The sequence below is a fragment of the Cottoperca gobio genome, chromosome 2 (genome assembly GCF_900634415.1).
Source record: "Cottoperca gobio chromosome 2, fCotGob3.1, whole genome shotgun sequence".
Classification (NCBI taxonomy): domain Eukaryota; kingdom Metazoa; phylum Chordata; class Actinopteri; order Perciformes; family Bovichtidae; genus Cottoperca; species Cottoperca gobio.
In genome coordinates this window covers 12,279,463-12,344,336 of record NC_041356.1, presented here as the reverse complement: position 1 = coordinate 12,344,336, position 64,874 = coordinate 12,279,463, and the positions used below count along the sequence as shown (strand labels likewise).

At 41.2% G+C, this 64,874-nt stretch overlaps 4 protein-coding genes across 11 annotated transcripts in view; 1 reads left to right on the top strand and 3 right to left on the bottom strand.

The window, feature by feature from the left end:
- Positions 1-2,899, top strand: part of LOC115017314 (signal transducer and activator of transcription 1-alpha/beta-like) — a 9,429-nt gene extending 6,530 nt beyond the window's left edge. The window contains 11 exon segments of the mRNA XM_029445624.1: positions 48-137; positions 374-472; positions 603-738; positions 872-927; positions 1,018-1,112; positions 1,276-1,415; positions 1,500-1,688; positions 1,796-1,874; positions 1,954-2,050; positions 2,168-2,212; positions 2,289-2,899. Coding sequence (XP_029301484.1) covers positions 48-137; positions 374-472; positions 603-738; positions 872-927; positions 1,018-1,112; positions 1,276-1,415; positions 1,500-1,688; positions 1,796-1,874; positions 1,954-2,050; positions 2,168-2,212; positions 2,289-2,318 — 1,056 coding nt within the window. The 3' untranslated portion in view covers positions 2,319-2,899.
- A 1,555-nt stretch (positions 2,900-4,454) lies between these two features.
- Positions 4,455-24,692, bottom strand: glsa (glutaminase a). 2 transcript variants are annotated; one of them, XM_029445651.1, is made up of 18 exons: positions 24,343-24,599; positions 17,149-17,245; positions 16,808-16,926; positions 15,253-15,382; positions 15,075-15,154; positions 14,831-14,994; positions 11,802-11,860; positions 10,378-10,410; positions 10,231-10,289; positions 10,040-10,106; positions 9,914-9,964; positions 9,539-9,715; positions 9,306-9,437; positions 7,310-7,402; positions 6,865-6,926; positions 6,695-6,771; positions 6,504-6,567; positions 4,455-6,329 (listed from the first exon to the last, which is right to left on the bottom strand). In XM_029445651.1, the coding sequence occupies exons 1-18, from the start codon at positions 24,597-24,599 to the stop codon at positions 6,182-6,184; spliced, it is 1,869 nt and encodes a 622-aa protein (XP_029301511.1). In that variant the 3' UTR covers positions 4,455-6,181. The 2 variants fall into 2 exon arrangements, with proteins under 2 accessions (XP_029301511.1, XP_029301520.1); XM_029445660.1 differs by having other exon boundaries at positions 6,182-6,329; positions 17,149-17,239; positions 24,343-24,692.
- A 2,450-nt stretch (positions 24,693-27,142) lies between these two features.
- LOC115017342 (NGFI-A-binding protein 1-like) lies at positions 27,143-40,553 on the bottom strand. 2 transcript variants are annotated; one of them, XM_029445686.1, is made up of 8 exons: positions 40,003-40,553; positions 35,843-36,645; positions 35,585-35,718; positions 35,367-35,418; positions 32,270-32,389; positions 31,075-31,243; positions 29,975-30,124; positions 27,143-29,711 (listed from the first exon to the last, which is right to left on the bottom strand). In XM_029445686.1, the coding sequence occupies exons 2-8, from the start codon at positions 36,641-36,643 to the stop codon at positions 29,635-29,637; spliced, it is 1,503 nt and encodes a 500-aa protein (XP_029301546.1). In that variant the 5' UTR covers positions 36,644-36,645; positions 40,003-40,553; the 3' UTR covers positions 27,143-29,634. The 2 variants fall into 2 exon arrangements, with proteins under 2 accessions (XP_029301546.1, XP_029301554.1); XM_029445694.1 differs by lacking the exon at positions 40,003-40,553 and adding an exon at positions 36,911-37,231.
- Positions 40,554-62,401: 21,848 nt separating this feature from the next.
- LOC115017291 (major facilitator superfamily domain-containing protein 6-A-like) overlaps positions 62,402-64,874 on the bottom strand; it is an 8,231-nt gene continuing 5,758 nt past the window's right edge. Inside the window, exons 4-9 of one of the 6 annotated variants that reach the window (XM_029445584.1) lie at positions 64,490-64,651; positions 64,308-64,406; positions 63,879-64,171; positions 63,653-63,656; positions 63,313-63,322; positions 62,402-63,227 (exon numbers count right to left, since the gene is read on the bottom strand). In XM_029445584.1, coding sequence (XP_029301444.1) covers positions 63,107-63,227; positions 63,313-63,322; positions 63,653-63,656; positions 63,879-64,171; positions 64,308-64,406; positions 64,490-64,651 — 689 coding nt within the window. In that variant the 3' untranslated portion in view covers positions 62,402-63,106. The remainder of the gene's footprint in view (positions 63,228-63,312; positions 63,323-63,652; positions 63,657-63,878; positions 64,172-64,307; positions 64,407-64,489; positions 64,652-64,874) is intronic. The other 5 variants (XM_029445593.1, XM_029445563.1, XM_029445611.1 and 2 more) reach the window with 5 other exon arrangements.

The following is a 64,874-nucleotide window of genomic DNA, read 5'->3' as shown; positions in this document are numbered from 1 at the left end:
ACCTGCAGAGCGTTGTGTGTAGTTTCATGGTGTGTGTGTTTGTTCAGGGTCCCCTGATCGTCACAGAGGAGCTTCACTCGCTCAGCTTCGAGTCCGAGCTGCAGCTCAACCAGTCGGGACTCGACATCAAACTGGAGGTGAGACCAGACGAGTGTCCCGTCATGACTGTCTGCTCTTTAAATGTGTTTAAGACGGATTCATGCCGTCAATGACTCCTCGCTCCTCTTAACAGGCAGGTGCGGCTTAAAACAAGCCGTACGTCTGCTGAGAGCCACACTTTGTTTGGGAGGGGTGACGGTGATCTGAACTTGGATGTATTCACTCTCCTCGTTTACTCTGGATTTGAATGAGATTTTGTTCTGATTATTTACAGGCCATGTCTCTGCCTGTTGTGGTCATCTCTAACGTCTGTCAGCTGCCCAGCGGCTGGGCCTCCATCCTCTGGTACAACATGCTGACCACCGAGCCCAAGGTGCACACACACACACACACACACACACACACACACACACACACACACACACACACAACTACAGACAACTACGACATGCACACTGCTGTTAATTAAGTTTCCTCTTCCTCTTTTCCCTCCTCATCCTCAGAATCTGAAGTTCTTCATCACCCCTCCGCTGGCCAAGTGGTCTCAGCTGTCCGAGGTCCTCGGCTGGCAGTTCTCCTCCGTCACCAAGCGAGGCCTGAACCAGGAGCAGTTCAACATGCTGGCTGACAAGCTGCTCGGTAGGAACCTCAACACCAGAGCCTGCAGATCTTTGACACTCAAACACAGTTCAATAGACCTTAATGGAGATCTTGGCCACAGATATATGTTACAATATGATGTGTAAATGTAAGACTTAATGTTTCTCTGCAGGAGCTAAAGCCAAGAGGAACCCAGAGGGACAAGTCCCCTGGGTCAAGTTCTGCAAGGTGAGCCACAGTCATTGAATGTAACGCTTGTTGTTCTGCTGCGAGGTACAGTATCTTTACTAAATGATACAACTTTGTTCTGTCCAGCAGCAGAGTGCCAACGAGAAAGCTTTCCCCTTCTGGCTGTGGATCGAAGGAATCCTGGATCTGATTAAAAGACACCTGCTCTTCCTCTGGAACGACGGGTGAGTCGTGATTTTACACTGAATGTGTTTAAGTTGGCTCTTTTAATGTGGAAGCTCTAAATAAAATACAGACACTAACACATTGAGCCAAAGTAAAGTAACTCCAGCTGTCACGTGTAGTGAAGTGGAAGTAAAGGTCACGAACCTCACTGTGTGTGTGCAGCTCCATCATGGGCTTCATCAGTAAGGAGCGGGAGAAGGCTCTGCTGACGGATAAGTGTCCCGGGACCTTCCTGCTCAGGTTCAGTGAGAGCAGCAAGGAGGGAGCGATCACCTTCACCTGGATCGAACTCGACGTCCACGGTGAGCAAAGAGTCTAAGTTTCTAAAAACTGGGACAAAGTGTTCAAGTGACTTGAACAACGATCATCTCTCTCTATGAACCCAGACAAGCCGCTCTTCCACTCTGTGGAGCCGTACACAAAGAAGGACCTGTCCGCCGTCTCTCTGCCCGACATCATCCGCACGTACAAGGTGATGGCCGCCGAGAACATCCCGGAGAACCCGCTGCGCTTCCTCTACCCCAACGTCCCAAAAGACAAGGCCTTCGGGAAGTACTACCCCAAACCCTCCGAGAGTACGTCACCAGACTCCCATTTACTGTCTCTTCACGGCTTCCTTCACAGCTGAGCTACGATGCAATAGTTCATGCATGTGTTAACGCTGTGTGTCACTGACTTGCAGCTGCAGAGCCCATGGACGTGGAGAACGGTCCAGATAAAAGCGGCTACATGAAGACGGAGCTCATATCCGTCTCAGAAGTGTGAGTTCATGGTGATTAATGTGCATTTTAGTAACAGATTGGACAATAAGTAATACAGCGTTGATGTTGTTCTGTCCAGACATCCGTCCAAACTGCACGACAACATGATGCCCATGTCTCCGGACGACTACAAGGCTTTGTCGCGGTTCGTCAGTCCCAGAGACATCGATGCTGTGGTGAGTACTGCGAGGGAACACATCACTGAAACATGATTAGAGCTGCTGCTAAGTCTTGTAATGGAACACTTGATCCGTCCAGCTTTAAGTCTTTCTGTCTTCTTGTTCTGCCTTCAGACCAACAATCTGATTTCTTCTGGATTTGGAGAGTTTGACGTTCAGGTAGACGCCGCTCCACGCTCTTTAACGTCGCAGCTGACTTTGTGAACAGTCGACTAAACTCTCCTTTTCTCCGCAGATGAGTTCAGAGTTTCAAGACTCAAACTGAGGGAGTGTCTTCACGCCACGCCTCCATGTCCATCTTCCCTTCATGTAATGCGCTCTTAGTGGCGTTGGAAAGACCTTGAAACGCTCAGATCAGGATGCAGCGCAGTGTAACCAATCCCAAGAGACAAAAGCCCCATTTGGACAGATTGACATTTCGGATACGGGAATAAATGTCCAGAGTAATCTAGTTGTTTATCCATTTGTGTAAATATTTATTTTTAGTAAACGTGAACTTTAATCTCTCCAGTAATCTAAACTGTATGTAAGAGTGTGATTAAACGTGCCAATATATATGTTTATTAAACTGTGAGTTAAAATCCTGATCTGTAAACTTTACACAGATTGTTTGTGTGGAGCTTCTTATTTAAGAACTGTATCATTAGCTTTGGGTTTCACACGTGAAGATTACTGAATGTACGACGATGCTATAATTGGGAACTTTTAAATGTCTGATGTCATTATTAAACCTGTGAGTGATGCAAGGAGTCATTGTGTGTGTGTGTGTGTGTGTGTGTGGCACTTATTTATTATTTAGAGAGAAGCTTTGAATGTATCACTACATTAAAGGCATTGCAAAAGAAAGATATATTGTTCATGCTGTTTACTCCGCAGTACAGAAGCCGTGAAGTTCTCTCCTATGTTTATAAAGAAATGGTTCCTTCCTTTTAAAAAGGTTTTACCAGAAGCATCTTTCAAAGTGACTCTTCATGGTCATCTGCAAAAACAGGTGAGAGAAAGAGTTTGTGAATTGTTGTTGTAATACTCGTGCTGTCCACAAGGGGCTGAAGTGCACCGAGACGAGAGGAGGCGGACTGGTGCTCAAACCTTAGTTAAGAAGTCGGGTCACATTATCTACTCAGATACTCTTCGTGTGCAATCACGTGATAACTGTAACGATTGCGTGCGACGCCATGTTGGTTGGTATACAAAACAATGGCGTCTAAAGCGAACAACAACGACTCAGACTTCTTCATAGCTTTAGCATGAGCTCTTACCAGATATACAGGGGACGCCACACACACGGGGGGGATTGTGCTTCTTCTTCTGTTGAATCCTCACGAGTCATGTTGCTAACCCAGTTTACGGCGGTCTGTAGACCAACTCATCCCTCTTGTGGATCGTTGTTTTTGATGATTTTAGGAAATCTAAAGAACCTTTTCTCTGGGTCACGAGTAGAGTTATGACCACAACTATACACTGCGCACACGATTGGCATTTTCTTTCAATCTTAGACGTTTAAATACAAAGAAAATTACGAAGCGTTGCAGCAACTCACACGTGAACGGGCGCCCTCTTCGTTGTATATACCATCCAACATGGCTGACTTCCGGGTCGGGAAATAAGCGTGACGTCACATGCACACGAGCTATACTGCTGTTTACAATTCTCCTGATGCACATTTAAGGAATGCTCTTCTCCCCACACCACAGACTCAAACTCACAACCTCCAGACTTCAGGCCAGCATCACCACCAGCTGCTCTCATCTGACAGCTTTGACTCCTCACTTTGGACATGAAGATTCACTGCACCTTCATGTCAGGGTGACGGGAGAATGGTCGGGAGGCTGGAGGTTGGGAGTTCAATCCGTATGAGATGCAGGGAATTGGTGCGTGGTGAGGTGATGGCCTCGTGGTGCGGCTTCTAAATACAACACCAGATGGTTGTGAGTTCAATACCAGGGCTGCACCGCTGAGCCCCTGAGCTGCTCCAGGAGGACTGAGCCTGTTGTTGGTTCACTTTAAGTCGCTCTGGATAAGAGCGTCTGCTCAATGACCTGTAATGTAATCTCTTCTTCATTCTGGGTGTTGGACCTTTATAAATAAGTGCATCTAATAAGAGTTGAAGTCACAACCTCAGGTCCTCTGAGCCGTCTCGTATCTCTCTGAGCTCTCTGATCTGAGATGATCTCTTGTTTGGTAGAGCTTTTGTCTTCTTCACTCGGGTTGTTGGATCTATAAGTTGAGTGCAGCTCATAAGTATTGACCCTATAACCTCCTGACTTCTAGTCAGTCTTCTATCACTCTGAGCTGTACAATCTGAGACCCTTTCATCTGTACATGTAAACTCTTCTCTTTAACTTCTGCATGCTCTCAATGATGTGACACTTCTGTAGGTTCAATCAGTGAGAAGACGGCGTACACGAGAAGACTTTTATTAAATGTTTGATCTGTGAACGTAAATATCTGAACTGCCTGTGACACTCGGCAGAATAAATACACATGAAGAAGAAACGACAGCAAACACGTCACATTCAGAATTCAGTGGCTGCAAACGGATTCATTTCTACGACAGGTCGGGATCGGATCAGATCCATATGGCTAATTTGATCGTACAATCATTGTATTTGTATTGCTAATTGTTCTCAGAATATTGCATTTTTAGGTAGTTAGTTTTGTGCTTCTAATACATTTTTAACTTAATTTTAAGTGCATGAACTGACCCCGACCTGAGGCTTACGAACGCACTGAATCTGAACAGAATGTGCGGATTGTTAATATCGCAGACATGTTTGTACAGAAACAACATCCAAACACACGAAACCTCTGGAGAAACTAAACATCTGCACAACTTTTCAAGTATGACAGATTCTTCTGCACATTACAGATGAAACTAAAACAATCTGTCTGCATGGTGAAGCTCCTTCAGTGTAGAGTTTCATGTCTGCTGTGGAACCAGACGGGACCTTCCTGAGTCTTCTGCAGCAACAGCGTTACATAAAGAACACGTGATACATTACAGAGTCAGCAGTTTCTGCTTTCAAAGCCTTGATTCTGAAGAACATTAAGATTGAAATCAGCCGGAGAGTTAAGAGCATGAAAAGAAAGGAACCGGTGCACGAAGATTTGTCTCATTACAGAAATGTGTTGTTTTTATGGCTGCATTATTAAATCAAAGGTCATTATTGTAGATGTGTTAAGCACCATTCAGTCCCACATGTGGAGCCTCTGACTTCTCTTTCTATTGTCGAGTGCAAACGTAAAACAAACTTCTGGGACGTTTGCAGTGATTCAAGATGCTGTCCGCACCGGCAGTGTCGTATATCATTTAGAAACTCTTTCATAGAACAACCTGAACTTTGGCTGACTCGCTTATTGATTCCTGTAAAAAACAAATAAATATCAAATGAAAGTGTGAAAAATAAAACTACATTTTTGGAGCGTAAAACAAAAACTCAACACCTTCAACGTTTAAAATGTAAATATTCATGTTTAAATTGAAATACTGAGTTTCAGAATCCAGCTGTTCGACGACAGAAGCACAACTATACACGTATTTACACTCATATCACACACACACACACACACACACACACACACACACACACACACACACACACACACACACACACACACACACACACACACACACACACACTTTAGTATTGGGGGAAGATACATTCCACCACGTTGTGATGATGATGTGACGAAGGTTTTTGAACCAGGGTACAAAACGCCTGCTACTTCCCATTTTCAGCTTTTCAAAATAAAAACGATAATTTAGACGTGAATAACAAGAGGCGGTCGTCTTACCAGCCGCAGCTGAATTTACCCAGCATTCAACGTGGCGGCTGGTTACTTCCTACAAAGCTGAATACAGAAGGAGAAATTAAACAACTCAAAGTAAATACAATATATAATATATTACAAAACCAACAACATCTAATAGCATGAGGAGCTTTTACTCTGGAGGGACGCCTCGTGTGAAGGGGACTGTTACGTTGTTTCTAAAGGAACCTTTGATCCACTGCAGTTTATTGTCTGGGTTTTATGTTCTAAACTGTTTCTATGTCTGTTATTAAATGGGATTTCCTTCTGACGCAGATTTAAGACGTTTTCTCAGCGAACTCACGCAGCTGCTTTCCATCAGAGCATACCGTCCAGGTTGGTCTCTGCGTTCTGCTTGTCGCCGGTGCTTTCCTGAGGGCTGTACTGGGTGTGGTAATCACGGAGGATGGTCACCACGTCGTGGTGGCCAAAGTGGACCGCTTCATCCATCGGTGTGTTGCCCCACCTGCAGCGAGCACAGAGGAGGAGAGCCATGTTGGAGGTCTGCTACAGCATTGAACTATTAACAAACACTTCATGTGACTGCAGTTAACAGCAACACAACCAGAGAGAGCGCAGATCATCTTTATCCATTAATGTCTTTAAAATGTAGAGTAGGTCATAAAGAAGTCACAGTTACCTGTCTTTGGGAACTGGGTTGACTTTACAGCCCTCCAGCAGGAAGCGAACCACCTCCCCGTGTCCTGAAACACACACACACACACACACACACACACACACACACACACACACACACACACACACACACAGTCAGCTCCACGAACACAGAGTGGCTGATGAACACTTTAACGATGACCTTCAGTGTTTTACCTTCAGCAGCTGCCACATGCAGCGCCGTCCTGGAGTCGTAGTCCCTCTGCTCCATGTCCATGGAGGACAACGCAAACCTGGACGAATGACCCACAAATGTTAAACTCAAGAAGCTTTCCGTGCTATAATGGAAGAAACAGACGTCAGTGGTCCTGCTCTTGTTGTGTTACCTCCTCAGGGCTGAGACGTCTCCGGTGTAAGCAGCAAACAGCAGATTGATCACTGACTTCACCTGAAACACGAGAAGCACAACAAAGCTGAGCGACAAGAAGGACCTGAACAAACTGTCTGAGGTTCAGCGTTCAGAATAAACAAATACAAGTTCTTTCTAAGCAGTGAGAAGTTTCAGATGTGACATTTAAGGATCATAAAACAAAAGCTACATCAAGTAGTGAATATAAATACAATACAGTAATTCCCCACCAGGTGGCGCTGGTGATGTCATGCAGCATTCTTTAAATGTATTTACTGCAGCTGTACACTCATAATGATCCAAATCAAGAGATGTAGCCAGAGAAACACAAGTCTCTCTCGCAGGTTTACGACCAACGCAACAGTTATTGTGTTCCAGACTTTGAGAGGAGAAGGATGGAGGAGCGTGTGGCTGGGACTCACCCTCTGGTCGCCTCCCTCCCTGCGAGGATCCAGTTTCTTAGCAAAGTGTCTCAGGTTGTCATAGTTGTGGAAGTTAAAGAGGGAAACCAGGTCCTGAAAGAAGATGAAGACTTTTTAACATCGTAAAGTCTCAACCTCAGTGCGGTGAGATAGTTTGACTTTCAGGAGGTCAATAGAGCAGAAACAAGGATCATCTAGGACATGACCTCAGAGACAAACATCACATTCAGCATCTGTCAAGTGCAACCAGGCTTCACAGTAACAACGACAGACATTTAAACATAAACAATAGAAGAGGTCGCAGCGCTTCATGAGTCACTTACAGCTGAAACCAACATATACAACATGTACAGACACATGTTAAAACTACAACATATACAGACGCATGTTAAAACTACAACATGTACAGACACATGTTAAAACTACAACATATACAGACACATGTTAAAACTACAACATATACAGACACATGTTAAAACTACAACATATACAGACGCATGTTAAAACTACAACATATACAGACACATGTTAAAACTACAACATATACAGACGCATGTTAAAACTACAACATGTACAGACACATGTTAAAACTACAACATATACAGACACATGTTAAAACTACAACATATACAGACACAGGTTAAAACTACAACATATACAGACACAGGTTAAAACTACAACATATACAGACGCAGGTTAAAACTACAACATATACAGACGCATGTTAAAACTACAACATATACAGACACAGGTTAAAACTACAACATATACAGACACATGTTAAAACTACAACATATACAGACACATGTTAAAACTACAACATATACAGACGCATGTTAAAACTACAACATATACAGACACATGTTAAAACTACAACATATACAGACGCATGTTAAAACTACAACATATACAGACGCATGTTAAAACTACAACATATACAGACACATGTTAAAACTACAACATATACAGACACATGTTAAAACTACAACATATACAGACGCATGTTAAAACTACAACATATACAGACACATGTTAAAACTACAACATATACAGACGCATGTTAAAACTACAACATATACAGACACATGTTAAAACTACAACATATACAGACACATGTTAAAACTACAACATATACAGACACAGGTTAAAACTACAACATATACAGACACAGGTTAAAACTACAACATATACAGACACATGTTAAAACTACAACATATACAGACGCATGTTAAAACTACAACATATACAGACACATGTTAAAACTACAACATATACAGACGCATGTTAAAACTACAACATATACAGACGCATGTTAAAACTACAACATATACAGACACATGTTAAAAACTACAACATATACAGACACATGTTAAAACTACAACATATACAGACACATGTTAAAACTACAACATATACAGACACATGTTAAAACTACAACATATACAGACACATGTTAAAACTACAACATATACAGACGCAGGTTAAAACTACAACATATACAGACACATGTTAAAACTACAACATATACAGACACATGTTAAAACTACAACATATACAGACGCAGGTTAAAACTACAACATATACAGACGCAGGTTAAAACTACAACATATACAGACACATGTTAAAACTACAACATATACAGACACATGTTAAAACTACAACATATACAGACGCAGGTTAAAACTACAACATATACAGACACATGTTAAAACTACAACATATACAGACGCAGGTTAAAACTACAACATATACAGACACATGTTAAAACTACAACATATACAGACACATGTTAAAACTACAACATATACAGACGCAGGTTAAAACTACAACATATACAGACACATGTTAAAACTACAACATATACAGACGCATGTTAAAACTACAACATATACAGACACATGTTAAAACTACAACATATACAGACGCAGGTTAAAACTACAACATATACAGACGCAGGTTAAAACTACAACATATACAGACGCAGGTTAAAGGTTACCGTGCAGAACTGGATGCCTCTGACGCTGTTGCCCAGCTTGTCGAGCGGAGGAGACCAACACATGATGCCCATCACGTTTGGAACAACCAGCAGAATCCCACCGGCGACACCAGATTTAGCCGGCAGACCGACCTGAAGCAGAAGAAGAAGAATGAGGAGGACGAGTTGAAAAACGTTCAAAAGCGTATTATTGACGAGGAGCGGTGGAAACGTTTGATGGATGAGATACTGACGTGGAACGCGAACTGTCCGGAGAAGTCGTACATGCCGCAGGAATGCATCAGACTCAGAGTGTCTCGCACCGCCTCGGGGCTCAGCACACGCTCTCCTGTGATTGGACAGAAGCCGCCGTTGGCCAGAGTCGCCGCCATGACGCTGGCGCTCTCACAGGTCACCTCGATGGAGCACAGCTGACGGGGAAGAGCAGACGTACGTTTACTTTCACACCATGTTTTATTTTAGGAACCTATTACATCAACACAACAAAAGAGATCAAACTGAATCACATTCAACACTTTGAACTCGATATAGAAACAGAAATGTTCCGTTGTTAAAATAAAATGTCATCAAATCTGAATAAATAAACAAACAAAATACATTTCATTGACCTGGAAGTAGAAGTCGAGGATGGAAGTCATGTCCGTCCCCTCTGGAAAACACTGGAACAACAAACAACATCGTCAACAACTCTGGAAAATGTATATAATCAGGTAGTAGATGACCTTTGACCTCACCTTTTTCTCCTTCAGGTAGTAGCCGATGGCAAAGTTTCTGTCTCCAGACTCTCGCTCCGACTGGAAACTGGGACACACGGGGGGGGGGGGGGGGGGGGGGGGGGGGGGTTACATCCTTCACACTTCGAGGACTTCTTTACCGATAAATCACTAAAACATCAAATATGTTCCTGCGCTGCCGTTATACTCACGTGGCGTTGCTGAAGCCCACGTACTCGTTCCCTGCCAGCTTGTTCATGAAGTTCATGACCTGCAGAGCAGCGGATACAGTGAAGGCTCCACTGATAACACACATGTTCACGTGTTCAGCCACAACACTAAGACGCAGTCATACTCACATAATCAAACTTCTCAGCGTTGCTCGCCCCTTGCTGAAACACAAACAGAATCACAGTATTAAAACAGTGTTTTCTAAAATACATCAAAGACATCAGCTTTACACTAAGACAGGAAGCAGTGTAAGTTCACATCACTACTGCTTTTTAATTGAAAGTTGAGCTCGTCAGTTATGTGACCAATCAAACCAGATGAATTAAGATTAGAGGTGGAGACTAGCCGGAGACGGAGGACGTGAAATTAAACAGTTAATCCACTCAGAACAAAGTACGATGGAAAGAATCAAAGACCTGAACTTGTTCATCAAAGTAAACTAACTCCAGCGTTTGATCAGATTACTGCGAGCGTACAGGTGTGTTCATCGTACGAAGCCGTGGCAGGTGAGTTACTGTGTTACTGTGAGCCACGTGATCAACAAGTCACAAGTGTCTGTGGGTGTACAGTTTGAAAATACAAGGCAGGGACAATCTAACAAACAGGTGCATTGTGGGAAACGTAGGATCCAGTGTGCATCAGGATGGATCAGATGTTGTCCCCCACTGCTGGGTGATATACTGATATATTATATATACACATGTATATATTAATATAACTGCAATGAGTACGGAGTTAAATCTGTCTCTGAACCGACTAAATGTGATCTAAGGTTATACATTAAAACACAATAAAACAGTGTGTTATACTGTGTTACTGTTTATAATCTAGACGTATAAACTTGTGAAGAATGCAGGTGAAAGGTATAAAAGCCACATTCATAAAACAGCCATGTGAAGGCTAAAGCTTGTCACAAATCCACACCAACGAGGGGGAAGTAATCAAAAAGGGAAAATTACCAGCGTCATTGACCTGTGGCAGTGCTCATAATATCCCAAAGATCCTAATGCTGTAAAATAACAACACATGAAACCACACAACGAGCCTTGAAAAGGTACATGAGTGGAGATCTGATGTGATATTCCAACATCCCTAGATTAATAATAATAATTAAACTGCTCCTCATCCTACTGGGAACCCTGATGATCCTCAGGTCACTGAGCGCTTCCATGTGAAGCAGCAGGTGGAGCTCCTGTGAGGATGTGAATGAAACCTGGAGAGGAGCAGTTTCTCTGACCTCAACGGGCGACGCTGGTCTCCATCTCCACCCTCTCTAAACTGTGTGTGTGTGTGTGTGTGTGTGCACACGATATATGAGCAATGCTGCTTTCAGCTAAATCCCCTTTCAGCGTGATCATCTAGAACTTTAATCTCCCCTGTACACAGTAATCTGGCGGAAACACGTTCTCCAGATTATAATTCTATTTCATTCTTTTTTAGATTTGACTTTTCATCTGCAGTTAGAATATAAACACAGGAATAAAGATATAAAATGACATTTGAGCTTTTCTGAAACCCTGAACATCCCGACAGCAGCTGATACATTTCTTACCTTAATGAGGGAGGTGCAGACGATAGCGCCAGCATTAACCATGGGGTTGTGTGGTTTATCTGTGGGTCAGAACATAAAGGTTAAAGATGTGCGACGGTGGAGAAATAACACGTAACATACACAGAATGATCCAGTGAAGACATAACAAGGTCTGTGACGACACAATTAACATTCACAATCTTTTAATCTCCTGATGCAACAGAGGACAAAGTCTTTTCCTTTTTAAAAGTAATCGAAAAATAAACAGCGGGAAACTAATTTGCTCTGTTAGACAACAAAGAGAGGAAGTCCAGAAACCTTCTCCCTCCAGCTTCTACTGAGAACAAGCGAGTGTTACAGAACCTCATGTTCTGTCTGCTGCACCGCATCAACTGACTCTGATACACACTCTGATACACACTCTGTTACACACTCTGATACACACTCTGTTACACACTCTGTTACACACTCTGTTACACACTCTGTTACACACTCTGTTACACACTCTGATACACACTCTGTTACACACTCTGATACACACTCTGTTACACACTCTGATACACACACTGATACACACTCTGTTACACACTCTGTTACACACACTGTTACACACTCTGATACACACTCTGTTACACACTCTGATACACACTCTGATACACACTCTGATACACACTCTGTTACACACTCTGTTACACACTCTGATACACACTCTGATACACACTCTGTTACACACTCTGATACACACTCTGTTACACACTCTGATACACACTCTGTTACACACTCTGTTACACACACTGATACACACTCTGTTACACACTCTGATACACACTCTGTTACACACTCTGATACACACTCTGTTACACCACACTGATACACACTCTGTTACACACTCTGTTACACACTCTGATACACACTCTGTTACACACTCTGTTACACACTCTGTTACACACTCTGTTACACACACTGATACACACTCTGTTACACACTCTGATACACACTCTGTTACACACTCTGTTACACACTCTGATACACACTCTGTTACACACTCTGTTACACACTCTGATACACACTCTGTTACACACTCTGATACACACTCTGATACACACTCTGATACACACTCTGATACACACTCTGTTACACACTCTGTTACACACTCTGATACACACTCTGATACACACTCTGTTACACACTCTGATACACACTCTGTTACACACTCTGATACACACTCTGTTACACACTCTGTTACACACACTGATACACACTCTGTTACACACTCTGATACACACTCTGTTACACACTCTGATACACACTCTGTTACACACACTGATACACACTCTGTTACACACTCTGTTACACACTCTGATACACACTCTGTTACACACTCTGTTACACACTCTGTTACACACTCTGTTACACACACTGATACACACTCTGTTACACACTCTGATACACACTCTGTTACACACTCTGTTACACACTCTGTTACACACTCTGTTACACACTCTGTTACACACTCTGTTACACACTCTGTTACACACACTGATACACACTCTGATACACACTCTGTTACACACTCTGATACACACTCTGTTACACACTCTGTTACACACTCTGTTACACACTCTGTTACACACTCTGTTACACACTCTGATACACACTCTGTTACACACTCTGATACACACTCTGTTACACACTCTGATACACACACTGATACACACTCTGTTACACACTCTGTTACACACACTGTTACACACTCTGATACACACTCTGTTACACACTCTGATACACACTCTGATACACACTCTGATACACACTCTGTTACACACTCTGTTACACACTCTGATACACACTCTGATACACACTCTGTTACACACTCTGATACACACTCTGTTACACACTCTGATACACACTCTGTTACACACTCTGTTACACACACTGATACACACTCTGTTACACACTCTGATACACACTCTGTTACACACTCTGATACACACTCTGTTACACACACTGATACACACTCTGTTACACACTCTGTTACACACTCTGATACACACTCTGTTACACACTCTGTTACACACTCTGTTACACACTCTGTTACACACACTGATACACACTCTGTTACACACTCTGATACACACTCTGTTACACACTCTGATACACACACTGATACACACTCTGTTACACACTCTGTTACACACACTGTTACACACTCTGATACACACTCTGTTACACACTCTGATACACACTCTGATACACACTCTGATACACACTCTGTTACACACTCTGTTACACACTCTGATACACACTCTGATACACACTCTGTTACACACTCTGATACACACTCTGTTACACACTCTGATACACACTCTGTTACACACTCTGTTACACACACTGATACACACTCTGTTACACACTCTGATACACACTCTGTTACACACTCTGATACACACTCTGTTACACACACTGATACACACTCTGTTACACACTCTGTTACACACTCTGATACACACTCTGTTACACACTCTGTTACACACTCTGTTACACACTCTGTTACACACACTGATACACACTCTGTTACACACTCTGATACACACTCTGTTACACACTCTGTTACACACTCTGATACACACTCTGTTACACACTCTGTTACACACTCTGATACACACTCTGTTACACACTCTGATACACACTCTGATACACACTCTGATACACACTCTGATACACACTCTGTTACACACTCTGATACACACTCTGATACACACTCTGATACACACTCTGATACACACTCTGTTACACACTCTGATACACACTCTGATACACACTCTGATACACACTCTGTTACACACTCTGTTACACACTCTGTTTTGTTCTGCAGCCTCTCATTCACTATTTACTACAGTTTCATGGCAGCCAGGCCTCCAGATGGATTCTGTTACAGTGAGCCTGGAGAGAAAGAGTCTAATGCACAACCCTGAAGGAGCAGGCGAGAGTGTGTGTGTGTGTGTGTGTGTGTGTGTGTGTGTGTGTGTGTGTGTGTGTGTGATCCTCACCTTCCTCGTTCAGGAAGAGCTTGTTGAATCGCAGACCGCTGGGCTCTTTGGCGATGAAGCGGTGGACGTACTCGGTGCCGTGGTCGTGAACGGCGATGGCGTATTTCAGCGGCTTCACACAAGACTGCAGACAGAAAGGAACCTTGGTGTCGCCGACAGTGTGCCTGAGGAAGAGACAAAGGATTTACACTTTCATCTCTTCGTAAAAAGGTAAGTTACGCTCTCTAGCATGAACAAGTTGTACCTCTGTCCGTCCACGGTGCACAGGGAGACGGCCCACAGATCCGGGCTGAAGCGGGCCAGCTGGGGGATGTAGTCGGCCACCTACAGTGTGTACAGTCGGCTTTATCTCTTGTTCACATCGGCTCAACGTTTCTATTATTGACGCTGTGTTTGTGTGGTTGTCTGTCGCTCTCACTCACCTGCCCTCCTGGCATGTTTTTGGCGTTGGCATAGAGCTCGTCTATGTGGGCGCAGAAGGACTGGAAGTCCGGGATGACAAACTTCTTCCTGAAGGCCTGAGTCAGCAGAACGATGTTGCTCTGGACGCACCTGAGACACGAGACAACAGTCAGCTGATGACCAGGACTCAGGGAGCCGTGTGGAAGTGTGTTTGTTCTGGACAGGTGGGTGATGGTTTAATGTCTTTGCATAAAGCTCATCCTCACACTCTCGACCCTCGGCCACTGCGACACGTCTGCTACTGGATGCACATATCATGAGTAGTGGGGTCTTTCTTACTTTGAAAGGTTTTGGAAAGAAGCTTTGAATGTCTGTCGTCATATTTTATCACGTCATCACCCTTTAAGAAATATCTTTAAACAATCTTCCAACACAATAAAATCTCTTTCTGGATGAGCACGTTGGGATGATTTCTGCATCTGCACTCAGATCGTGGTTTCCCAAAGGCATCGGGGGATAATGAAGTATAACAAATACACTCGCAGTTCTACAGTACGGTCCTTCCTCCAGCAAGGCCTCCACATTTTGTCCTGATCCAGTTGATCGGAGCGATTAAGCAGCACAGACAGTAAACACACGACACACAGTAAGGCGGCGTGGGAGTAGCGGTAGCTCTCTGGTAGCCGAGAGATTTGTGGCTCAGCTAACTCACTGCATCACACCCTGTCTAATCCCTGTGGCATGGGATCCCTGCAGAGCAAACACACGCTGCACTCCACCGCCCGCTCACGTGCTTCCCTGTGAGGACGAGCTCTATAAATAATCCCGAGGAGGCAGCGCTCGGGTCTGTTCGGTGAGGATTCAGCTCCCTGGGGAGCTCTCATATGCCCCAACCTTCAGCCAAGCTGTCACCAGCTCTGTCTCAGCATCAGTTCAGGGGGGGGCAAACAGCGGTAATGTTATTGCATTCCACACCCATCCTCGTATGGTTTCCATTCCAGCAGCTCATGGATCACAAAGGGTCTTTGATTATTATATATATTATAAAACATACTTACATGTGTATTAAACACAGACATAAAGAGGAACTATTGTTTTGTAACACGCTCACAATGTAATTGATTTGACCTTGATGTAGGTCAGTGAGAGGTCATTCTGTGAGCTGTAAATATCACTCGCCATATAAAGAAGCAGAAACTCTGAAATAATCTTGAGCTGATGTTTAAAATCATCACGATGATTTGTTGCTCCTTCACATTAACAAAGACTTTTATATCTTCTGCTGCACGTCCTCGTTATCTGGAGTTTACTTGGAAACCTCTACAAGATGCTGATGACGTGCAAACTGAGGAGTGATGAAAGATTAATGACATGTCGTGACCCTTTTCTGCTGCAGGGAAGAGCAGAGGACTCTGACCAGCATTAACAATTCTTACGATGGACTGATGAAAGATTGATGCTGATTATAAAGCATCAAGGGACCGCCGGCGTTAATAATCACAATACAAATTGAAAAACTGTGCAAATTAAATGGTGTTGCAGTTTCTAAGGCTCAATTGCAAAATGAAAAACTACTTTTTGAAGAGGTGTCGGTCCAGTGCTCCATCAGACGTCGTCTTCACGGTCATTTTCAGCATCTCCATACATTCCTTCAGCCGGGGGTCTCCCGTGCGAAGCCCTGTGGCTTTAAGAGCCTGCACAGAGAGGGGGGGGGGGAACATCATGATTAACACCTGACAACAAATCAACAAGCCGTGAACTGAGGCCTAACAAGAGGAGTGATACGGCTCATAATTCAACCAGGGAGAGACTTCTATATTAATTATTAACACTCACGTCTGTCTACTTGCTATAAATCCTCATATTTTTAAATCTTGCAGGAACTAGTTTGACGTTCAAACACTCCGAGGACTCACTGTGGTGAATTTGTGTGCAGGGATTTTTTCCTGGCCCTCTGCGATGGTGTAGAAGAGCAGGTCCTCCAGACTTGGCAGGATGCCTGCCTTCCTTCTCCTGCAGGACAGAACAATACAAACACACAGATGGAACAGTGAGGAAGACGAGTGGACGGTGAGGCCCCGCCGCGGAGGAAACATGGAGGGGGGACTGCCGCAGAGGGAGGAGAAGAAAAGCTTTTTGACTGCAAGGAGAAGCAGTGAGTAATAACTGTAAAACATGACCTTACTTCAGTATTATAACCTGTGGAAAATATTTGTACTGCACATGTACTTTTCCATAGGTTAATATGCTGCCATAAGGACACTGCAATGTAAACAGTTCATTGTGTGTTTTACTAGAATACCAGCCAGGAATGTTTAGAGAGGAACACAACTAACCAAACTCCATACTGTTTTTACCACAGGAATGTATAATGGTGGTATAAGTGTTAAATAGTGGGGACTGTGGAGCAGGACAGCAGCAGCACAGAACTAATACTTCATGACATATAATGCAGTCTGAGAAAGACGCTGCTTTACAAGCATCTCGGTCTACGCTGTGTGTGTGAGGGTTGCGGTGTCAGAGCAATTCAGCCGAATAAAAGCATAATGTGTGAATTGTGATGACTGGGCTCTAACAGCTGTGACGTGGAAGCTCGCCAACGCTCCTGGCACACTGCTGCCATGTTGATCAGGGGCTGGAAACGACCACCAGCCTCACACTGGATGACGGCACAGCCTCCATTGTGGTCGTTTATAAAAACTCTGAAATTACGCCCCAAGCTGTGAGATGCCACAGCAAAGACTTTACGTTGGTAGTATCCTTTAAAAATGTTCAATATCGGTGACTACATTGAAACTTTTCCACGATCTCAGTTTATGTTTTTATACATATGGCAAAACTGCTGCATCAGTGTTAAAAACATTCCTCGATGTGCTTACAAGGCTCATCCTGTCACAAGGTCTGCTGAACAGCTGCTTGCAGACGTTAATAAAGTTTAGGCTCATATTTCAACAATACTTCCTGAACCACTGAATGTGTTTATAATCCTCATTCTTTGTACTGCTGCAATCCTGCAGTATGCCTTTGTTCCCCATGGAGTTCATTGAATCACTTCATCTTTACAGTGGTGATTTGTATCATCTAGCATTATGGCCTGGCTGGTATTCTCAGCAGCACTTCCACACCAAGTCGTCTCTGGGAGGAAGGTTAGTAGCACGTCAGGAGGCAGACGGGGCGACCAGCTCACAGCAGGCTCTCTGCTATGATTCATATTAACACCAAATTGGATTTGTGCAAAGCTCTGGGTGCCCAGGTGCACTCTGACCTGCAATGCATCATGGGACACTGGCCTGCGTTAGGAAAGGATGTCTGAAGGCAAAGCTTTAGTTGGCAGGTGGATCCTCGCAGCTGCCAACCAGAAATAAAGCCGAGTTAAGAGACATGAGAGCAGAACTCTCCCAGTTTCTGACTCAGCATTAACATTAGGGCTGTACCAAATTGTTTTGCATTTGTATTCATTGTATTTGTGCACGGTCGCAGATAAAGATTAGGCTACACTAATAATATTCGATAGATAAAAGATAGATGTAATAATTTCCGAAATTGAGGATTTCCTGTTTTTTTTTTAGGGTGATTATGTTATAATATGACGACAGAAGCTTCAAATGTTGGAATGACATTGGGTACAGCCCGAATGAACAGGGTTTCCTCTGGATTTATTCAGGAAATAACCCCTGCCAGAGAAAAATGGACGATTAATAAAACTGCATTACAACTGTGAAGAGCTATTTGACAAATGAATGGATACTGGGGTTTTCATAGAAACGTTCAATTTAGGAACATTAATTAAATGTAAAACTATTTCTCTGCATGATTTTGATAAAACAGACATAAATTTGGTAATTCATGCTTAGCATTGAGATTGGGGAACATGTTAAACACCAGTAAACAGCAGCAGTTCATTGTTGCTCTTTGCATAGAGTATTTCACCAGCCTTGTCCTTTTAGAGAATGTCAAAATTAATGTATTTTATACCCATCAAATTGCCATTACAACAAAATCTAAAGAATCGAGCAATGTTCCCAGACGACGCTGCTGCAGAATAATACAGAGGAAACACTGGGACCTGTCGTTTAGACGCCATTATCTATACTGACAATTCCACGCAGTCAGAGCATGTTGTTGAATTGTTAAAGAACCTGCAACCTTTTCATTGCTTGTTGGTGTGGGTCTGACCTCAGTAATGGAGGTTGATGGCTGCTGGTGAGGAAGGAAAACACATCAAAGAGTGTGTTTGTGTTTGAGGGAGGGGGGGGGGGGAGGTGAGGGGATTCAAGCGCAGCCGCTGGGAGGAAGTGAGGTCATTTCAAGGTGAAAACAGTTGTCGGCTTTCCGCAGAAAACCTCTACTTATACTGGAAAACAGATTTAAAGAAAAGAAACACTAAAACTAAAATAAAAAATAGAAACATACTTACAAATGCAAAGAAAGCAGATCAACAACAGGGAGAGAGTGTGCAGAGGGAATAATACTGAATTAGTTACAGAGAAAATAACATTTACAGCACAGCATGAACACATCAGCAGACAGCACAAAGTGTTGGAGTTGTGAATATGCCATAAAAAAATCACATTAATAAATGAAGCAATGAATCCTAATATGTGACGTCATACTGAATCAGCAGGATAACGAAGACGTTTAGAAGAGCGGCATGTTAAAGGGACAGTTTGGATGTTATGAAGTATTTCAGCTGCAGTAGATGTTCGTAGAAACAGACAGGAAGCAGGAAGCTGAACAATGTTCTGCTGTGCACGTATTTTAGACACCTAAACAAAATCATTATCAGTTTAAATGTACACTAAATTTAGAATATTTCCACCGCTTCAGCTTGCTGTCAGTCAGCCCTTTCTGACGACAACTGCAGCCCCCACCAGACTCCATTGACAGAAACAGTCACCTCACTGAACACAGGAGTTGCTGGTCTATCGTGTAACAATGGATAATACTCACACAACCACACTTCATAACATCCAAAGCATCCTTTTAAAGTAAACAGACACACATGAAACAGCATTGAAGCAAGAGGCTATAACTAACATTCTTGTTTAGTTAATGAGGCCTGTGAGGAAACATCACCCCCACAGGGGTTAGAGGTGGCCACTGGAACATCTGGATCCTGCTGCAGCGTTTCATTAATCTACCGTAGCTGCTCTCATTAGCACTCTGGCTTCCCTCTGTATGTTTCTAAAGGTCAGCTGTGATTCAACACACACAGTTCTTCCACAAAGATGAAATCAACTCTCTGCTGCTGCTCTGAAACGCGTGTCTCCATTACATTTGTCCCCAGGTTTGCCTTCGTAACTCCAGTCTACACATGCTACACTATCCTCTATACTACATGAACCTATTAATATATAATAAATCAGCCCACAATGTAACTATAAGTAGAAGCTGCAGGGGTGGGAATCAATAACTTCCTGTGTAATTCTCATGTAATCCACTGAACAGATAGTTTTGATGTTATTTTGATACAGTGTGATGATTTGCTGTGTTTCTCTTTTTATATCTCATTGTAAATCTAAATATTCTGGTTTCAGACTGTTGGTTGGCCGAAACGAGACATTTGAAGACGTTAAGAGGGACTCAAGGAATGTTACGGGCTTCATTTGACCGCTCAACGGAGCTGGTTTTACTGCCTCCCAGATGTCATGATGAATTGTTGTGGAGGGTGGAGGCAGACATTAAAGCGGGAGCGTTGAGAGGCGGCGCTGCACAAATCAATCTGTGCGAGTGACTCATCTGCTCCTGGAGGCCCTGACAACTGCCGGGCAGCACGCCAGCATCCAGGCTTTGGTGCAAAAACCGTAGAAAAGCGATGTAGGCGGGATAAGCTCCCCTGCATTACAAACATTTTTAACCCCTTATTAGCCGGAGCACGGCCTCAGGAGGACCCTCATAATAACCAGACTGGAGTCGAGGCTGAAGGCTGTCTGGGACTTCAAACTATATGATTCATGCTGTATTACTGACTTCTAACCTGGGTTATTCTTCATGTCAGGCACCATGGTCTGGTGGGTGGATATGGATGATGGATAATCTGTTGATTACTTTTTGTTATTAGTAGTTTAATATGGAGCCCCTAAAGGTTATATTGCACACACCATCTAAATAAAAAGAAGCCATTTTTGTGGTAAATTGTTCATTGCAACTTCTTTCATTTGACTATTTATGGTGTATTTTCATGAACTAATAGATTAATTGTTTCAGCAGTAGACGAATACACAATTTCCGAAATCTTGTTTTGTCCAAATATATTCAGTTTATAACCAGCAAACCTTACATTTGAAAAGCTGTAAGCAGAACAATCCAAACCCAAATGCTTACGCAGGTTTTTTAAATGTTAAATATTTCCATGACCTTTTATTGTTGGGTTTGTTGTGCCCTTGATCACCAACACAAATCCACAGGCTCACTGTTAAACTGCCTTAAAGACTAATAATGACGAGTCAAAGTGTTCCTCAACAGCTCCTCTGTTTTCTCACTAAATCTAAACACTGCCTGTTGATGACTTCTCAAACACTAATCTGTGCTCTGGATGTTTAACAGCTTCACTGAAACTGAAATGACCCTCCAGGGGAAACAAGATGCGCCTGACAACCAGTCAGCGGGGCCAAACATGGCCGACAGCTCAAGCAAATTGTCCGTGAATAAAAATAAATGGGACATCGGCCAGCCGGAGCAATGAGGCATTTTATTACCATAGAAACTCTCTGAAGGGAAGATACAGGTGGCTGGTGGCACAACTGCTTTCAATGTTAAAAGCAAAAGAAAACTAGTCTTCCTGTGAAGTGTAACGTATCTGGGAGACACTAACATCTCATAAATAGTACTGGCACGACTATGTTACAGAGTGAAGACACTTCAGTTGATAACATTTACTGTACATACCCCCAGAACCCTGACATTTGCTTTTAAAATCAATTTCATCCTGCCAAAGTAAATATTGAGATTCTTACAACCAAACGTTGTGCTGTCAAAGTAAGATTTTAGGTAAGTAAATGGCAAGTAGACGATAGAAGCAAGCTTTTTTTATTAGTCGCTCAGCTGAATATTAAATCGGCAACTACTTTGATAATAGATAAGTAAGTAATTCTTTCCGGCAAAAATGCGTTTCAGCTTCTAAAATGTGAGGATTTGCTGCTTGTAATATTATGTTGTATTATAGTGAACTGGGTATTTTGGGGTCAAATAAAATGAGCAAGCTGAAGATGCCATCTTGAGTAAAAGAAGAGCCCTTCATGCAATAAAAGTACTTAAGTGGTACATCGACTAGGACTGCATCAGGTTATCAAATCTTTATTTGACGGCTTGTTTTGGTTACAATTAGTTATAAAAATACAATACTTGAATGTTGCAGAAGGTACAGTCAGAGTGCTGTGCAAACATTCCCAGGGCCCTAATACAATCTGGTAAAGTGGATAATTGTCTTAATTGATGTCAGTGGGGTTTAAGTGGAAGTGTCTGTGATGTTATGGTACTTTTGGTCATTAAATGCTTTTAACCTGCATCCAATCCATCACGAGGGCACTCATCCTCCCTTCTCTATCAGCACACACTAATGTATCACCTCTGTCACTCACTTACAGCCTTTTCAACACAAATAATCACTGATACTGACGATTATACTCATCTTCTAAATGTCAGTAATGGTCTCTAATTCATTCAGATTGGTCTGTTGGCAGAATGTATATTTGATTATTTTATTTATTACACATGTAGTGTTGTTTCACGATTAAAGGAAATCTCTGGGCCTGTGCCTCACTTTCAAAACGTTTCCACATCAAAAAACGACCTTAGAAATAATACATATTGATATTATTTTCCAATTTTAATCTTTTAACTAACTTCAGTGCTGATCATCACTACAAAATATTCATTCATTTTCAGATTTTTTAAAAACCTTTTATATGCTTATTTGTTTACATAATACCACTATTTGTTTTTTTAAAATGGGAAATACATTTTTAATTATTTACTGTATAAGGAGGAATTTATTTTCCTTATGTCAATCATTGGCAACAACGTTAATTGATATAATAGAAAGCATGTGTTTATGCTGTAATAGCAGTGGGATACACATTGTACAATTAAAAAGAATTGCACAATGTGTCCAACTGACCTCTGGTCTATTATGGACTTAATTACATAAATACATTACATCCATAATTAAAATAATTGCGAGTTGCCTTTCTAGATTCAATGATGACTGACCTTCATTAGACTTTGAGTTGTCTGCATGGTGCACTAAGCTAAACAGACACATATTTTATTTGTTGTAGTAATGTTGTCATTTTCAAAAGGCAAGAGAAGCTGGTGGCATGTTAATGCCTCAGTGAGTTTCACATGCTGTGTGTAGATGAAAGCTGCAGCTTCTGGTCACGATGTTTGGCTGGCTGCACAGCACATGCTTCCATTCGACCTTTTTCCTGCAGAGAAGTTTGATCAGATGCCTTTCTCTTACAGGCAATCGATAACATTGAAACATGGTCTCGAATAATGTTTGAATCACAAAATCTCGTCAGAACTGGCAAACGTGTCCGATAATGGATCTCGCTGCTTCTGAGCTATGACGCCCCGGTACGCTGGGAGCTGTTCACCGTTCACTCAGTACTGATTCTCACCCCCCCTCCCCTAGTGAAACTAGTCTCTTCAGGCTATCCTTCCCCTTCATTACTGCCCTGGCAAGTCCAGTTAGCTGACAAGCCCACATTGCAGCCTTAGTTAAGCTGTCTAGTTCGTCACACAACAGCATCTAAGCTAGCTATTGAATAGCTAGCCTCTGCGTGATACGCTTGCCGATCTACGATATAAATATCTACTACTTAAAATAGGCCTGGCTAGTAAATGTATGACATTCGACAAAACATCAAACATTTTAATCATTAGGTGATGTAAAAAGGAATTCTTTAATTCGGCACCTATTCTGTTAGTACATATAGACTTATTTAAATAAAAAATAAACTTTAAGGAAAGGTTCTCAGGTGTCATTACAGGCTTTCTACGGCGATTTACGCTGCAGTAAATTACCAGTTTGTTCTATTAAGTTCGGCCTAACGTGGAGCTAGCGGCTAACATCTGCCCACAGACCGGCCGGGGTTAACGGTACTTACTTCTCTGCCGAAGAGTCCTTGGCGGCTTCATTGTGTCCGTCACCCTTGGAGCAAAAGCTTCGCACGGCGTGCCTTCTGGTGAAATGCTGCGGGGCAAAAGCCCTCCCTCTTCCCGGTGATCTCCCATCCAGGCGGGCGGTGCTGAAGAAGGCGGCGGTCGCAGGTGTCACTTTAACACCAGCTCTACCTGTCAACGGACGCTTCAGCTGGGTTTGAAATAACTCCTTGAGCGCTACCGTTGACCGAAAATGTAACATTTCAATCCCGTCGAGGAGAATATATTGATGATGTAACTACGGTAAGGCCGAGAGGAGAACTAGTAACGGCCGACTAACGGTTTTCCCGGTGACTCAACGACTGAAAATGCGGACCAGCCTACCTCTCCGTTTTGATTGGAGCATGATATCGCATATCTTCCTCTGATTGGCCAAGAGGGATGTCAATTAGTTACTACTGTTTCCACTATCAGTTTCCACAACATGTATAGCTATTATGAATACATACACACTTTTATAATGTTACAATTTAATAATACTTATCCCCTATCCATAACAGATTAAATACGAAATGCAATAACCAAAGCAATCCTATGCTAGAGTTAAAAGAGGAAACATTACCAGAAATACAGTAACAGTAAAAGCCCCCTTAAAAGTTGAATAATAGGCTATTACTATAAACCTTTCACTAAGTAACTCACACTATACTGTGAGTTCCTGAATAACAAATATTGGCCTAATATTTGAGTGAAGTAAAGTGCACAGATTTGATTAGATATTTTAAATCATTTTAAAGTCTTGGTCTGACACCATGTGATTTATTTTGGTACTGCACATATTCTGTAGTTTCCTCAGCAGATGGCAGTCTCTGGCTTAATACAATAGTTACAGCACCATCTCCTGGTTGGAAATATGTTTAGATTTGTCCACAGGCAACAGACTGACAAACCAATAATATATAACAAAAAGAATCTCAGCCCCTATACTAACAGACTGATTAGTTATAACTTACTTTATTTGTTTTATTACATGCACGTATCTTTGTTACACCCTCTGGATGTATCTCTAGCACACAGTGCAGACATTCTAATTATATGCTATTTTTCTTAAAACATCTACCCCTTCATAAATTGCTTCTAACAACTTCCTTTTACTGAGTCAGATGTTTGTTTTTGACCTCTTTCACACCGAGGCGGGTGGAGTTTGACACCACATATAAATTAATGACCTACATTAAAGATTACTCACTGGAAAGTATTTTTGTACGTTTACTTTTCTGTGGTTCCCAACTTTTATCTGACTTTATCTCAGTAAACTCCACCCACCTGGAGCACCAAGAAGGATTCATGCTGACTAATAATGCTTTGCTTGGATGAAACATTTGTGAATTTGGACTATATGCAATAGCAGAAACTCTGCAGCTCACATTTCCATGTAATCAGGTCAAGAATTAAAGGGGAATTCCAACAAAATCTTCTTGTAGGTTAGTTTTTTTTACAGGAATCCCCTTTTTAATCTAAAAAAAATCCCTTTTTTGTTGCAATTTTTAAATATCAAACGTAGATTATCAGCCTGTGTTTCATTATATGGACATAAGCATGTGGACGTGCATTCAAGTGACCTCACCTCAACCCCATCCAACTCCTTTGGGATGAACTGGAGATATGAATGTATGTAACATTTTAGAATATGTACTATTTATATGATGCAGAATAGCTAAATCCCTCTTTCATTTAGAGGCAGTTTCATGTATATTCACATTATGTTGTGCGTGTTTTGTTAATTTGACAGATTCATATCAAATCACATGAATCAAAGCTTTGTTTTGGGGTAATCATTGATTTTTACTTGACCCTCATGGCCAGTACATTTTATAATGGTCTCAAAAGAGACGCTTGGAATGTCATCTCCATATCCGCCCTGTAAATAAAAACTATTTAGTTTCTAATTTAAATCAGCCTTTACTGTTCGAGTCTGTCTTGGTGTCACTATTTCAAACTAACAGCAGCTCTCTAAAGTTAAGTTTTACACAAACAAACCCCCCATGAGCAGCAGAAAATCAGAAAACAAAACAAGGAAGGAAGAGAGACAAAACAAGACGATCCCTGACGAAGCTGCAGGGAGGAGAGGCGATAATTCACCAACACCCACACCTTCTCAAAAGCAGTCAGCTTCCTGCTCCTTTCAGAGTGAGGGTGATGGGTGCGCTCGGCAGATCCCTCCCACGCTGCTTAGCGGCTGGCTTCCGCCCACCGCCCGTGGAGCCGCCCACCTCCAGACCGTTGCCACGGCAACACATCATCATCAGTGACTTGCACAGGAGGAGGAGGACAAGGGGGGGGGGGGGCACTGTGAGCAGCAACTAGCATGAGCTGAGCTATTCTCCAGAGAAAATCTGTCTACATGTGTGTGTGTGTGTGTGTGTGTGTGTGTGTGTGTGTGTGTGAGAAGGAGGGAGGGAGTGGAGAGTGAGAGGATGATGGGAAGTATGTGAAGAAGGACCTGCGTCAGAGTGAGTCATCAGCCGGTTTCACAATGTGTTGATGTGACGCTGATGCAAATGGACCTGCGCAGGGATTCATCTCAAGAAGAAGAAAACAAACAGAACACAGAGAAGCTCCTTTAAAGGAAGCCGAGCTGTCTCCGCTTTCATCCCAGAGCTGTGTCTTTGCACGGCTTACACACACACATTCATGCTGGGAGTCCCTGCCTTGCTCAAAGGCACCTTCAGAGATGTTGCTGGAGGAGGAATGGGACTCAGTTCACATGTTCCGGCGCCATTGATCACAGAACGCACCTCACAATAGAGTTCAAAAAAATAAAGTTTAATGTTTATGTGCTGTATAACAAATAAAATATATTAGTGTTTAAAAAACAGGTGCATAACTAGGTGAAGCCTAATCTATCACTTTACAATAAACAGTGAGGAGGACGGTGATCAGTGAGACGGCAGGTCAGACTATTCTCTGGAACATTCACGCTAACGAGCCCAGTGTTGGAGCCAATCAGGCTGGAGAAAAACACGTCTTCTCCCCCAACCACGATGGCTTTATCTTCCAGAATCCACCATCTAGTTTCGCTTTAGCAAACTAGATCAGCGACTCCGGATCCTCGCTAGTTCCTCGCCATAGTGGCTGCTTGAAACTAAACAACCTTCATGAAAAGAGCACAACGTCTTTAAATATAAGTACAGTGCCCTGCGCACTAACAGTGAGACAACACAAACATTTCGAGTTGTAGGTGAATTCCCACTCTGTAGTTCATGACAGACATAGTTACTGAGCACATCACAGAATGATGGATCCATATAGTATGCAACTTATTACTTACATGAATATTGCATTGGTCTGCCATTACTCTGAGTGACACTAAACTATCTGCAGGGAGTAGGGGAAGAGTTATCTTGACATTATCTTTTTGGACCAAACAGACGCATTTACACAGCGTGGCGAACACATAAAAACACAGTGAACACTTATTTGTTATGAATCTATCTCTAAACAGCAAAACACATCTTTGAAATATGCACTGATGGCCATCACAGGTGGATTAAACACTGTTAAGAGCTAAGGCTAATCAACATTATCATGTGAAGCATGTTTTTTTAAATACCAGACACTTTCACACTGTTGTATTTTTTCCTGACACTTAAGTTTCTTTTTCTTGTTTTTGCTCTACATACATAAACACTGTATTGACACCAACAATCTACAGCAAAGTTACACTTGACAAACCCTGGAGGAGAGATTAGGCCAGCACTATTTGTTATCACGGTACTATTTACAGACCCAGGGCTGCTGCTACGCGAAGAACAGCAGTAAACAGGATTTTTTGCTTTTTGCTGCCGTTGTTGAAAAACCACAAACCTGCAATCTTTAATATTTCTGTCTGAAGTTGAAGCTTTACACATTGAGTGGATTTTGCGACCCGTGAGGCTTTCTGAAAGCATGTTGGATCATTTCTAAAAAAAACTCCCAGTTTGCAGATGCGTGGTTTCGCTTCAATAGCAGTGTTTTGCTAAATTACAAAGTGAAATGAACCAATTAGCTCGGCCTCTGGCATGCCAGCCCAGCCATCCTACCAAGACGAAAGACAGAGGTCCCCTGCTGCTCCACAACAGCTCCTATACATCTTCTTCTTAAATTACCTTCCATAAATATACACAGAAGAAAGGATTAAATCCCACCTGTCCCGTGTTCCCAGTTGAAGTGAACGACAAAAAGACTAACCTGCTAAAGGGGCTGAATCCTAACTCAATCTCTCAACAGTACCTTACTTGGAGTTACAGCACAAATGCATCAAAGGTAGATTTAGGAGAGTGACGGAGGCTCAGAGGTCACGGCGTGACCCGGGGAAATGACAATAAGCCACCAGCCAGATGCTGCAAAATCTTTGGCTACTGCTGGTAAGATCTTCAAGTTTCATGTCATGTGTTGCAGTTAAATACGTATTATGAATGCCTTAATAATGTATTAGGGTAGTATTTTCTTTCAAACTAAATGCTAATGTTTAGCAAGTCATTTAGCATGTTAGCATTATTTATTAGCATCACCGAGGCTAATGGGAATATCATTGGTTTTGCAGGTATTTGGGCATAAAACAAAGTATTGGACAAATACGTTTTACCTCTTTTGATATATTTGTACAATTCATGTTATGAATGACACAAGTGTCCGTACCAAAGTAATGAAGTTACATCACATGGAAACTATGAATGTTGGAACCAAGTTTTGTACCAATTCATTGAGAAAAGGCTAACCAAAGGCTCTAGGATTTGGAATTAAAACGTTTAGATTGAATAAAGGCAACATCTGCAGCTTGGGTTTGAAGAAGGCCTTAAAGCATCGGCTACATGGTAGTCATATGAAGTGTTACCAGGAGCCAACATCTCTGCTTTTACCTCATCTCTGAATCTACGTTTGAGTTAAGACTCAGCCCGGCGTCACAGCCTGCAACCTGGCTGTCCAAAGAAAGCAACACATATATATAACACCCAGGCAGAGGTAAAGAGTATACAGACAGATCACATCGAACGTGTACAATAACACACAAAGACCTGTAGCGCACTGAGGGGCTTCTCGACACGCTCTCTAGGTGCTTTGGCAAATACCTTTTAAACAAAAACAAAACAAAAACACGAAATCAAAGAAAAATAAATGCTATTCATGAGGCAACATTGGTTGTTAAGGCTCTACTGTGGCTGTGCTTGCTTAGTATCTATTGATGGGTAATAACTGCATACTGTCAAGTGTGAGTAGAATGAATTGGGCGAGGTGGTAGGGCGAGGCAGGAGGCACTATGTGGAGTCTTCCGGCTCTGACTTGATGGTCTTCTTCTCGGCGTTGTTGGACGCTCGCAGCGACGTCCCGTTTTCTAAGGACAAAGATAAAGGACGGTATCGTCAGCAAAGAGGTTTATAATGCAGCGTAAAGCCTCGTAGAAACTCACAAAGTAGTAGGATTTAATGTGGAATATTACATTTAGTACATATACATATACAATAGTACATTTGATCTGGGATTAAACTCCATTTCTTATTTTAGGAGTCACAAAAGAGTCGTACTTTATTAAATGGTGGACCTCGAGGCGACCCTCTAACCTACACTGAATACCTGAATACGTCAAACATCACTAACCCGTTGCTGGTGTTTTGGTCTCGTCTGTGTTGTTGTTGTTGTGGTTGTGGTTGTGGTGGCGCTTCAATTCATTGGCTAGCTGCTTTCCCAACGGGAGGTCGCCTTCCTGCATGTTCTGACTAACCACGCGCAGGTTGATCGGTCGTTCATCTGAGCGGCAGACAGAAACACAAAGTTATTTCAGCTCTTCAATGATAAATACACATTAAATGCATTTATTATCAGAATTAGACGGATGTGAGGTTGAATAAAAGCAAACGTCAGCTGTTGTTTTAACACTGGCTTTGTTTTCTAGCACATGTGGTAACAAAGTGTGTGTTTGTCTTTATTCCCTTTGAGAGCAAAACATTCAGAAACAAACAGAGAAAGACCAAAAATGATGTGGATGTGCAAACTGAAGCATAAGCATAACATGATATCGATAAATAAGTAACATTGCTGGGTGGAGAGAATATAAATAAGAGAAGAAGAAAGGAAAATGGCAATTAAGAAAGACAAATATACAGGAAAGTACAAGCTAAAATAAAAAGTGTGGGAAAAATAGGCAGAGGACAAGAAGGAGAAGAAGAGGGGGAGGAGAGAGAGAGGTAGACACAGAGACAAAGAGAGAGACGCCCCCCTCCAGGCAACTGGCTGGAGGTAAACAGGCGTGGGCGTGATAATTACAGGTGCATTGTGGGATTTGTGGGAACAGAAATATAATGAGCTGTCGGGAGAGGGTGAGGGAGGAAAGGGAGGAAAATGAGATGAGGCCCTGAGGAGAAGTACGATCCTGAATAATGATTCTCTCTTCTTCTGTGTTTCAAATATAAAGTGACAGCTGCCACGACTGGGTGTGGAGAATCAGCACCCATAGGTGTTGTTTCTCATCCACACAGACACTAACACGCCCTGTGGCTTTCATGACATGACATACTCTTTAAATTAGAATTGCACTTCAGGACTGTTGTTTCTTTGTTTCTTGGAGAAACCTTTATGCTGTTTGGTTAACGTCTGATTAAAGCAGCCTGAGCCGTGTGGATCTGCTTTTATACGACGACCTTTCAACTTCAGATGCACTGAAATGTATCTTTGATCGTCAGCGGCTGCTCCGGCCGTACCTTGGTTGTCTCTGCTGGCGTCGGCAGCGGCTCCGTTGGTGTTTTGGGAGTCGTTGAGGTACTTTAAGGCGGCGGGGGGGATCCTCCAGTCCAGAGCCTGGAGTCGCTCCTGCACGGCGGCGTCCTGCAGGATCTCCATCTGCCTCGCCAGCAGACGCTCCAGCTGTATCTGATGGACACACGTATCCGGTTTAAGTTATTATTTAGTTTCCTGGTGTAGAAAACCCCCCAAGAGATTTAAGCTTCACTATATTCATTTTAAACGACGACATTTAAAATGTAATTAAATTGATCCAGTAGTTGTGATGTAGGACAAAGACCCCTCTGAGCAACAGTTGAAAGAAGTCATTGGAATAAGTAAAGACGACTTTCTACAACCTCAAAGCCTGAGATTACAAACTGCACACCTCTAATCCCAGCAGGTATACAAGAAACTGTTTGTTCACATGCAGCCTGGAGGAGCACAACTCCAGCAGCCGTCGAGCTGCACAAAGGACCAATGAAGTCAAAACAGTTGACATATAAATGTGCAGGAATAAAAACATCTCACTGTCAGCTTAGATTATTATGGGACGTGCTGCACATCCTCACAGAGCGGTGGTTCAGAGCGGGAGGGCCTGCGGTGTGAGTGCAGCAGTGAAATCTCTTCAAAATGACGAGTGACTGCAGACTGATAACCCAGCACACGGGAGACATGTGTTCCCCACATGAGGAAGTGCAGGTTGACACGCTTTCTCCGTAATGAGTTATCATGAAGCTCTCCTCCTACACTCCGGCTCTAATTAGGAACGAGCCGCAGCAGCCGAGGCATTGGAAACCAACGAAGAACATTACTGGGATCAAACTGGGTCCTGTCGCCACGTCTCGTACTGAGAATCCTTCTAACCGGCAGGAGGCGTACAATCGTCTCAGTGTTGTGTGAGCGTAAACTGAATTAAAGCAACGCGGTGAGAACCTGAGTGTCAAATGTTATTCTTGATCTTTCATGTAGTTGTTTGACAAAAGGGGAAACGGTTAGAGACGTTTAAAAGCAGTTTGGTTCATCGGTTCCTACTGAAGACATAAAGTTTCATTTTATAACAAGGTTCAGAAATGTGCCCTTTCACGCATCTTGGATTGGCCTTTAAATAAGTTTTAAGAATTACAAACGAACTCCCTAATTCTTATTGAATGTTTTATTTTATTTTCTTCCTACCTGCAGATTTCGCCCGACGGTTTCTTCTCCTTTCGACTTGGCGCAGGCCAGCTGCTCCCGCAGCATCTCCTGCCTCATGTGGATGGCCTGCAGCGCCTCCTGGATGTCGAAGAAGTTCTCCTGAAGGGTGGAAGAGAGTGGAAGACATTAGTTATTCGTTTAACACTTAATAAGAGGAACAGTAGAGCCGCAGATTGTAGGTCAGGTTTTAGGGCCGGTGCACACGACAGTAGGAAGAGTTTTATTTCTATAATTGCATATTATATATGTTTTAAACTTGTTCTGATGTTAGTTAAAGAAAAAGCACAAAATATAACAGAACAGTTAAATGTGTAAAGAGAAAATCATTATCATTATTTTATATAATAATATTAATGTTAACTATGGATATATTAATGTATATATTTATATATTAATGTATATATTTATATATATATTTATGTATATATTAATGTATATATTTATATATTAATGTATATATTTATATATTAATGTATATATTTATGTATATATTTATGTATATATTTATATATGAATATATTTATGTATATATTTATATATCTATGTATATATTTATGTATATATTTATGTATATATTTATCTATGAATATATTTATGTATATATTTATATATCTATGTATATATTTATTTATATATTTATGTATATATTTATATATCTATGAATATATTTATGTATATATTTATGTATATATTTATATATTTATCTATGAATATATTTATGTATATATTTATATATCTATGTATATATTTATTTATATATTTATGTATATATTTATATATCTATGAATATATTTATGTATATATTTATGTATATATATATGTATATATATATTTATGTATATATTTATATATCTATGCATATATCTATGAATATATTTATGTATATATTTATATATCTATGAATATATTTATGTATATATTTATGTATATATATATGTATATATATATTTATGTATATATTTATATATCTATGAATATATTTATGTATATATATATGTATATATATATTTATGAATATATTTATATATCTATGAATATATTTATGCATATATTTATGTATATATTTATGCATATATTTATGTATATATTTATGTATATATTTATGCATATATTTATGTATATATTTATGTATATATTTATGCATATATTTATGTATATATATGTATATATTTATGCATATATTTATGTATATATTTATGTATATATTTATGCATATATTTATGTATATATATGTATATATTTATGCATATATTTATGTATATATTTATGTATATATTTATGTATATATATGTATATATTTATGCATATATTTATGTATATATTTATGTATATATTTATGTATATATTTATGTATATATATGTATATATTTATGCATATATTTATGTATATATTTATGTATATATTTATGTATATATTTATATATTTATCTATGAATATATTTATGTATATATTTATATATCTATGTATATATTTATGTATATATTTATGTATATATTTATGTATTTATCTATGAATATATTTATGTATATATTTATATATCTATGTATATATTTATTTATATATTTATGTATATATTTATATATCTATGAATATATTTATGTATATATTTATGTATATATTTATATATTTATCTATGAATATATTTATGTATATATTTATATATCTATGTATATATTTATTTATATATTTATGTATATATTTATATATCTATGAATATATCTATGAATATATTTATGTATATATTTATATATCTATGTATATATTTATTTATATATTTATGTATATATTTATGTATATATATATGTATATATATATTTATGTATATATTTATATATCTATGCATATATCTATGAATATATTTATGTATATATTTATGTATATATATATATTTATATATATATTTATGTATATATTTATATATCTATGCATATATCTATGAATATATTTATGTATATATTTATGTATATATATGTATATATATATTTATGTATATATTTATATATCTATGAATATATTTATGTATATATATATGTATATATATATTTATGAATATATTTATATATCTATGCATATATCTATGAATATATTTATGTATATATATATGTATATATATATTTATGTATATATTTATATATCTATGAATATATTTATGTATATATATATGTATATATATATTTATGAATATATTTATATATCTATGAATATATTTATGCATATATTTATGTATATATATTTATGCATATATTTATGTATATATTTATGTATATATTTATGCATATATTTATGTATATATTTATGTATATATTTATGCATATATTTATGTATATATATGTATATATTTATGCATATATTTATGTATATATTTATGTATATATTTATGTATATATTTATGCATATATTTATGCATATATATATCACAATATACATCATTTGAACCTCCTTTTGCATCTGTTTGATAATCACATAAATAAATAATGTCACTAGTAGTACTACTTCTGAGAATCAAAGCTTGTAACAATAATGTGGAACATATTATTACTTCCATACTTCTTGTATATCTCACTATTTGCATTTCCTTTGATAACAAAGTGGAATCTTTGGGACTTTTTCTGATTCTCCAGAACAGCGGCCTGAGAGTGGATTTGGCAGGAATTCCCCCTTTTGGGAGCTCAGAGTAGTTTTTGTGAGCAGGTGTCCGTTCGTCTTCGTCTTGTTTAAATCCCTGCAGAGTTCGCAGCCGCCACATGTTTTCAATCAACGCTTTGCAAAGTGAGAGGAGCCATTCATGTGTGTGAGGAGAGGAACGCTGAGAGACGGCTTTGTACGGCTGCACACACACAATGTTGTGTCTTTACATTACAGTGCTCATCAAAAGCAAGAAGAAAGAGGCCTGTTAGTTCAGAGATCCTCCATCATATGTTTCAGATCGACTGAAGATCTCCTTTCACACAGGAAGTGATCACCATCTTCTCCTCACCGAGCAGAAACAGCTTCTGATCGTACGATGTTTGGAACATGCAGAGGAAGAAGGAACATTAATATCACCACCGCACAGCTTCAATCTGCTGACCTTACCTCTGTTTTGATCCTTTTAGGGGACGGCTCGTCTCTCTCTCCACAGCGAGACCTGCGCAGAGACACCAGGAAACACACGTCAGGACTTCATGTTGTGACAGAACTCATTTCTAAATCAGCTCCTCAACGCCGCAGCTGGAAACAGTTCTCGCATTATTGAAGAACTTCAGGAAAGGAAAGCGTGAAAGGACATATCGAGTAGGCGTTGCGTCACTCACTTGCTGGTGCGGTAGGTGTATTTGTAGGTGACCTCTCTGGAAATTTGGCGGGCGAGTCCGAAGAGCTCGTCCCGACGCGTCAGCAGAGCCATGTCCCTCATACAGAGGTGGGCCGCCGCCTCGTTCACCGTCAGCTACACACACACACACACACACACACACATAGAAAAACATTTAAACCTCAAGGACCCCTGAAGACAAATTCATTCATTAAACATGTGACTTCAAGCAGAGGAGAGATTTCTCTTTGTGCACAACCTCATGCAGCGTCAGGTGTTTGCCGTCCCTCCTCTTGGAGTCGAAGCGTCCGTAGATGGCGCTGTATTTACGAATCTCCTCTTCCCTCCGTGGCTCATCGTCGCTCATTTCAAAGATGTGTCCGATCATCTTCGCCATCTTCTTGTTGTTCTTCAGCTGCTCCTTGACCTCGGCTAAGTCTGTCTTAGGAAGTCCCGGGGCCATCCTGTCCACACACTCCAGGACTGACTGGACGGCGGCGGCGTCCAGAGCCTCTAACGCGTCTCTCGGCGAGGACGGGGAGCCGAGGTCTGACGGCGACAGGCTGTGCTCGCTGTCGTTGCTGTGGCCCGACCAGAACCGAGCCTCGCTGCTGCCCTGCAGGGGTGACCCGGCTGACACTTTGTCCCGCGCCACTTCCAGCTTCCCTGGGTCGGAGCAGGCGGCGGCGACGGCTTTGGGCATCTTGACGCTGGCGGTGTTGGCTCGGTCCTGTGCGTTGAGCAGCGTGGGCGAGCCCTCGGGCAGCTTGTAGACGGGGATGCTGCAGACTGGCAGCGACGTCAGCGGCTGGTTGAAGATGGCCGGGTTGGTGACCCAGTCCCGCAGCGCCTTCTGCAGGCGCCGCACGTGCAGCGGCTTGCTGGCCATGCCGACGAGGGCCATGATCTCCAGGAACTCCTCCTCGCCGGCCTCGCACAGCTGCTGCACGTCGTCGCCGCCCTGCTGGATGAAAGCCTCGTAGTAGTAGAGCAGGTTGGCCCGCTGCAGGATCCGGTAGAGCTGCAGCTCACCCAGGGTTCTCGGCAACACCGCCGCCATACCTGAGGGAGGACGCACAACTGGTTCATAAGAGCTTCACAGAAGTAAGATGAGAAGACAAAGACAGGAAACAGGGAGGAAGCCATCGGACGTTAAACACTCTTCCTCCCTCACAGCTGATTCTGCGCTGTAAACCTACATCAGCCATATTTCTATGAAACTTATATTTGGACATATTATTCTTGGCAGGTGCACGGCTGCAGTTTATCAGGCCTCAGCAGGTGCATGCAAAGGTTCAATGTGATCAATGTGCCACGAGTGCCTTACATTTATAGAGCAAACGGTCCAGGTAGGTTTCATGTGTGGGAGAAGACACAAAGCGACTCCGTGCAGGTGCTTGGGTTACAGACTACAGCGCTGGCTCCTTTCTTACAGAGCGTTGATCTACTAATGAAAACATTTGAATATCCTGCACAACCCTGTAATATGTTTGATTAGTATTTATCTCCACTCTCCACCCGAACAGAGCAAAGAAACACTCTGTGCCAAATACTTGCCACCTTAAATTTGAGGAAAAGCAAGAGTGGAGGCTTGTTTTTGACTTCCTATGTGCATGTGAGGCCCTGCGGAGGCCCAGCTAACAGAGGAGTGGCAGTCAGCCGGCCCGGGTTGTTGGGAGGACCACATGCCTCTCTCCGCCCCTGCAGGATGTGTAGGTGGTGGGCTCGCCTCGCCCAGAATAGGCCCAGGGAGCCTCAGCCCAGGGAGCCAGGCAGGCCTCCGCTCTGAGACACTAGAACGATCTACACCTTGAGCTTTGTTTCACCTACAAGCTACAATCACTGCTGCTGCTAATAGAGCTCTTTGTGAACTCTTCTGACTTTATGAACCCAGATTTATGATCGTAAGCTCACGTTTGGAGTTCAAACAAGTTCAAACAGTCAAACGATTCCTTTGTTAGCATTCAAAGCGTCGTAATTATCGATGATATCAACTGAATCTGTGCTGCTGCCGACCTTTGACCCGCAAAGGAGCTCTGGGAAGAGTTTCTTAGAAATACAACATGTTCAGTTAACTAGACACTTCATCGTCAGAAAAGAGTTTAAAATGTCCGTCGCAGCTTCTCAAAGTGCAAGCTGCCGTCTTTAAATGTCTTGTTCTGGCCAACACTCAGAGATGTTCACTTTAACATCAAACCAAACAGAGAAAAGCAGCAAATCTCCGTATTGAGAGGCTGAAAACAGCAATTAAAGACGATTTATCGACTATCAAAATAGTTGGCGATCATGTCGCTGCAGCTCTATTGAGGAAATAAATGAATAAACACATCTGGACTGCAGCTTACCTACGCCTCCATCACATCTACGACATATGTTCCACGTATTAACCTGCGTGAACACAGCGATGCGGCACTGAGGGAAGTGATGTCGTGCACGACGGAGGAATCTGACGCGAAAACCGACTCGAGCACAAACAAGTGGAAAACGTGATGCAGCTCATGGCTTGTGACAGAAGATGAAACTAAAGGCGGGATGAGAGTAAGACAATAAGAGTGGACAGACTGGTCAGATGACAGTAAATAAAAGACATGTGATGCACATGGAACATCTTACACACGTCATGGAGAGTACACCGCTCAGTGTGGAGGACGTATTCAGGTGCTTTACTTATTTACAAGTAGAAATACTTAGATATAAGAAGTAATATCCGCAGATTGAACTCCTCATCATGCTGAATACTGAGTTTTATTATATGTTGGATTGTTTTAGATGCAGTCGCTCTTGTTCATTTGCATTTTACGGTTGAGGGGGAGCTGCTTTTTAACTCTTGTACGCACAGTTGTGTAGTTTGATGTCTTATCAAACAAAGCATATGATGAATTTGACGCATTGTTATCATGTAAGTAAAGTAAGGCTGTCAAATGAAAGGTTCCCTCTGAGACGTAGCAGGAGTAGAGTATGTATCTACGGTGAGTTCTGCAAACAGTTGAACGATTAGTCGATTAAAAAGCAACGATTCTGATTTTAAAGCAAAACTGCAGAATATTCTCTGCTTCTGGATTCTGCAAAATGAGGATGTGACGCTTGTCTTTAAAATATATTCTAGTAAATTGAATATATTTGAGTTTGACCTTAACTGCGATACTGCAGCGAACAGAGGTTGCCACTTCTGCTTCTTTCTGCTGCTTTTTCACAATAAAGCGCAAATGTGTGAATTGAATAACTATATTTAGCTGCAGTGTGAACTCCTGTGTGTGCAGCTGGCAAACTGTCGGGAGGATAAATCATGCAGCAGGTTTAAAAAGCAGCGCACAGCTCTGCAAATACAAACGGGATTATTTTACTTCTGTGAGAAAATAGCTTCAATAACACTTATTGTCAGTGTTTCAGTTCAACAGCCGTCTGCACACACACTCTCAAGAGTGATATCTAACAGCCTGCCATGTGTGTGTGTGTGTGTGTGTGTGTGTGTGTGTGTGTGTGTGTGTGTGTGTGTGTGTGTGTGTGTGTGTGTGTGTGTGGGCTCTGGGAGTAATAGGCGGCTGTGAATGGCAGGCTCTAATTGAAGTCCTACTTCACAAAAGCGAGTTGAGCGAGTTCGGCTTTTCACCTGGAGAAGCGAGGCGTGCACTGGCACAATGACACACACACACACACACACACTTAGATTACCCCCACACACACATACAGTATGATGTGTAGTTTTCCAGGTGAAGTGCCACGCAGCAGACCAGTTATCTAAAGTGAGGAATACTTTGATTTCACTATGATTCATGAGGAATGTCTCAGCAGTTCTGCTGTAGTCATCACTACGACCTGGGAAATGTCTTCATATATGTGTGTGTGTGTGTGTGTGTGTGTGTGTGTGTGTGTGTGTGTGTGTGTGTGTGTGTGTGTGTCTCCTTAGAGCTTGAAAGCATCTTTTAACGTCACATTTAGTGCATTTATTGAGTGTTAAAAACGGCTCTAGAGCAGCTAAAAATAACAGCAGAGCTGACACACAAGCTTTGTAAATGACAAGATACTTCCTGTAATATTCCTAAAGTAACTTATGGTGCTCAGTAATCTTACGTCCACATCATATTTAACACTTACACAGGAGAGCTATACTTGTGCTTTGTTCGTGGTATTTCTATCATTTCATATCGTCTGTGTGGTGAGTTTTAACTCGCTTTAACTCCTTCATGGTATTTTCATCTATTAGCTTCCAATGTAGATATAAATATATATAAATATATATAAATATATATAAATATATAGGAGCTCAGTTATCTCCCTGTAATATCACTAAACACACATCCCATGATACTCCGCTCCCTACAATATTCCTCGTGCTAATTTAGTGCTATCTTTGCAAAAAAAGATGAAAAGCAGAAGCAGGTAACATGCAGGATTAAAGCCATGTCTAACTGAGCCTACCTGGGGAGTTTTTGGCCCCTTTTGGTCCGCCCTGGTCCGGTTCTTCTTCTTCTCTTTCTTCTCCTTCTTCTTCTTCTTCTTCTTCTTCCTCTTCTTCTTCACTGTTTATCAACAGAGCCTAGGGGTATGAATGTGTACAAACAAAAGGAAAGCACGCACAGAAAGGATCCCCCTGGACAGCAAGGCGCGTAAAATTAAAAAATCTAAAAAGAAAAATTATTTCCAGGTCCAAAAGAAGAATCCAAAGAGCGCGTGCTTGTCTATGCGTGCTCAAACGGAACGACACTCCTCTCCTCTTCCTCTCTTTCTGGAAACTTTTTCTTTCTCCTGCCGTTGAGAGAGACAGAGGAGAAAAAAAGCGCAGAATATCAGTAAAAAAAAAGAAAAAGAAGGCGCTGACCTTCGTGCGTCTTCTGGTGCGTCTCTTTCCTCCAAGTGTGTGTTGAGTGTGTGCGTGTGTGTGTGTGTGTGTGAGTGTGTGTGTGTGTGTGTGTGTGTGTGTGTGTGAGAGTGAGTGTGTGTGAGTGTTCGAGTCCTCTCCCAGCGTCTCTCTCCACTCCCCTGCACTATTCACCACCGTCAAACCACACACAGTCACACACACACAAGCACTTCCGGCTGCAGTAACAAAATAAAAGCACTGCTCATGAGCATGAACATAGAGGCTGGAATAAAGTGTGCATGCGTGAGATTATGTCCTCAAAATAAAGAATATATACTAATACTAAATTAAATAAAATGACATGCTCTTATGCTGGTAAGTTTTTATTCAAATTTTATTTGATAGAATATCATTTATAACCAGTGGAGGAAGAAGTATTTACCTATTTTACTTAAGTAAAAGTAAAACATTTAAAGTAAAAATCTTACTTAAATAGAAGTTAAAGTAAATAAAAATAAAAGTATTATTACGTATGCATTACTGTGTCAAAATGAACCAAATCTAAACTACTTTTTATATTGTTGGGTTAGTGTAATCCCAAAAGATTAACAGTAATGCATCATATATTATAAACGCAGTAAGTAATAAGTGCAGTAAAAAGTACAATATTTCTCTGTAAAAATGTAGTGGAGTAGAAGTATAAAGTATTATATTGCTTTAAGACAAAAACAGGAAACAAACAATGATAAAAAACAGTTTAAAGCAGTTTAAAAGTTCTACAATATTTACAAAGAGAAAGCATTTCTATATAAATAACTTCAGAGGGAAATAATGTACCTAATACTACATATATTTACAACTAATAGGTACTAGTTACATAAAAAACAAAACAAAATATACTAAACTACTTTACTTATCTCACTAATAGTATACGCAGTATCTAAACTTGGCTCCACATTGACAAACTACACATTAAAATGCTCACATGTACTTATTATATTAAAAGTAAAAGTAAAATAAATTACCTATTTAAGTAATACTTCTGTACTTTTGATGAAGTAACATTTTGAATTCAGGACTTATACTTGTACTAGAGTAGTGTTAGACTGCGGTTTTTCTACTGTTACTTAATAAAAGATTTACTTCTTCCACCACCAGAAGCATATTTCCGATGCTTTTATTTTGTCAGCACTTCCTGTCTGTCGCGCTCTAACAGCGTGCAGCTTCACGCGGGCAGCACAGTAAAGTGGGATATTCCGCGCGGTTGCCACAGAGCGCTCTCTCTCTCTCTCTCTCTCTCTCTCTCTCTCTCTCTCTCTCTCTCTCTCTCTCTCTCTCTCTCTCTCTCTCTCGCCCACGCTGCTCCCTGCGTGACGCAAATCCGCGCGTGGGCGGACACACGGGGCGTGGGAGGCTTTCTGCACGGAATACCAAACACAGGCAGGTTCAACACCCACAGAGACACACAGAGACACAGCAGTTTGCACACTTCATGTTCTCAAACTAAATGATTGTGCTGCAGAATATCTCATGATTTCATCCCGAACTGTAAATATTGTTAAAAGCATTGATCACATTGATCGCTGTGCAGTTTAACAAGCTGCTGTTTTAATCATTCAGTAAGTGTGTGCGTGTAAAATGACAATATATCCAGTTTATATGTATTTATCTTAAAGTAAATGTACATTTACTTTTTGCATGTATGTTTTATATATAAAATGTCAATATTACTATATTTATAAACTGCTTATGTATAGTATGTCGTCTATTCTATATGTACATTTTCTCTGTTAGCAGCTACTTGTCACATATATGTGTGGATATATATATATATACGTATATGTATATTAAAGATGTTAATCAACTATTCAATTAAACCTCGCCGCCCTCGCTCGCTGGCGTCACAAACACTTAATATTATTGTATAAATAGACACATTTAGAATACATATTGACATGAAACATCATTTATTTATTTAAAAACAGCATCTGTTAGCTTCTAATGTTAACAGCAAATGGCTCGTATAATAATAATACGCAATATTTCTTTGTGTAACTTTAAAGATTAAATACATTTAGACAAAACTCCAGTTTAAACATCAGGTAATAAATATATTTAATGTATCATTTAGTCAAATGTAGACGTGTGCATAGTTTTAAATGAAGGTATTTGAGCAGATCATCATTGACCTTGGGACATGTGTGTGTGTGTGTGTGTGTGTGTGTGTGTGTGTGTGTGTGTGTGTGTGTGTGTGTGTGTGTCACGTGTGAGTGAAGTTGATCGACACACAACTGCGTCAATGAAACAATATGCAAATGTTCAATTCAGATTTCAGTGATGTGACTGGGCATGTAAATGGTTTCCAACACAGGGAAGTGGGTAGCAGTGTGTGTGCGTGCGTGCGTGTGTGTGTGTGTGTGTGTGTGTGTGCAGCACGGTGTTTCCCGAATGTGACAGAAAGAGCTGAGACATTTCCTCCATTAAAACTCGTTTAAGTGACAACAGTCACAGTTTCTAATTCTATAAATAATATAATATCTACACGTGCACACGAGCACTCTTCTTAGCAGTATATGTTCTGATACTACACTACAATATATATATATATATATATATATATATATATATATATATATATATATATTATATTACTACTACGAGTATTAGGTTTACTACATCTGTAACTGCTTCTAAATCTCTTCTTTAAAAATAACTTTTATCTCCGTGTGGAATTTATTTCTTTATCTATATTGTATTTTATTATTTCTTGTTTATTGTATTTTATTATTTATTGTATTTTATTTTTTATTGTTTATTGTATTTTATTATTTATTGTTTATTGTATTTTATTTTTTTATTATTTATTGTTTATTGTATTTTATTATTTATTGTTTATTGTATTTTATTATTTATTGTATTTTATTTTTTATTGTTTATTGTATTTTTTTTTTTATTGTTTATTGTATTTTATTATTTATTGTTTATTGTATTTTATTATTTATTGTTTATTGTATTTAATTTTTTATTGTTTATTGTATTTTTTGTAGTTGTCAAACACTTTCTCTTTCTCTGGAGTGACGTTAATGCGAGACGCTTATTATTTAAAACATGTCAAAGCAATGTCGATTAATAAAGAATAAAGTCAAATAAAGATTGTTTTAAGACATTAGGAAGGTTACTTTTTAAATGTAGCAGGTTACAGACGACTAGTTATTACTTTTTATTACTTTTTATTACTTTTTTTTACTTTTTATTGAACTGGGAAAAGATAAAACGTTAAACCAGGAAGTACTCGACACTGATGCAATATTACTTTTATTTATTATTTGTATTGTTATTCCAGGCACTGGTTTTATTCTAACTTATTTTACTTTTTGTATTTATCACTCTAGTTTTCTTTATTCTTCTTATTTTTTTGTAATCTCTGGCACAAGAACGTCTTTCAGGATTAATAAGAATGAATAAATTGCTGCTACGTTTACTAGAACTATTATTATAACTGTCTGCTGTCTAATCTAGAAGGAGGTCAGAGGTCAGAGGTCAAGATCTGCACTAAACAGGAAGAAGATTCTGCGTAGCACAACGTAAAACTTTAATATCTGCATGTGAGATGAAGCCCAGAGGAGCGAGCAGAGAGCGTGTAAACGTCGCGTTCTGACGCCCTCAGTGCTCGAATCCAATCTCCACACGATCACTTTGACTCCGCCTGATTCCCCATCAATGAGCTATTTTGGGGAATTAGGCCAGCCGCCACCAGCGAAACACCCTGGGGACAAAACCAGAACGGCTTTTGTTAAACAGCCCACCACCGCCGCCAACCCCAAAACCCTGCCCTCCCACCTCCAGCACCATTACACCCCGAACACAGCAGCCAGAAAATAAAATAAAACAATTTACAGTCAACGCTGCAGCTCCTTTTATGTGTCTTCAAACGCCCAGATGATGAGAAAACTAGTATTTGTACTGTGTGTGTGTGTGTGTGTGTGTGTGTTTCTCTGTGTGGGGGTGGACGGGGTGGGACTGCTTGCTTTTCACATCCTCTAATTAATTTCAGAAGGAAACTAAAACAAATATCAAAGCAAAACTGCAGATTATGCTGGAATATAAAATCCTGCAGGAGTATCACGCTGATACCAAAATGTTAAATAACCTCCAAAACTCACAAATAAGATAAAGAATCCACATATAAACATAACACGCACTAAGTATACGAATAACTTCAACTTATTCATCGTCTGCTTAGAGTTGGATGAGAAGATCAAGTTTACTTGGCGGTAAATATCTGCTACCGCAAGCAGCAGGTTAGCTTAGCTTAGCACAAACACTGGAAACAGGGGGAAACAGCTAGCATGGCCTGAAATAACCCCCCCGGAAAAAACCACAACTTGTTATCCTGACGCTTCAGTTTTTGTGTAAACTAAACAAACGAGATAAAACAAGTTAATTTGAGAGATTTGGAGGAGGAGTCACACGTGGACGAGGTCAGGCTAGCTGTTTCCCTCTGTTTCCACTCTTTGTGCTAAGCTAAGCTAACCGGCTGCTGGCTTCATACAGCACAGATGTGAGCGTGGCATCAATTTCATTTTAAATGTAAAGAGAAACTTGTACATTTAATTTCTTACTGAATTTACATTTTGGGTTTAATGGAAATGATTTTGAGCTAGAATAAGATGTTATAAGCGTTACAAGTCATAATAACACAAACATTCTCGTTTTAATGAGGCAGCTTCGTACTAAATTGAGTCCAGATGTCGCTGTAGTGTACATGAAGATACGTCCGTGTGGAGATGCAGTTTCTTCAGAACAACAGTCCTCGTCATACGGTTGAAAAGGAAGAGTTAAGATTATTTTGTCAAAGAGTTTCATGCAAATATGTATGATGTGTTTTCCAAACGCAGGTAGGCAGGTAGGATTCCAGATCGCCCACCTTCAGCCTCTAAATCCACGTCTGGCTGCTCTGTGTGTGTGTGTGTGTGTGTGTGTGTGTGTTATTATGTAGATATGACCTTCTGACGGCGTTCCCGTGGATCAGCTTCCGAGCAGACGGGGATCAAATCAAATTCTAAAAGAAACGGAGAGCAGAAGGAATATCAGCTCCATATCTCTCTTTTGACCTCCCTCCGCCCCCACTTCACTCCCCCCTTCCTTACCTTCACACACACACACACACACACACACACACACACACACACACACACACACACACACACGCTGCACTCAATATCTAACAAGAACCAAACAAGAACAAATTAAAATGAGAGCGCCGGCAGGAAATAGGGTGTCCACCCACACTGCGAGGTAGGTCGACACCCAGGCTGCCTGTTCCCACAAGTCCCAGTTTCCCAGTTTACCCAATTTCACACCACAGCCTGAGAGCTTCTTCTCTGCATGGAGTTTATTTACATGACTGTCACCGCAGGTTTATCAGCCGCAGCCGCATTAAAATGTCCCTTTTCTGCCTTAAAGGACTGAACTGTAACAACTTCCATCCGGCGCCATCAAGTCAAACTTTAATAAACTTTCACTTGTCCAACACTTTGCGTTATGACTGCTACTGATTAGCATGTGGTAGCATGCTAACATGCTAACATGCCAAACTGTAGCATTCCTCAAATATAACACGTTAAATAAACATAAGTTTGTTACTTGTATTGTGATGAACCATCCTCTGGTACTCACAGAGCAGTGTTGATGGTAATGTGCATTAATTCATATTTTATTGACGTAAATGTACGAGAAAACGAAAAGATGTTAAGTTCCTGAAACTCCAGCTTGTTTCGAGTTCATCCGATTGAGTTTGAAATATTCCCCCAAAAACCAAAATCCCCCCCCATCTTTCAATTTCGTCCCTAAAAACATAAAAACCGCCGAGAGCAAGAGGTGCAAGGTTTTCACACGACAGCAGCAATCTGCTTTCATGTTGTCCTGTCAATCATTCCCAAAGAGTAGGCGTCACTTTTTTCTTCCTGCGTCCCCCCCCCCCACTGAAACCTCCAAATAGTGGATGTATCTCATTTGGCAAGGAGCCTCTTCATATTTCACTTTTCAGGAGACGCCTGTTTGTTTAATTTCTGCAGCTCTCTTTTTCTTCTTCTCCTTTTCTTTCCCTGCAACTTCTTCTTCTTCTTCCTCTTCTTCTTCTTCCTCTTCTTCTTCTTCTTCTTCTCCCCCTCCGGAGTAGAAACACATTTCAATGACACGCCCACGCCTGGGCCTGTCAGCCCCTCGCCCTGTCAGAGCGCCCACGCTGCTCTGCTCCCCTTCTCCCTCCCCTCCTCCCCTCTCCTTCCCACCAACCCACATCCTCAACACTTTGCGCTCTAAAAAAGCAGCTCTTTTCATCCAAGTTCCTCTTTTGGAGGACAAAAAGAAAGAAAGAGGAGGAACAACAGAGCAGCATGATTCAGTCTCCAGGCGGTGCTAGCGCTTGTCATGGAGTGTCCCTTTTCATTTATTGAGGGAATATGGGTTACAGGATGACGGCGATGCCAAGAAGCAGAAGATAAAAATGTGAAGTTCGGTGCCTCCTATTGTCGTCTCCACCCAGACACATTTTAGACGGGCGTGGATGTGAGGAAGAGAAATGTTGTGAAATCAACAGAATCTGGTTATAAAGTAATTAAAGCAGCCGAGCAGGTTTCTGTGAGTTTACGAGGCCACAGGAGAGAATGTGTGTGTAAATATGCTAAAGCCGGTGTGTGTGCTCAGGCTCCCCGGTTAGCAGAGTCTTACTTTGTGTCTGTTGAGAAAGTGTGGGATGGTATGAGCGGCTTATGTCTGACTGAACACGTGTGTGCCTGCGTGGGTGGGGAGTGTGTATAGGGGCGATGTGTGTGTGTGTGTGTGTGTCTTTGCACACAGATTACACTCGTGTGGGCGTTTTGGGCAAGGATGTGTGTGGGCGTAGTGAGCGTAGGCGGAGGTTATGTGACATACAGATAGAGACTGCAGTGTTCCTGCAGTGTGTTTATGTGTGTGAAACTTTACTGCAGAACAGCTATAGGGCCCTGCTGCCTGATAAATGTGCCGGCGTGAAAATCTGCAGCCTTCACACCGAAGTCGAAATCACCTCCACGAGTCGGAACACGTGGACACGTCAGGATCCTGACAACAATTAGCAGAAGTAGACAAAGTACTCAGAAGTAGTAATACTACAGCGATGTAATATACCTAAAGTACAAAAAGTACTCAGTGTGCACTACGGCTCATTAATGCTGATTATATATATAATAATAAATATATATATATATATATATATATATATATATAATATATATATATATATATATATATATATTATATAATATATATATATATATATATATATATATATATATATATATATATATATATATATATATATATATATATATATTATATAACTGATGCATTCATCTAATTATAATAATCGAGCAAAAAACACATTTTTTATACATTTTCTATCTGTAGATTAAATATATTTAGAAGTTGAATATAAGTATTATTCATGCTAAAAACATCTGCAAAGATTAACTTCTTATATTGTTAAAGATCCAAATGTTCAATTTCTTTTATTAAAATTAAAAGGTACTTTGTAAAGGTCACTTCGAGTACATTGTGCATCGTTTGCGATGGATTGTAAGTAATGAGTTCAGTTATGTGGCGCCTTTAATGTGTTTTTACTGGTCTTAAAATGCAACGCGTTGCACCTTTAAGGCTTCAGTGGGAAGCCCTGAAGCTCCCTGCTGACAGGCGTGGGCTGACATGGAGGGGATTTGCCCGTTTTGGCCACGTACGGGCCTCAGCGACCCTCGCCGCCCACACCGTCCTCACCCTGAGAGTGCTGCTGACGTCTGACATGTCTGCTATCTCAGGCGGAGGCAGGCGCTCCCTCCGCCACGACCACACACTGCAGTCAGAGAGAAACTAGCCGGCCTTCGATGTGTGTGAGAAAAAAAACCTTTGAGTTTATCTGAAGGTGTGATTAATCTGTCAATTATTTCTCGCAGAAAGGTCACGACTGCCTATCAGATCGCCTGCGAACCTCACTGACTGACACGATGGATGTGACAAAAGCAGAAAAATCCCTCGCAGGAGAGGAAGGAGAAGAGAAAATGGTAGAAATGATGAAACAATGCGAGCTACAAGGGTGTGAGCAAAGTTGAGGCAGGCTTTGAAGTGAAGCCACACATTTTGCATGATTATTGCTGTTAAGTTTTTGATCTCGAGCCAGCAGGCACGAAAAACAACAGCAGCTTGGGATTAGTCTCCCCCCCCACTCACACGCCTACCTTGCCAGCATAAGTCCCTGACTCAATTAGAAAAAAACCTCTGCAACTTAGGGCTCCTCACGCACAAGTACCCACATCGCCCTGCCCACGTCCCTGCAGCACATCACAACCAGCATCGTGTTCATCAATGCACAGGGATCTGTCTTGGTGACATTAACGCAGAGACGTGCTGACAACTAATATACACACCGATAAGACAACCGGGCCGAACACACAGAGGACATAAATATTTATATGCCTTTAATTAAATATCAGATCTCATCCATGGAGGTTACTGACGCCATCGAGCTTCACAGAAACGGCAAAATCACAAACGTGACTCCAGTTAAGTAAAATGCAAATTAAAGTCCTGACGGTGGGCGATCAGTGAATTCTAACTGCACTCTGCTCTGGACACCAGCGACTCAAATGTAAATGTGCTCGCTGTTTGTTGGGGTGATCCAGGAGCTCAGTGTAATGGACCAGCCCGGACCAGAGAGCTACAGGCCCACGTCTAAAATACACATTTAAAGTTCTTCTTGCTGTAAAGGCCCTGTCACGCCGAACACGCCAGACACACGGCCCCGTCACGCCGAACACGCCAGACACACGGCCCCGTCACGCCGAACACGCCAGACACACGGCCCTGTCACACAGCTCCGTATGGCAGAAACATGCATACGAGAATTAGCTCATAATTAGTCAGAGTCCAAATACGTCCAACTTTTCCACAGCGGTGTTGTAGCTGACGTATACATAACGAACACTTAACAAATTATTATACGTATGTCAAACATTGATAGCGTATCACTTACTTATTTAAAACGTATCAAGCTGGAAAAGTTCCATCTGGTTCACGTCATGCTGATGCTGGAGAACGGCTAACATGCTGAACGCTAGCTGTACTGTAGAAACACGTTTAATAAGTTACTCCGTCGTCAGGCATCATCTTAACATCGGGTAGGAACAGGTTATCCACTCGTTATCACTAAACTGGCTGTAGGGTTCACCGTCAGCCGACGTAGCCGATATCTAACGTACCTCTAACGTAGTCACGTAGGTATTTACGTAGGTATTCCGTATTCACGTATGTCTAACGTAACGTCTGCATATGTCCGGTAATTTTGAACACGCTCAAAAAATCAGCATTCAACAACGTACACCAGCGTAACACCGCCTGCTCTTAACGAACACTACTTATACCTTATATCAACGTACACCAGCGTGTTGCCGATATTTTGTATATTTTGTATATTTTATATGCATTTGTTGGGCATTCATCCGATACATTTTGTATTAGTAAGTGATGCGCTATCAGTCCTTAATACCGTCATTATGACGCCGTGGCTCTAGAAACTATACATGTAGACAGAAACGCAGTATAACCGGGCGTTGCATCACCTTAACATGGTCAAGTACAAAAGAGTTATATTAATATTTCCGAAGCATTTATAATCAATAAATCCGCATTTCCCTATTTTTGTTCGTGGAGCTCCGTTTCCCTGCGCACTTGTTCGTCGAGCTGTAGATCCACTCGGTGTCCCAAAGGCTTTCAAAAGCACCGTAGCTTGTGAGTGCCCAGCCGTGCTTCGGTGTCTCGTTGCTGCCTTGGTTAGACAACCCAAGTTTCCAAACCCAGTGTGGCTCCAAACACCAAATCCATCAGTTGTAAATAGCTGGCGTTCCCAGCAGTACACTGTGCAGTGCCTCTCGGAGGCTGTGAGCCGGGGGTACCGCTAGTGATTTGAAAGTGGCGGACAAACCCTGTGATAGGTTTTCTTCTAACGATGTCTAGCTTTTTTTGAAAGGTTTGTCTTGAAAATGTTGTTGTAATTATATCTGCGACCAAATCGATCTCTCCTCGTCCTTCAGCCGTTGTGGGTTGAAAACAAACAGCTTGTAGAAATCTAAACTAGCTCGTTCAAGTTCAGTTTGCTAGCTCTGCATAGCTCTGCCTCTCAATAGTGCGTATCCATTCAAAAGACGCGGACGTGCTGACGTTATCGTACGCCTGCTAGCTGGCCCCGGTGTCGCCAACTCGACATCTGATTGGTTAACGCCACAGTTTTGTCTCCGTTCACTTTAAGCGCAGAGAAGGCCTTGCTGGCCCTGACGGCCGGCCACTGTGCGCTATCAATAGGTTAGACATGTGTATCTGTATATGTTCACTTTTCTGATCCGATGAAAAGTTGGACGTATTTGGACGTCATTTCGTATGCGCATACGTTTCTGTCATACGGATATGTGTGACAGGGCCTTTAGATTGTAACTGGACTGAGGCTCATTCGGCATGATTTACCGCTACGTCCTGCAAAACCACGCCCTCCTCATTCAGTAAAACTTACACGATCTTTAAATGAGTCGTGTGTAAACTCCTGAAGCGGCTGCTGTATTCGTAATGCAACACACAGTATAATACTGATCCATCACAGTCAGAGCTGCACATAAAGCTCCTCTTTCACTTTGTTGGTAAGAAGATCTTCTGTAGAGTCAGAACGTATAAGCGTTCAGCTCTCCACTGCATTGTTTCCACAGCAACAGATGCAGACAGGTTAACGGAAAGACACAACAGAGTGGTGCATTTAAAATAATAAATCAGATCACCTGCCGTCTGAATCGGAAATATCTACATGTTTTTGTCTCGATGATTAAATTGAAGGAAGATATTATTAAACATGTGTATGCTGCATGTTTCATTTGTTGTGGTTCAGTGTCAGACAATGTTTTTATGGTTTAATACCTGCAATTTGAAAATATATATCTAAAAAGGCACAAAGTAAAAGTATAATCATGAATGAACGCCAACTTTTAATCCAACAAGGTCGAGAAATCCTTAAAGTAAAAATCTTTCAATTTAAAGTCTGTTAAGTCACAATCTAACACCGATGAGGGAACGCAGTGACTGAGGCTATGGCGTTTTCCGACGAATGCAATATGTGCAAATTTAAACAGTCAAGAAATAAAATACGCTGGATCTCTGGGAAGAGCCAAAAACACAGCTGCAATATTAGCTTATCGCCGTAAGTGAGAGATCCAAACGAAGATCTGAGAGATTATAACTTTAAAGTGCTAAAAGGCTAAAAGACCCGTTCACTTATTCATCCAAAATATTTCTCTTCCATTCAAATGGACTTTCTTTCTCTTGCTGACATCCCATTGGTTGGGAGTATTCCCGCCTTCAGCAGGAAGGATCATAATATGAAATCTCTGCCCTACAGTGACTTTAAAGAGTGTCAGCTGAAAGCTTTCACATGTAAAGTGCAGCTCTCCTGTTGTGTTGGCCCTGCAGGCTGCGGGGGCCAGAGGAGGGCCAGGCGGGGCCGGACGGGGCCGGCCTGCTGGGCCACCGGCCGCCCACAGAGAGGCCTGGCTGGGTGGGCGTCATCTATGGAGCGATTGATCCCAGCCAGGACAAAAAGTCTCCCTGTTGTCCTGCTCCACCAGCAGCAGCCCACAGAAAGTGCTCAACATATACTGCAGTATTACACTGCACTACTACAGTATTTAAAAGTACTCAATATATACTGCTGTGCTACACCACAGCAGCGGTGCATCATGGGAGTTTGGTGTGGTGGTGCAGCAGCGGTGCATCATGGGAGTTCTTCTCTCCTCTGATTCAAATGTTAAACATCAGAGTTTCTCCTGCACGCTGTTCGGCTGCCGCTAACGTCTGCTCAGCTTGTTTCTCTGAGAACTTAAGATCCAGACGTCCAGGACTAAAATCCTTCATCCTTCAAATATAGAGTTAAAAACACCAGGATGTAGAAAGTGTCTTAAAACTGGATAAACAGTCAGTTTATGAAGCTTCTGCAGACAAACACAACGCTGACGCTGCTCAGAGGGGAGACGACACCATGACAGGAGAGAGGAAACGTTACCTTCAGGAACATTACACATGTCTCTGTCTCACTACATATACAACACAGGACTGATGACACCATGACAGGAGAGAGAGGAAACGTTACCTTCAGGGACATTACACATGTCTCTGTCTCACTACATATACAACACAGGACTGATGACACCATGACAGGAGAGAGAGGAAACGTTACCTTCAGGAACATTACACATGTCTCTGTCTCACTACATATACAACACAGGACTGATGACACCATGACAGGAGAGAGAGGAAACGTTACCTTCAGGAACATTACACATCTCTCTGTCTCACTACATATACAACACAGGACTGATGACACCATGACAGGAGAGAGAGGAAACGTTACCTTCAGGGACATTACACATGTCTCTGTCTCACTACATATACAACACAGGACTGATGACACCATGACAGGAGAGAGAGGAAACGTTACCTTCAGGAACATTACACATGTCTCTGTCTCACTACATATACAACACAGGACTGATGACACCATGACAGGAGAGAGAGGAAACGTTACCTTCAGGAACATTACACATGTCTCTGTCTCACTACATATACAACACAGGACTGATGACACCATGACAGGAGAGAGAGGAAACGTTACCTTCAGGAACATTACACATCTCTCTGTCTCACTACATATACAACACAGGACTGATGACACCATGACAGGAGAGAGAGGAAACGTTACCTTCAGGGACATTACACATGTCTCTGTCTCACTACATATACAACACAGGACTGATGACACCATGACAGGAGAGAGAGGAAACGTTACCTTCAGGAACATTACACATGTCTCTGTCTCACTACATATACAACACAGGACTGATGACACCATGACAGGAGAGAGAGGAAACGTTACCTTCAGGAACATTACACATGTCTCTGTCTCACTACATATACAACACAGGACTGATGACACCATGACAGGAGAGAGAGGAAACGTTACCTTCAGGAACATTACACATGTCTCTGTCTCACTACATATACAACACAGGACTGATGACACCATGACAGGAGAGAGAGGAAACGTTACCTTCAGGGACATTACACATGTCTCTGTCTCACTACATATACAACACAGGACTGATGACACCATGACAGGAGAGAGAGGAAACGTTACCTTCAGGAACATTACACATGTCTCTGTCTCACTACATATACAACACAGGACTGATGACACCATGACAGGAGAGAGGAAACGTTACCTTCAGGAACATTACACATGTCTCTGTCTCACTACATATACAACACAGGACTGATGACACCATGACAGGAGAGAGAGGAAACGTTACCTTCAGGAACATTACACATCTCTCTGTCTCACTACATATACAACACAGGACTGATGACACCATGACAGGAGAGAGAGGAAACGTTACCTTCAGGAACATTACACATTCTCTGTCTCACTACATATACAACACAGGACTGATGACACCATGACAGGAGAGAGAGGAAACGTTACCTTCAGGAACATTACACATTCTCTGTCTCACTACATATACAACACAGGACTGATGACACCATGACAGGAGAGAGAGGAAACGTTACCTTCAGGAACATTACACATGTCTCTGTCTCACTACATATACAACACAGGACTGATGACACCATGACAGGAGAGAGAGGAAACGTTACCTTCAGGGAACATTACACATGTCTCTGTCTCACTACATATACAACACAGGACTGATGACACCATGACAGGAGAGAGGAAACGTTACCTTCAGGGACATTACACATGTCTCTGTCTCACTACATATACAACACAGGACTGATGACACCATGACAGGAGAGAGAGGAAACGTTACCTTCAGGAACATTACACATCTCTCTGTCTCACTACATATACAACACAGGACTGATGACACCATGACAGGAGAGAGAGGAAACGTTACCTTCAGGAACATTACACGTCTCTCTGTCTCACTACATATACAACACAGGACTGATGACACCATGACAGGAGAGAGAGGAAACGTTACCTTCAGGAACATTACACATGTCTCTGTCTCACTACATATACAACACAGGACTGATGACACCATGACAGGAGAGAGAGGAACATTACACATGGGTTCAGCGTGGAGGTGTTTAGGTGTTTGTCTGCAGAGGGGAAAGGTCACGGCTGCAGAGCATCTTTCACACTTTACACAGCTGAGCGGCGGTGAGGTTGAACCTACATGTAGTTTTTATTGGTGTAGATTTGATGCTGACTTTTAGGCTTTAATGGAAGTTTTGGAAACTTTTGCGCCTGAAACTTAATAAACAAACTATTTACTGCACAGATGCATGGCTGACAGGGAAACTAGAAATCAGAAACATTGTATTTTAAGTATAAATATAGTGTTTGTTTATTTACTTGGATGTGAAGAAGTTCTCTGACAGGATAGTTAGAGTAACTAGATTTAAAATGAGTAAATCCTGATTTAAAGTAAACGCAGCTCTGCTGTGCGTTTAAAAACTAAACTGTTTATTGTTTGTTTATCTACGACACAAAATACGTCAAAATTAAATTGAACTTTAGAGTAAGTAGAGGTTTACATTTAATCTTTCTTAATTTTAAGCTAATTTCAAAGTTTGGTGAATGATTTAAAGTTAAAACATGATTTAATCGGGTTTAAAAATTAATCCTTGTTGGTGCACCCCAGCCTTAATCTATAAGTAGACACGGTTAACAAAGCAGTTAAATCAAATAATAAGTAAGGAGGTATGGTGCAATCCTATATATGTTTAGTGTTTCATTCATAACAAGGCGGCTCACGTGGCGTACAAAGACTCAATATATTGACCCTGATAGACACGTATCAGCAGTCAGAGATCAAATAAACATCCTCTCGTCTGACAGCAGCTTCTGTCGGAGGCCGCAGATGTTGACGCATCTGGGAAAATGAGATTTAGCCGCAATTAGTGCGGTTAGTGACACTTCACTGTGCAGCGCTGCATCCACTGCTTTCTCATATCACGCTAATTACCATAATAATCCATCATTAAGCACATCAAAGACCTGCCGCAGCCTCTTTAACCATTAATAATGCGTGTCCATTATGAGTCTGCTCTAATGTGCATTGTGAGGGAACATATGATTTATTATCAGGATTATAGTCAGCCATCATCAGCTGACGGTGATGCTATCTGTGGTGCCTGCAGCTAAACACTGCAAACCTCCCGTCCTGCGGAGACAGATTTTGCTTTTCCCCCCAAATCATATTTGGCTGGTGAGACGGTGAATTTTGCTTTGGCAAAATTTGGAAAGCACCAACCATTGTGACCGGTGGATGAAAATGTTAATTTCCTCCCTTGATAATGATGCATGTCGTTTCCAAATGTGATTAGACAAACAGAATGGTGCGCTTGTAATGAGCTTAAGATGTTTTAAAAAATACATTACCATGCCTGCACACAGGGAATTGTAAAAGACCCCGAAGGAAACCTTTAAGGTTTTTCAGATTAAAATGCAGAGGAACCCGGGTCGTCCTCCCGAGGAACCCGGGACGGCCTCCCGAGGAACCCGGGTCGTCCTCCCGAGGAACCCGGGACGTCCTCCCGAGGAACCAGGGACGGCCTCCCGGGACGTCCTCCCGAGGAACCAGGGACGTGCTCCCGAGGAACCCGGGACGTCCTCATGAGAACCCGGGACGTCCTCCTGAGGAACCCGGGACGTCCTCCTGAGGAACCAGGGACGGCCTCCTGAGGAACCCAGGACGTACTCCTGAGGAACCAGGGACGTGCTCCTGAGGAACCCGGGACGGCCTCCTGAGGAACCAGGGACGTGCTCCTGAGGAACCCGGGACGGCCTCCTGAGGAACCAGGGACGTGCTCCTGAGGAACCAGGGACGGCCTCCTGAGGAACCCGGGACGGCCTCTTGAGGAACCAGGGACGTGCTCCTGAGGAACCAGGGACGTGCTCCTGAGGAACCAGGGACGTGCTCCTGAGGAACCCGGGACGTGCTCCTGAGGAACCCCAGGTTCAGCATTTGTGACATTGAAGAGCTCATGAGGGATGTATTCGAGCTTTGTTTGGTTATTAGAAGACAGAATAAACGTCTTCTATATTTAGCCCCTGTCTTTATGTTTATAAACATTTAAAAACAAGAGCGTGATCATTTCAGTCTCAGACACAACTTCAGCTGGTTCCCAGGTGCACGGACAGAAACGTGTTTGAAGAGGTCGATGCAGGGATATTGCTATTCCCAAATCCTTTATTTATTTTTATAATATATCTTATTGTTGTTTCTCTTTTTCTTTAATTGTATTCTAGCGTTTACATTTTTAAGAATTAGTGCACAAAACAAACGCACTTTATTTATTAACTTATGTGTTGATTTTAAAGGATTTCTAGTTCTTTTGCAAGTAAAACATTTTTTGTAAACTTAAATGAAACATAAAACTGACGTGTGATTATTGTCGTGTACGAAACATTTTCTCTTCCACATTTATGTTCCTTGATTTTTGCAATTTTTGTTTGTTTGTTTGCACAAATTCACCAAAGCAAATTCCTTGTATGTGACAACCTGCTGGGCATAACGCGCCTCCCTGGATGACCTGATATATTCTGGGGGGTCGACCTGCAGAGGCTCCAGACACTCCCCTCTAGTTGGATGATGATGAACGCTCCTGCTCGTGCCAGTCGCTCCCTGCAATGAAGAAACACCCGTTAATCAAGTAAACTATTAAAATCAGGTCAATGTCCAAAACATGGATGTTGTCCGTGCACAGGTAGCAATATTTATAAATATATATATATAAATATATATATATATTTATATATATATATATATATATATATATATATATATATATATATATATATTATATATATATATCTATATTATATATATATTTATATATATATATCTATATATCTATCTCTATATCTATATATCTATAATATATACTCTCTATCTTATATCTTCTATCTATCTATAAATCTTTTATATTTATATCTATCTCTCTCTATCTATCTCTCTCTCTCTATCTCTCTCTCTCCATCTATCTCTATCTCTTTTCTCTCTCTCTCATATCTCTATCCCTATCTCTCTCTTTATATCTCTATATCTCTATCTCTCCATTCTATATCTCTATCTATTCTCTATTTCTCTCTCTCTCTCTAGATCCTATCTCTCTCTTCTATCTCTCTCTCTATGTTTTATACTGCAGAGCGCTCACTGTACTGTCACAGAGGCTGAACGCAGTGATGTCAGAGCGACCAGACAGCTGTCTGCTCTGATCTGAGTCTGCTGCAGCCGTTCAACACTGCAGCACATACTGCTCACACACACCTCACACACACACAATCACAGACACACAACCTCACACACACACAATCACAGACACACAACCTGCTCACACACACAATCACAGACACACAACCTCTCACACACACAATCACAGACACACAACCTGCTCAAACACACATCACAGACCACAATCACAGACACACAACCTCTCACACCACAATCACAGACACACAACCTGCTCACACACACAAACCTCACAGACACACAACTCTCAAACACACAACCTCACAGACACACACATCACAGACACACAACCTCTCAAACAACACAACCTCACAGACACAACCTCACAGACACACAACCTCTCAAACACACAATATATAAATATATATATATAAATATAAATATATATATTTATTTATATTTATAATTATATATATATAAAGATACTATATATACTTACTATTATATATATATTTATATATATAATATATTTATAATTTATAAGATATATAGTTATAATATAAATATATATATATATTATATTATTTATAAATATAAATATAGATATTATAATATTATTTATATATATATATATATATATATATATATATAATATATATACACAACACAAATATATAAATGCTAGCTTGACAAACTGAATATGATGAGTCTCGCTCCTTGAGGAACAACACAAGCAGTATGTGTAGTGTGTTGGTTAATAATGCCCTGATGATACTGTAAATATAACACGCTGCAGGATGCTTTTATAATTAAAACCTGAACATTTTTAAAATAGCCACACACTTCTCCCCTCCAAAAGGAGAGGAGGAAGATCAGGCAGCCATGTGAGGAAGAGTCTGCAGCATCCTGCCAACAGCCTGTCCGGCCGTGGTCTTTAGTCTGACTCATCTGACTCAGGTGGTCTGATCGCAGCGCTGCAGGAGTCTCACTGAGGTCGTCTGGGGGGTTTCTGAACCAGCGTCAGCGCCACGCTCATCTTTAACCCGTGACCCGCTCTGCTGTCTGCTCAGTTACACTTCACAGTTTGCTCATTTAGCTCGCTGGGCTCCTGCAGCTCGCCTTCGCAGGTTTCTGCAACAACAAGAGAAAGTTTCACTACCTTGTAAACACACAGTCAAAACAAAACATGAAGCCATCTGGGCTTCAGCTCAGCATGCTGGATGATGTGTGCTCTTATTTAGTAAAGGTTTACAGCCATTATATCTATATATATTGTTTATTATATCTAAAGAATAAACATGTACTGTGTTAATGACCTGAGGGGAATTTAAAGTCTACGGTGTAGAGCTGCAACCAACACGTATTTTATTACCGATTAATCTGCAGATTATTTTCTTGATTCATCGTTTGAATGTATATAACAATATTTAAAAATGTCCATCACAGCTTCTCAAAGTCAGAGAGAAATCTTTAGACGTCTAGAGTTGTGAACATATTCACTTTAATATGATATAAAACAGAGAAAAGCAGGAAATCTACATATTTGAGAGACATTTTTGCACGAAAAATATATAATATATTTCTATTATATATATATATATATATATATATATATATATAATATATATATATATATATATATTATATATATATATATATATAATATATATATATTATATCTTTCTTTATATTATATATATATATATAATATATAGTATATATATATATAGATATATTATTATAATATAAAAATCATCTATATCCTCCGCTCTCTCTATCCCTCATATCCTCTCCTCCCCTCTTATCCCTATATCTCTCTCTCCCTCTCCCTCTCTTTCTCTCTCTCCCTCCCCTCCCTATCCCTCTATCCTCTCCTCTCGATTCTCTCTCTCTCTCTCTCTCTATCTCTCCTCTCTCTCTCTCGTCTCTCTCTCTCCCTCTCTCTATCTCTACTCTCTCTCTTCTCTCTCTCTCTATATCTCTATGATTATATGCTCTCTATTATATATATCTATTTTACTTTAGGTCTATTTTGCTGCTCCTACTTCTAGTATTTTTACACTAGTGTTGCTTCCACCTCTGAATGAGTCCACTTTGCCGCACTGTGCTCCTCAAGGTCCTTTTGGGTCATTGGAACATCTTGTTTCGTCTCAGCCAGCGTCCCTGAACTCTCCAGAGAGTCTCATCACCTCCTCAGAGCGTGTGGCTCTCCATCACGGCGAAGGAAGACGTACAAAGAGCCTCAGGTTGTATCCGGGCAGCGGCTGGCCGAGAGCGACTGATTACAATAACACTCATGCTTTTTAACACGATGCTAATTAGCTCTGGGTGAGAGTATATTGTGATGGTGCCATTTGTGAGATATTAGCATCAGATTTGAATCCTTTTAATGCTCAGGTGTGTGTGGAGGCTGTGGATAAAAGCAACACACATCACTTTTGGTGCATCGGGTCAAAGACAATGAAACCACAGGCGAGAAAAGAAAAGAGAAATTAAGTGCAAACTGTGATTTTAAAGCCTGGTGCTGTTTTGATTTGGTTTAAAAACTAAATAAAAGAACAATTATTGGTATTATTGACCTTTTTCCAACTAATTGTGGGAAAAGGGTCACAGCTGATGTGTTTAAAACCCTCTTAATAATCCTCTGACTGTCCATATGTCCTGCAGCCAGACACGGATGTGATAAACATGCACAGCACCATCTCTTCCAGTAATTGGAAACATTGGGAGGTCAGCTCAATTTCCAGAGACGTGTCAGAGAATAAAAAGCCCGCCTCGCCTCGACCCTCACATGCATTTAAAAAGCGTCGCAGCTCGTGGTCATGATCACGCTGCAACAAAACTAATATTCTGTTTATCAAGACAACAGCATCCACAGCAGAGGGGCTGCTGAAATGTCTCCACGGATATCAGACAGGCCGAGTGTGCCAAGACGCTTTTGATTTTATTATTTTTATATTTCTTTTTTACGACAGCACAGTCTAGTTTTTGAGGAAGCCTATTACTGTCCTCCCACACACACCCATCAGTAGCAGGCGCACCACGACCTCAATAACCCTCCACACACACATTTAGAGGCTGGTTCAGTCCCCTGGAGACTCCAGTCATCCACTCAGGCACCGACACACTACTGCCCCCCAGAGGCTGAATCACAAACTGCAGCTACAGCACAAGGACTATTTCAAGGACTTTCAAGGAGCATTTTGATTTTATTTTACATTCCGAGCAAGAATATTTCACTTTTTACTTCCCTACACTTCCGTGACAGCTGCAGTTATTTTATAAAAGGTTTAAGCATAAAAAATATTATTTATTTTGACAGTAAATACTCTAAAAGTAAAAGTACTCATTCAGCTGTTCACCAAGAGATCAATAAAGTCTTATCTCTATAATAAAACAGAAATTATTAGCCAGTTTTATTTTGTATTAATTATCTGAATCTGCAAAATAACTTAAGCTATCAAATAAATAAATATTTCCCTCTTTAGAAGAAATAAAGCATTACATTTAAATACTTCAAAATGTTACTCAAGTAAAAGTATTATCAGTATTTAAAAGTATTCAATAAATCAATAAATATTTAGTTATTATTAAATAGAATTGAGTAAAAGTACTTGTTTTGGCAGTGAAATGTCCTCGATGACTTATAATTATATATTTATTAATAATTAAATAAGTCCTCACAAGGTCAGTAAAAAAAACACGCATTAAACTCAATCTGTTATTTGTGTGATAAACATTTAATTATGTTTTTTGACCAATAAGATTAAAATACTGATTCTGTGTTAGAAGAGAAAAAACTATTTTAATCATTTAGTTTAGAGAAAAACAACCTCAACAAGGCTTTCCATCCAGACGCCACGCAAAACAACGAATACGGAGAAAAGTTTGGCATGAAAACTGAAAACAAAGACTTCTATAAATATATAAATATATATAAATAAATATATAAATATATATATATATTTTTTTTAAAAATATATATATATATTTATATTATATATATATATAAATATAAATAAATATATATATTTATAAATAAATATATTTATAAATAAATATATATATCATAGTAAATATAATATATATATATACTATATATCTATCTCGAAATCCCTAGCTATATCTTTCTAATCAAATATATATCTTTATAAATAAATATATATCTAACTCATATCTTTCTCCTCCCTCTATATTTCATACTCCCCATTCTCCTATTCTCTATTTCTACCTCATCTCTATCTCTTTCTCCCTCCCTCTCTATATCTCTATATCTCTCTCTCTCTTTCTCTCCCATCTCTTCTCTCATCTCTCTCCTATCTTCTCTCTCTCTATCCTCTCTCTCTCTCTATCCCTCTCTCTCTCTCTCTCTCTCTCTCTCTCTATCTCCTCCTCTCTCTCTCTCTCTCTCTGATCTCCTCCCTCTCCCTCTCTCTCAGTTCTCCCTCCCTCCCTCTCCCTCTCTCTCTCTTCTCCTCCTCTTCTCTCTCTTTTTTCTCTCTTTTCTCTCTCTCTCTCTCTCTCTCTCTCTCTCTCTCTCTCTCTCTTCTCTCTCTCTCTCTCTCTCTTTTTCTCCTCCCTCTCTCTCTTTCTCCCTCCCTCCCTCTCTCTCTCTCTCTCTCTCTCTCTCTCTCTCTCTCTCTGTCTCTGTGTCGGCCGCTTCAATCCCAACACCTTCGCACGGCTTTAAAAAGGAGCCTCAGCTTGACAGCTGTCGGCGCAGTAAAGGATTACAGTGCGTCTAAAAAGAGGCACTTCTTCATCACAAGTCAGTTCATCTTCATCAGTATTAAAAGTGATGAAATCTAACACTAAGAGAGGCTGTGACAGGTTACATCTCTTTGTCCGTCTTCTAAATCTGCGTTTGGAAACTAATTCAACACAAACCGTCTCGCCATCAGAGCGTTTCCCAGGTCGACTTTCAGCGTCGCGTTCTCACGTCGAGGCTTCTTTGTGTGTTGGGAGAAACTAGAGTGAAAGATATTCCTGGACTTTCCTTCACACGCCACCGGTCAAGAGTTAATAAAGTGCTCAGCGGCGCCAGGTGAGTTCATGGGTTAGGGTTAGAGCCGAACATATCCGAGTCTTTAAACCAATAAAAAACAGCTTTCCAATCGGATTCAAGAACTAAAGGATCTTTTCTGGCTTACTTAAAGCAAATGTTTACAATAAATCTTTATAAATACAGCGTTGTGTCAAGAGAAGCACCTGACTTTAGCGAAACAGCAAGCGGTTACTCAGACCTTAAGACGTGTTGAGATGAATGTGCCGCATTAAAACAGTTAAAAGCTGAGTGTGTGGATTAAAGTGTTCAGTCAGTGTGTGTTTTCTTCTCCTGCGTCTGAAGGAGGGTGCGTTCGGTCTTTGTCCTCGTTAGAGTCTATGGGTGCTGCTGGGGGGGTGGGGTTTGGTTGTGTGGGTGTTTCTGTGTCGTCATCGCTCTGGTTTCTGCGTGGCATCGCCACCGCCTCGTGCTCGGCCGACGCCTGCTCATTAGGTACCTGGCAACAGGAGGAACAAACAGTAACAGTGTTTGTATTTAAAGAGCAGTCACAGAGATGCTAACACGTTAGCTTCTCTACTTACTGACCGTCTTCTGCACGCAGCAGGACCAACATGGCCGCCAGAGGGTGGGGTCGGGGGTGACATCACCGGGGGAGTAATTAAGGCATGCATGGAACAACGCATAGCGCCATCGAGGCGTGGGAGGTTCGCAAACACGTATGCATGCATGTACACGCCCACATACCACACACACACACACACACACACACACACACACACACAGTGAGTCACTGTAATCACTACATGCATCAACACACACACACAGTGGAAACCCTGGACGCCCCCCCACTAACACACACTAACACACACTAACACACACACAGTAATTTTCCATTGACCTTCGCACGCAAAAACATCTCACCTTTCTTCAGAGTGTGTGTGTGTGTGGGCAGCCGGGTAGAGGAGGAAGTGAAAGAGGAGGTTAGTGTGAGGTAAGTCTCAGACGCTCCAGAGTAAAGAGAATTCGTGTTATTGAAAACAGCATTTAAAGACATTTCTCTAGTTTGTCCTAAACGGGACACCGTCTGATTCACGTAACAACGTTTACTCCTTTAACTACGACACTAAACATGTTTAAATGTGTTCACCTGAAGCGGTTGAGTCTCTGTAGGCGGTCCGCCGTTCTTCGTCATGTTCATCATCTCCTTTATCTGGACGATGGCGAAGGCGATGGTGACCCAGGGGGCGCCAGAGAGCACCCAGGCGGGCCTGGTCACGTCCTCCTGATCCTCCTGGTGTTTGGTCTTCTTGACGGGCAGCACGGCGGCCGTGCGAGCCGGGGAGGGGCTGCCGGCGTCGGTCTGGCTCTGCACCAGGTCGATGGTGGCGATGGGAACCGGGCTGGAGGGGACCGGGATGTTCTCAGCCAACATTTTGTCCTCTGAGAGAAGACGAGAGGAAAAGAATCAAACTTCAGATTCAGATCTGGTGGACGAACGCTGAACAATACAGACGTCTGCCGTCTGCACGAACTGTTGAACGCGTGCACATCCTATAAATGTACAAGTCGTTCCCACCTGTGCCCTCACTGTCTCCAGTCAGGAACTGGATGAAGGCGAAGATGAGGAGGATGACGAGGGAGGCCATGCCGATTCCTCTGAACGTCTCTGCAGCACCTGCAAAGCAAACGGGAGGAAAGCTGTAAGTATTACAGCGCACTGTCCCTTTAAGCGTCAGTCACAGCTGGAACACTCCGTACCAAAGTAGTTGACAAACACTCCTCCCACCATGGCTCCACAGCCGCGGCCCAAGCCGAGGTGCAGGCCCTGCAGGATGCCCTGCGCCGACGTCCTCAGGGCCGGAGGCACCGCCGCGCTCAGGAAGGAGATACAGGCGGCCCAAACGGAGGCGTGGCTCACACCTGGAGGACACACACGGGTCAGACACGGGTCGCAGGGAGGATTCCATCAGCGTCGTTACAGTAACTCAATATATTAATACACAGTATTAATAATTGTTATATAGTTTGTCCACTATATATATATATATATATATATATATATATATATATATATATATATATATATATATATATATATATATATATATATATATATATATATATATATATATATATATATATA

Bases quoted from the DNA above. Each gene is read 5' to 3' on its own strand.
- glsa (XM_029445651.1), bottom strand. From the start codon at position 24,599: ATGTTACATTTTCGGTCAACGGTAGCGCTCAAGGAGTTATTTCAAACC. The intron at 16,927-17,148 runs GTGAGTCCTCGG...CTCTCTGTGCAG, and splicing joins CTGCACACAAATTCACCACA to GCTCTTAAAGCCACAGGGCT. The intron at 11,861-14,830 runs GTGAGGATCACA...TCTGACCCACAG, and splicing joins GCTCTTCCTGAACGAGGAAG to ATAAACCACACAACCCCATG.
- LOC115017342 (XM_029445686.1), bottom strand. From the start codon at position 36,643: ATGGCGGCGGTGTTGCCGAGAACCCTGGGTGAGCTGCAGCTCTACCGG. The intron at 35,419-35,584 runs GTGAGTGACGCA...GTCTCTGCGCAG, and splicing joins TACACCTACCGCACCAGCAA to GTCTCGCTGTGGAGAGAGAG. The intron at 30,125-31,074 runs GTACGGCCGGAG...TCTGCCGCTCAG, and splicing joins CGCCAGCAGAGACAACCAAG to ATGAACGACCGATCAACCTG.